Below are 72,089 nucleotides of genomic sequence, written 5' to 3' on the forward strand. Positions count from 1 at the left end.
GAGTAACGCCGAGGTCCTTCACAGTTTTATTTGAGACGACTGTACAACCATCCAGATTAATTGTCAGATTCAACAGAAGATCTCTTTGTTTCTTGGGACCTAGAACAAGCATCTCTGTTTTGTCCGAGTTTAAAAGTAGAAAGTTTGCAGCCATCCACTTCTTTATGTCTGAAACACAGGCTTCTAGCGAGGGCAATTTTGGGGCTTCACCATGTTTCATTGAAATGTACAGCTGTGTGTCGTCCGCATAGCAGTGAAATTTAACATTATGTTTTCGAATGACATCCCCAAGAGGTAAAATATATAGTGAAAACAATAGTGGTCCTAAAACGGAACCTTGAGGAACACCAAAATTTACAATTGATTTGTCAGAGGACAAACCATTCACAGAGACAAACTGATATCTTTCCGACAGATAAGATCTAAACCAGGCAAGAACTTGTCCATGTAGACCAATTTGGGTTTCCAATCTCTCCAAAAGAATGTGCTGATCGATGGTATCAAAAGCGGCACTAAGATCTAGGAGCACGAGGACAGATGCAGAGCCTCGGTCTGACGTCATTAAAAGGTCATTTACCACCTTCACAAGTGCAGTCTCAGTGCTATGATGGGGTCTAAAACCAGACTGAAGCGTTTCGTATACATTGTTTGTCTTCAGGAAGGCAGTGAGTTGCTGTGCAACAGCTTTTTCTAAAATTTTTGAGAGGAATGGAAGATTCGATATAGGCCGATAGTTTTTTATAATTTCTGGATCAAGATTCGGCTTTTTCAAGAGAGGCTTTATTACTGCCACTTTTAGTGAGCTTGGTACACATCCGGTGGATAGAGAGCCGTTTATTATGTTCAACATAGGAGGGCCAAGAACAGGAAGCAGCTCTTTCAGTAGTTTAGTTGGAATAGGGTCCAGTATGCAGCTTGAGGGTTTGGAGGCCATGATTATTTTCATCATTGCGTCAAGAGATATAGTACTAAAACACTTTAGTATCTCCCTTGATCCTAGGTCCTGGCAGAGTTGTGCAGACTCAGGACAATGGAGCTTTGGAGGAATACCCAGATTTAAAGAGGAGTCTGTAATTTGCTTTCTAATGATCATGATCTTTTCCTCAAAGAAGTTCATAAATTTATTACTGCTGAAGTGAAAGCCATCCTCCATTTGCGAAGGCTGCTTTTTAGTTAGCTTTGCGACAGTATCAAAAAGAAATTTCGGATTGTTCTTATTTTCCTCAATTAAGTTGGAAAAATAGGATGATCGAGCAGCAGTAAGGGCTCTTCGATACTGCACGGTACTGTCTTTCCAAGCTAGTCGGAAGACTTCCAGTTTGGTGTGGCGCCATTTCCGTTCCAATTTTCTGGAAGCTTGCTTCAGAGCTCGTGTATTTTCTGTATACCAGGGAGCTAGTTTCTTATGACAGATGTTTTTAGTTTTTAGGGGTGCAACTGCATCTAGGGTATTGCGCAAGGTTAAATTGAGTTCCTCGGTTAGGTGGTTAACTGATTTTTGTCCTCTGACGTCCTTGGGTAGGCAGAGGCAGTCTGGAAGGGCATCAAGGAATCTTTGGGTTGTCTGAGAATTTATAGCACGACTTTTAATGCTCCTTGGTTGGGGTCTGAGCAGATTATTTGTTGCAAAAGGTCTTACTCACGGCTGCGGAGAGCATGATAACACAGTCATCCGGAACAGTTGATGCTCTCATGCATGTTTCTATGGAATGCCGTTTGAGTCTTAAAGCACGTGGTCAAAACGCAATTTTTTTAATGCTACGTGTGTAAAGTTAACTTTTTATGGATAGGGGGCAGTATTTTCACGGCCGGATAAAAAAACGTACCTGATTTAATCTGATTATTACTCCTGCCCAGAAACTAGAATATGCATATAATTATTAGCTTTGGATAGAAAACACTCCAAAGTTTCTAAAACTGTTTGAATAGTGTCTGTGAGTATAACAGAACTCATTTGGCAGGCCAAAACCTGAGAAGATTCCAAACAGGAAGCGCCCTTTCCGACCATTTCTTGGCCTTCTTGATCATCTCTATCCAAAACAGGGGATCTCTGCTGTAACGTGACATTTTCTAACGCTCCCATAGGCTCTCAGAAGGCGCCAGAACGGGGAATGATGACTCTGCGGGCCATGGCTGAAAAACAGTAGCGCATTTGGAAAGTGGTCGATCTGAGAACAATGAGACTGGGGGCGCGTGCACGAGCCGACTCCATGTTTTTATTTTCAGTCTTTGAACGAAAACAACGACTCCCGGTCGGAATATTATCGCTTTTTTACGAGAAAAATCGCATAAAAATTGATTTTAACCTGTTATGGCTAGGGGGCAGTATTTTCACGGCTGGATAAAAAACGTACCCGATTTAATCTGGTTACAACTCCTGCCCAGTAACTAGAATATGCATATACTTATTAGATATGGATAGAAAACACCCTAAAGTTTCTAAAACTGTTTGAATGGTGTCTGTGAGTATAACAGAACTCAAATGGTAGGTCAAAACCTGAGAGATTCCTTTACAGGAAGTGGCCTGTCTGACCATTTCTTGAACTTCTTTGCCATCTCTATCTATTACAAAGGATCTCTGCTCTAACGTGACACTTCCTACGTCTTCCATAGGCTCTCAGAGCCTGGGAAAAACCTGAATGTCGTCATTCCAGCCCCAGGCTGAAACACATTATCGCCTTTCTCAAGTGGCCGATCAAGGGACTGTGGGCTTAGGCGCGTGCACTGGCCGCCCCCGTCTTTGTGATTTTTCCTCTGTTTGCCGAAAAGGAGATCCCTGGTCGGAATATTATCGCTTTTTTACGAGATAAATTGCATAAAAATAGATTTTAAACAGCGGTTGACATGCTTCGAAGTACGGTAATGGAATATTTAGACATTTTTTGTCACGAATTGCGCCATGCGCACGACCCTGATTTACCATTTCGGATAGTTTCTGGAACGCACGAACAAAACGCCGCTATTCGGATATAACGATGGATTATTTTGGACCAAACCAAGATTTGTTATTGAAGTAGCAGTCCTGGGAGTGCATTCTGACGAAGACAACAAAGGTAATAACATTTTTGTTATAGTAAATCTGATTTTGGTGAAGGCTAAACTTGCCAGGTGTCTAAATAGCTAGCCCGTGATGGCTGGGCTATGTACTTAGAATATTGCAAAATGTGCTTTCACCAAAAAGCTATTTTAAAATCGGACATATCGAGTGCATAGAGGAGTTCTGTATCTATAATTCTTAAAATAATTGTTATGCTTTTTGTGAATGTTTATCGTGAGTAATTTAGTAAATTGTTAGTAAATTCCCCGGAAGTTTGCGGGGGGTATGCTAGTTCTCAACGTCACATGCTAATGTAAAAAGCTGTTTTTTGATATAAATATGAACTTGATTGAACAAAACATGCATGTATTGTATAACATAATGTCCTAGGATTGTCATCTGATGAAGATAATCAAAGGTTAGTGCTGCATTTAGCTGTCTTCTGGGTTTTTGTGACATATGCTAGCTTGAAATATGGGTGTCTGATTATTTCTGGCTGGGTACTCTGCTGACATAATCTAATGTTTTGCTTTCGCTGTAAAGCCTTTTTGAAATCGGACAGTGTGGTTAGATAAAGGAGAGTCTTGTCTTTAAAATGCTGTGAAATAGTCATATGTTTGAAAAATTGAAGTTTTTGTATTTTTGAGGAATTTGTAATTCGCGCCACGCCTATCATTGGATATTGGAGCAGGTGTTCCGCTAGCGGAACGTCTCAGCGTTTGACATGCTTCGAAGTACGGTAATGGAATATTTTGAAATGTTTTGTCACGAAACGCGCCGGGCCCACCCTTCTTTACCCTTCGGATAGTGTCTTGAACGCACAAACAAAACACCGCTATTTGGATATAACTATGGATTATTTGGAACCAAACCAAAGAACCGAAGAACAGCAAAGGTAATCAAACTTTTCTAATAGTAAATCTGAGTTTGGTGAGTACCACACTTGGTGGGTGTCAAAATAGCTAGCCCGTGATGTCCGGGCTTTCTACTCATAATATTGCAAAATGTGCTTTCACCGAAAAGCTATTTTAAAATCGGACATATCGAGTGCATAAAGTAGTTCTGTATCTATAATTCTTAAAATAATTATGTTTTTTGTGAACGTTTATCGTGAGTAATTTAGTAAATTCACCGGAAGTGTTCGGTGGGAATGCTAGTCACATGCTAGTCACATGCTAATGTAAAAAGCTGGTTTTTGATATAAATATGAACTTGATTGAACAAAACATGCATGTATTGTATAACATAATGTCCTAGGATTGTCATCTGATGAAGATCATCAAAGGTTAGTGCTGCATTTAGCTGTGGTTTGGGTTTATGTGACATTATAAGCTAGCTTGAAAAATGGGTGTCTGATTATTTCTGGCTGGGTACTCTGCTGACATAATCTAATGTTTTGCTTTCGTTGTAAAGCCTTTTTGAAATCAGACAGTGTGGTTAGATTAATGAGAGTCTTGTCTTTAAAATGGTGTAAAATAGTCATATGTTTGAGAAATTGAAGTAATAGCATTTCTAAGGTATTTGAATATCGCGCCACGGGATTACACTGGCTGTTGAGTAGGTGGGACGCAAGCGTCCCACTGGCCCAGAGAGGTTAAAATTGTGTAAAATAGTTGATTGTTTGAGAAAATTGAATTGTGGTATTTTAGTTGGTTTTGTATTTCGCGCCATGCGATGCCATTGGCTGTTGGCTATGGGTTCCGCTGGCGGAACGTCTAGATGCAAGAGGTTAAAGGCCGACACGTCCCGAGTGTTCTACGTGCCAAAGAAATGCAAAAATGTGGTACTTATGAGTACGCTGCATAGGGACGGGAGAATCTGTGGCCAGGAACATCAAAAACTAGAAATCATAATGGATTACAATGCCACAAAAGGAGGGGTGGACAATTTAGACAAGCTGGTGACTGGCTGCAGCTGCAAAAGAAGAACCCTACACAGGCCACTTGAGATGTTCAATATCTTGGACTTCTCAGCGTACAACGCAATTGTCATCTGGATGGTGTTGAACCCAGATTGGAACAGAGGGAAGCTCCAGAAGAGACAGCTCTTTCTCGAGGAGCTGGGCAAGGCATTGGTAAGACCTCAAATCCAGAGGAGGCAACATATCCCAAGGAACCCTGTGAGGAGGATTCAGGAGGAGGATGCTGGTTCCCCATCTGCCCGACCCACAGAACCAACAACTCCAATACCGGAAGTAAGTGTAAGTGATGTTGCATGTGTGTATGTCTGACTCTCCTACCTTGGCCTGCTGTAACTATATATGTGAGTGAGTGAGTGAGTGAGTGAGTGAGTGAGTGAGTGAGTGAGTGAGTGAGTGAGTGAGTGAGTGAGTGAGTGAGTGAGTGAGTGAGTGAGTGAGTGAGTGCAATGTTAGTAAAATTCCTGAACTAAGTGTTTTCATCATTCTAGATTGCAGCTGGTAGCAACAAGAAGAAGCACTGTGATGTGTGTGAACCCAAGAAGGACAGGAAGGCACAGTACACACACATCAAGTACAAGAAATGCATTTGCAACACACAAACTCCGTCCCTCATGTGGTGTGTAGACCGGCCTTAATTTGTATTCAATGTGGCTAATTTATAATTTCCATAAAACATTGTATGTAACAAAATGTAGAACGAATAGCTCTTTTATTGCTAAATGTGATCTAGCATAGGTAAATGGCAAATATTAACCATGTATGCTGTCTGTATTGCTGGTAATTGATATAAGTCAACATCTAAGTATTAAGAATTAAGTATTTTATGTAATTGTTGTGGCTATATTGTTATTGGCTATATTAACCAAATAATGTTGTGGGTCCATCAGACCTGCGAACATTGGATGAATAACATAAACATGAACACCACACAAGGGTCATGGCTACCACAGCATTCTGTAGTGATACGCCATCCCATCTGGTTTATGCTTAGTGGGACAATCATTTGTTTTTCAACAGGACAATGACCCAAAACACACCTCCAGGATGTGTAAGGGCTATTTGACCAAGGAGGAGAGTGATGGAGTGCTGCATCAGATGACCTGGCCTCCACAATCACCCGACCTCAACCCAATTGAGATGGTTAGGGATGAACGCTGAGTGAAGGAAATGCAGCCAACAAGTGCTCAGCATATGTGGGAACTCCTTTAACCTGTTAGGGCTAGGGGGCAGTATTTGCACGGCTGGATAAAAAAAATGTACCCGATTTAATCTGGTTACTAATCCTACCCAGTAACTAGAATATGCATATACTTATTATATATGGATAGAAAACACCATAAAGTTTCTAAAACTGTTTGAATGGTGTCTGTGAGTATAACAGAACTCATTTGGCAGGCAAAACCCTGAGACATTTTCTGACAGGAAGTGGATACCTGATGTGTTGTATTACCTTTAAACCTATGCCATTGAAAAACACAGGGGCTGAGGAATATTTTGGCACTTCCTATTGCTTCCACTAGATGTCACCAGCCTTTACAAAGTGTTTTGAGTCTTCTGGAGGGAGATCTGACCGAACAAGAGCCATGGAACGATGATGGCCCATTAGACACCTGGCGCGCGAGTTCATGTTGGGTACCCTCGTTCCAATACGTTATAAAAGAGAATGCATTCGTCCACCTTGAATATTATTCATGTTCTGGTTAAAAAAGGCCCTAATGATTTATGCTATACAACGTTTGACATGTTTGAACGAACGTAAATATATTTTTTCCCCTCGTTCATGAAGTGAAGTCCGGCGGGCTTAGATCATGTGCTAACAAGACGGAGATTTTTGGACATAAATGATGAGCTTTTTTGAACAAAACTACATTCGTTATGGACCTGTGATACCTGGAAGTGACATCTGATGAAGAGAATCAAAGGTAATGGATTATTTACATAGTATTTTCGATTTTAGATCTCCCCAACATGACGGCTAGTCTGTATCGCAACACGTATTTTTCTGGGCGCAGTGCTCAGATTATTGCAAAGTGTGATTTCCCAGTAAGGTTATTTTTAAATCTGGCAAGTTGATTGCGTTCAAGAGATGTAAATCTATAATTCTTTAAATGACAATATAATATTTTACCAATGTTTTCTAATTTTAATTATTTAATTTGTGGTGCTGACTTGACTGCCGGTTATTGGAGGGAAACGATTTCCTCAACATCAATGCCATAGTAAAACGCTGTTTTTGGATATAAATATGAACTTGATAGAACTAAAAATGCATGCATTGTCTAACATAATGTCCTAGGAGTGTCATCTGATGGAGATTGTAAAAGGTTAGTGCATCATTTTAGCTGGTTTTATGGTTTTGGTGACCCTGTCTTTGAATTGACAAAACATTACACACAACTCTTGTAAATGTACTGTCCTAACATACTCTAAATTTATGCTTTCGCCGTAAAACCTTTTTGAAATCGTAAAACGTGGTTAGATTAAGGAGATGTTTATCTTTCAAAGGGTGTAAAATAGTTGTATGTTTGAAAAATTTGAATTTTGACATTTATTTGGATTCAAATTTGCCGCTCTTGAAATGCACCTGCTGTTGATGGAGTGCACCACGGGTGGGACGCTTGCGTCCCACCTAGCCCATAGAGGTTAAGACTGTTGGAAAAGCATTCCTCATGAAGCTGGTTGACTGAATGCCAAGAGTGTGCAAAGCTAAAATATATTTTGATTTGATTAATACATTTTTGGTTACTACATGATTCCATGTGTTATTTCATAGTTTTGATGTCTTCACTATTATTCCACAACCGTGGATAGATGGTAACATTCACGCAAAACTGAAAGCGCAAACTACTGCATTTAACCATGGCAAGGTGACTTCCCTCCATCTTAAACTGACAGGTTTAGATTGTTGTGTTATTGTCATTATCCGTGTATGTAGGTGGCAGGGAAGTCAGGTGCAGGAGAAACCAAAGTGGTAAAAAATGGAGTATTTATTTAAAAAACTAACTCCAAAACCAACGTAGTAAATAATCCGGGTAAACAATAACCCGTCGCACACCGATACATAAACACGTACATAACATAACAAACAATCACCGACAAGGATATGAGGGGAAACAGAGGGTTAAATACACAACATGTAATTACTGGGATAAGAAACAGGTGTGTAAGGAGACCAGACAAAACCAATGGAAAATGAAAAACTGATCAATGGTGGCTAGAAGACCGGTGACGTCGATCGCCGAGCACCACCCAAACAAGGAGGGGCATCGACTTCGGCAGAAGTCGTGACAGTTATGTTAATTACATTGACACACAATCGATTAAGGATTTTAAAGGGGTACACAAATTCACCATCATGAGTAAGAAACTGAAAAATATTTCAAACAAACCCTATTTCATTGATAGAAAACATTTGTTACAGAAAATAAATGATTTGCAGTATGGATCAGATGAGAGAGGTTATTACCGCTAAATAAATCAATAGGGGAGTTTTAGGTGTGCCGCAGAATTTTATATCCCATCAAGCTGTACCAAGTTTAAAAAAATGTTGGGAACCACTGACTTAGATACAGGTCACTTTCTATGTGTGTAAATGCTACTGGAGACTAACAGGTTGCCAGGCATCAGAGCTGCTATTCACAGCAACACTTGTATTCAGCGCATGAGGCTTCTTCTGCTAACAACTACAGGGAGCTTGAGGACAGCAGCTCTTGTAAACCAGCTAAACACTATCATCTAGTGGAAATCGGAAGTCACACCATGAAGGAAGTATTTTTTACCGTAATAAGAGACTGGCCCTCATCTCTGCCACAGATAATACAGTAAGTATTATTTTGAGAAAATGATGTTGAATAGTGCTGGAGATCAAATCAAAGTTTATTGGTCGCATATACGATTTTCATGTCACACCCTGATCTGTTTCACCTGTCTTTGTGATGGTCTCCACCCCCCCTCCAGGTGTCGCCCATCTTCCCAATTATCCCCTGTGTATTTATACCTGTGTTTTCTGTCTGTCTGTGCCAGTTCATCTTGTTTGTTCAAGCCTAGGCAGCAAAGTGTTGGATCCGGAAGACGTGCTGCACCATAAGCTGGGTGTAACGCTTGGACGTCGTGGGTGTGGAGTCAGGCGCAGGAGGCAGAAAAATGTTTGGTACAATATATTTAATAAGTACCAAAAAATACATAATATGCCCAATCACAAAAGGGCGAAACAAAAACCCAAAGTCCAATAACACGATCCACAACACAAACACAGTGAAAACACGTAAGAAGCCCGCACACAGAACAGGTGGAGAGGCGGGCTTAAATAACACCACTAATTACCTAATAGAACACAGGTGCAACTAATAAAGACATGATTAACAGAAAAACATAAGGGGATCGATGGCAGCTAGTAGGCCGGTGACGACGACCGCCGAGCGCCACCTGAACAGGGAGAGGAACCACCATCGGCAGTAGTCGTGACACTGGGCCTTCTCCTTGGCCAGGTAGTTTGGGGAGGCTTGAACAAACAAGACTAACTGGCACAGACAAACAGAAAACACAGGTATAAATACACAGGGGATAATGGGGAAGATAGGCGACAAGTGGAGGGGGGTGGAGACAATCACAACGACAGGTGAAACAGATCAGTGTGTGACATTTCAGGTGTTATGGCAACTTTGATTTGATCTCTAGTGCTATTCAATATCACTCTTTTTGAATATGGAATGAAATGACGGATATGATGGAAAAAGTCTATCCTATGCAGCATTGTGTAATAAATGGTAAAACAATTTCAGTGATAGGTGTAGAACCTACAGGAGATAAGGTTAATAGCCCAGTGCCAGCTGTGGCCAACCTCCAGAGGGTGAGCTATGCAAACTTACTTCCCTTCCTCCTCTGTATATAAAGCAGCATGTTGCCAACTCATCATTCAACTCATACAATAGTTACTAGTTATATGATACTTCAGAAACCAGATTATGAATACCTGTGGGTTTGTTATTTTTTACACTAGCATGAATATTGGGTGAGTATGAAGCCAGTACATTTTCACCAGGAAAGTTACATTTGTTGAATTAATAATTTATTGATTGACCGCCGTAATGTTTGCAGGAGTTTGCTGTGATGAGATGGATCCATCACCTTCTCAGGTGAAACTGTTAAATTGTCCAGTAAAATCTTTGGGTTTGATATGACAGACTACTGCATGAACTGGATGAGGCAGAAACCAGGCAAAGCTCTGGAGTGGATTGGGAGAATTAACTCTGGTTCAACAGATGCACCAGACTACTCAGACTCCCTGCAAGGCCAGTTCACTCTGACTGAGGACGTCTCCACAAGCATTCAGTTCTTAGAGGCCAAGAGTCTCAGATCAGAGGATCAACTGCTGGGGCAGTTGCACCAAAACCACCCAGTCAAAACTATGCCACATATGCACACGCAATACCTCTGTGGCCCACCTAGGGGTCACTGCCCCTTCTTAGAATACCACTGTTCTACAGTATGACGTCCCAATACTGTACTATAATATGTAACACTCCACATTCTTACAAATTCATATTCCTGTAGTGCAAAGAACATTTATTTTACAATCTAAAGAGATGATGCACAACTCACTCTTTAAGTTTTGTAATTATATATGCTCATCTGTGCACTCTGTCCTTCATCCACAACGGACGGTGAGAACGGATTGGCATTTCTTCATATACATTTGGATTATAAAATCTGACAAGATCAACTCTACTGGCTAAAGACAAATTTCCAAGGTAAAAATAAGATCAGTTATTGAATCAGAGAGATTTGTGATGACTCCAGGGAAATATGACAGGTTCCTGATAGATGTATTGGTCTCTGGTGTGTGGAGAAGTTTTTGTATGGGTGTGTGTCATCGTGATAACTACGGGGGCACAGTGTTACACGTTATAACAAAAACCACTGTAGTGGAAATGGCTACCTACTTCATCTCATATGCAATTACAAGATAAAACATTTAAACAGCTTCGCCAACTATTGGATTCCGACAACAGAATGTATTTGTTTTAAATAAAAAAAAGCAGTATTTTTAAATTTAAATAAGAACTAAAAATGAACCTAATCACTGTCTATAACACTGTCTCAGCAAGGTTCTTTAATCCTTGTTATGTTGAAAATGCCTGACAGAGCAAAAGCTGAAAGCGCAAACTAAGAAAATAGTTATTAATAAGTAGTAAAACATAATTTTGACATACTGTTCATCAGATTAAAATCAATAGATCATGTTATGGTTGTTGTGAAAAGGTGCACATGTTTATTCCAGATTTGGCCCTGCACAGAGTGGTGGGGAGGTTTTTGTACAGGGTTAAACCACTGTGCCATATAGCGGGTCACAATGATACAGTCCATGACAAAAACCTACCACCTCTACCAAGCACAGAGTGTGAGAGTGCTGACACCTAAGGAACACAGACATACACATTCTGATTGTCTATAGACAGCTAACCTAAACGTGCTGGTACATTTATACACATTATACACTCAAACAAATGTCCATGGTATTTAGGCCTACTTCAGAGAAAGAAATCTCAACATTAAAAACTTTAAAACAGACATACACTGAGGAACAACTATTTTCTGTACACTGTAAATCATGTGATCAAAACATTTGCTTGAATTGAGCTTCAATGGTGGTTGTAAATGACACAGGATTGGAAAAGACATGGTCTACATGGAGACATTGGAGGTTTCAGTGAGTTTTACTGAGAGGATTCTGTGGCTGTTTGTGACATAGGTTTTTGTAATGGTGTGAGTCACTGTGTACGGGAATGGCCACAGTGATAAACATCAATACTAAAACACCTCCATGGACATGAGGGTTGACAGGATTGTACTGTCTGCATACTACACACTGACTGCACTCTGGACCCATATGGGAGATCATTTCACTGCTATGAATTTGAATGGTCAAATTCTCATCTTCATTTTCTCCATTCCAGTATTGGTTGCTATTCTACTATTGTCTCCTATGTTTCTGATTTCATATTGATTCCTACTGTGCTGTTTTTAGCCAAAATGTTGTATGACAATCATGTTCGTTTTTCTGACATGCCTGTCCATATAAATACACAGTGTAGCATCCTTTAAAGGTGGACTATCCTGACATTTCAGATGTAACAATCATGGTTATCACGTTGTCCAGACATATAGCTTTATTTACAGGAGGTATCAAATACCAAGTCTCCTATTATAGTCATATCAAACACTGCCTTAGTCCAAAGAGTATTCCTTCTACTGTAACATCATTTAGAAACATTCTATATCTCCAACTACTGATATACAGCTATAGCAATGTCAAGTGATCCATCTGAGGTTAGTTGGTAGGCTATATCAATGATTGATGAGACGCTTTTATGTTTCCTCCATAAAGACGTTGAAACCATTTTGTTCATAATCATTTGTTGGGAAACAATGTTGTACAGAACACAACAGATGCTTCCTTTTGATATTGAGAGAAAAGGCATCGATGTCTGATGTTTCACACAGCTGCCCTCACAACAGTGTAAATTCCCAGTCTAGACAGGAGAGGGGTTTTTGTACAGGGATGTATCACAGTGCAGAATAACGGCCACAGTGATACAGCCCATGACAAAAACTCTACCCCATCTCTAACACTGATGCTGGGTTTAGAGTGTGTGTTAGGGCAGAAACTAGGTGAAGAGCGTAGTGTGTGTTTCTCATACGTTTGGTTCACCATGCTTGATATATTCATAGGTTGTTTTTTAATTCTTCTGTTTTACCAACATATTTATCATCTGTTAATTAAGGAGAAACATTTATCGATGAGAATTGGACATAAAGTTCTTATGAAGTGGGAAACCAGTTTATACCTAAGTTTATTGTTATTGAAAGTTCATTGTGGGAAAACTATGGTGTCAATGTTGGAGATAAAATAACAAATGGTTTTATTGAGGGTGTCACTATGTGGCATGAGTTTTTGTACTGGCATGTATCACTGTGTACACTGGGGGCCACAATGATATACACCAGTACAAAAACCTCAGTACCAGTGGTTACCTCTCCTGACTCTATATTAAGTGATGGATCATATTGGAATGTTCTGAATACGCCTTATATGAATTCTGGATATAATGAATATGGGCTATGTTGAATATCACAGTTTTTTGTCAACGTTTTTTGAGATGTATTTTTTTATGTTTTAGAAACTCTATTTGCGTTTAAAAAGCTTTGACAAGCACTGAAACCATCACATACTTTTTTCATATCCTCTTTTAAAAATATTATATTCATAATCTTAGACTAGCTGGTCTCCTGCTTTTTCTTTTTTCATCATTTTTTTCATAATTGGAACAAACATTCAATTGTCTGGACTTAAAAAGTCACATTGACATTTTTTAAGCTGAATTATTTGTCATATATTGACATTTCGACAAACGTCAAATTTTGCTGCAAATGAAAACATTTTCACATAAATACATTACCCTTACTGTGGGAGCATTTGACACAGGTTTTTGTAATGGTGTGTGTCATTGTGTATGGGGGCAGCCACAGTGATACCCACCAATACAAAAACCTCAGCCTAGGTGCTGGTCATGGCAGCACATACTTACTGAAATCTCAGCAGACTCTGTGCCAAGTGACTGCTTATATGACAATACCTGCCCCAATCCAAATAGATTTAGTGCAGATTTAGTGCAGTGATACCTTATATCTAATACTGGTATCCAACTTTGCATTACACAGACCTAATGCCATGGTCATACATAAAAAAAGTTTTTGTTTTCTTTAGTTATATCATGTGACAAGACACCTACAAAGATAATATCAAAATAACAAAGGGTTGGCACCTTTCTTAATTAGCTGAGCTATACATATGTAGTCTGAAAATATTTGCCTAAAAATTGCTAAGTTTTCTTGATGATAAGAGGTAGCAATGAAAGGTCTAGGTCTTTAATCATGTGTTGAACACTGGTACCTACATTTGCCATTATCATTTACAGTGTCATATCGCTCGTCATAAAGCTGATGTTGATATGAGTTGATGTATGGATGGACAGAAACATACCGTAGATAAACATACAAATGAATGATGAATAAACTAAAATAACAGACATAGTGGGAACATTTTGGTCTTGTGGTAGACCGTATCCACACTGGATATTATTTATGTAATGAGAGGTAACAGACAGGAAACCAGCCATGTCATTCACCACACTGAGGGAGCAAGTGCTTCCTCATAACATAGGCACACTGACTGAAACCTCCTCTTGACTGAGGGTACATAGAGCCCTCAGAAACAAACACTATGTTATGAAACAGTGTGCAAATGTCACTTTCTATATCAACAAGCATTCAGTCTTTAGCCTGTTTTTCAATTGTACAATTTTTTCAACATTAGTCCTAGAACAAATACCAACCAAATTATTGCTTCTGAGTTAGTTGATCAATTGACTCATTATTTAGGTAGAGAATGTAAATTCCTGGCCCACCAATGAACTCAGTCCCTGAAGGCAAGGATGACAACTGGCAGATACTGCAGCCTGAGGACTTGGATACCCTTTTACTACATGCCATACAGCTCTGGAACTAGAAAAGTTACATGGCACCACAATGTTGTGTAAACATCTGTCACAAAGTGGCAACATGTCCTCCCCTCCCTCAGCCCACATAATTAGTCAACACAAAACACAATATTTTCCATGAATTTCATGTTTGACCGTCATTTAGAAGTGCTAGGTATAAGCAAAACAGCTCTCTTCCCTGCGGCGATGTAGTCTAGTCAGTAAACCTTGAGTCCAAGTCAAGTCCCTAGTGATCGAGTCAGAATCCTCGAGTCCAAGCTTGAGTCATGAGTCCTTTGGTAGTGCTAAAAGCTGCATTCCAACAATCTTTGAACCTACATTACATAAAGCAGAATGCTAAGCATCTTAGAGTATTGCACATTAGTCGAGATAGCTTGCTACAGTAATTCAGTAGCTATTGTAACTATGTTGAATTAAGCAAAGTGGAGAGACTTTCGGAAAACAAGGTCCCCTTGGTTCACCTCCTTCCTCACTAACCGCAAGCAGTAAGTCACACTTTGTGAGGCAAGATCAGAGGACTCCACCATTTTCTGCGGTGTCCCAGATGGGTAGGTGTTGGGACCTATCCTCTTCCTGCTCTACATGCTCCCACTTGGCCAGATCTTCAGACAACACAGTGTCAATTTCCACTGCTATGCAGACATCACACAGGTGAACATTAAAACAAGTCTGACACATCATCTGCTTTGTCAACATTATCCAACTGTCTGGAAGAGGTCAAATCTCAGATGCAGAACGACTTCCTCCAACTCAACAACAGTAAGACAGAGGCAATGCTGATAAGCATACCCCAGCAGATATATTTACATTTTTGTCATTTAGCAGACGCTCTTATCCAGAGCGATTTACAGTAGTGAATGCATACATTTCATATATTTTTTCTCACAACCCTGGCGTTGCAAACACCATGCTCTACCAACTGAGACACACCAACTGAGATCACCAACTCCTGCAGCATCCGCCCTGCCATAGATGGCCACATCATCCCACTCACATCAGTCATCACCAATTTTGGTGTGAAATTCTACCTGGCTCTCTCCTTCCATAAGTCACTTCCGTAAAACGTCATTCTTTCACCTGAATAACATCTCCCGACTAAGACCCTCACCACATCTGATGCAGAAAAGCTAATACATGCATTTACTGGGGGGCCTGCCTGCAAATTCAATTCATGAACTACAGCTCATCCAAAACAGTACCATAAGGATTCTGACACCAACAAAAAAGTCTGCCCCCGTCACTCCCATGCTTGCTGATCTCAAAATAAAATAAAATAAAATGGTATTTGTCACATAGTGGTCACAAAACAACAGGTGTAGACTTTACAGTAAAATGCTTACTTACAAGCCCATAACCAACAATGCAGTCTTAAGAAAAATAAGTGTTAAGAAGTTAAAAAACAATACAAAAAAGTAGAGTACAAAAAAATAAGAAAATAATAAATAATTAAAGAGTAACAATAAAATAACAGTAACGAGGCTATTTACAGGGGGTACCGGTACAGAGTCAATGTGCGGGGGGGGCACAGATTAGTTGAGGTAATAGAGGTGATATGTACATAGAGGTAAAGTGACTATGCATAGATAATAAACAAAGAGCGGCAGCAGCGTAAAAATGGGGGGGGGGGGGGGGGGGTGGTCAATGCAAATAGTCTGGGTAGCCATTTGATTAGCTGTTCAGAAGTCTTGTGGCTTGGGGATAGAAGCTGTTAAGTAGCCCTTTGGACCTAGACTTGGCGCTCCGGTACTGCTTGCCGTGCGGTACCAGAGAGAACAGTCTATGACTAGGGTGGCTGGAGTCTTTGGCAATTTTTAGGGCCTTCCTCTGACACCGCCTGGTATAGAGGGCCTGGATGGCGGGAAGCTTGGCCCCAGTGATGTACTAGGCCGTACGCACTACTCTCTGTAGTGCCTTGCGGTCGGAGGCCAAGCAGTTGCCGTACCAGGTGGTGATGCAACCAGTCAAAATGATGTCGATGGTGCAGATGTAGAACTTTTTGAGGATCTGAGGACCCATGCCAAATATTTTCAGTCTCCTGAGGGAGAATAGGCATTGTCGTTCCCTGTTCACAACTGTCTTGGTGTATTTGTACCATGATAGTTAGTTGGTGATGTGGACACCAAGGAACTTGAAGCTTTCAACCTGGTCCACTACAGCCCTGTTGATGAGAATGGGGGCGTGCTCGGCCTTTCTTTTCCTGTGGTCCACAATCATCTCCTTTGTCTTGATCACATTGAGGGAGAGGTTGTTATCCTGGCACCACATGTCAGGTCTCTGACCTCCTCCCTATAGGCTGTCTTATCATTGTCGTTGATCAGGCCTAACATTGTGTCGTCGACAATCTTAATGATGGTGTTGGAGTCGTGCTTGGCTATGCAGTAATGGGTGAACAGATAATACAGGAGAGGACCGGTGTTTAGTCCCAGAGTCCTTAGCTTAGTGATGAGCTTTGAGGGCACTATGGTGTTGAACGCTCAGCTGTAGTCAATGAATAGCATTCTCACGTAGGTGTTACTTTTGTCCAGATGGGAAAGGGCAGAGTGGAGTGCAATAGAGATTGCGTCATCTGTGGATCTGTTGGGGCAGTATGCAAATTGGAGTAGGTCTAGTGTTTCTGGGATAATGATGTTGAAGTAAGCCATGACCAGCCTTTCAAAGCACTTCATGGCTACAGACGTGAGTGCTCCGGGTCTGTAGTCATTTAGGCAGGTTACCTTGATGTTCCTAGGCACAGGGACTATGGTGGTCTGCTTGAAACATGTTGGTATTACAGACTCGGTCAGGGACAGGAGAAAATGTCAGTGAGGACACTTGCCAGTTGGCCAGTGCATGCTCGGAGTACATATCCTGGTAATCCATCTGGCCCTGCGGCCTTGTGAATGTTGACCTGTTTAATGGTCTTACTCACATCGGCTACGGAGAGCGTAGCTGGTGCTCTCATGCATGCTTCAGTGTTGCTTGCCTCGAAGCGCGCATAGAAGTCATTTAGCTGGGCAGCTCACGGCTGTGCTTCCCTTTGCGGTCTGTAATAGTTTGCAAGCCCTGCCACATCCGACGAGTGTCGGAGCCGGTGTAGTAGGATTCAATCTCAGTCCTGTATTGACTCTGTGCCTGTTTGTCGGAGGGCGTAGCAGGATTTCTTATAAGCGTCTGGGTTAGAGTTCCACTCCTTGACAGCGGCAGCTCTACCCTTTAGCTCAGTGCGGATGTTGCCTGTAATCCATGGCTTCTGGTATGTACGTACGGTCACTGTGGGCATGACGTCATCAATACACTTATTGATGAAGCCAGTGACTGATGTGGTGTACTCCTCAATGCCATTTTTTATTTTACCTTTTTTTAACTATTTAACAAAGAACAAATTCTTATTTTCAACGACGGCCTAGGAACAGTGGGTTAACTGCCCTTTTCAGGGGCAGATCAACAGATTTTTACCTTGTCAGCTCGGGGATTCCATCTTGCAACCACTAGGCTATCCTGCTGCCCCAGAATCCCGGAACATATTCCAGTCTGTGCTAGCAAAACAGTCCTGTAGCTTAGCATCTGCGTCATCTGGTTGGGCATGTAACATGCTGGTAGAAATGAGGTGAAACGGATTTAAGTTTGCCTGCATTAAAGTCCCCGGCCACTAGGAGTGCCGTCTCTGGATGAGCATTTTTTTGTTTGCTTATGGCCTTATACAGCTCATTGGGTGCGGTCTTAGTGCCAGCATTGGTTTGTGATGGTAAATAGACGGCAACGAATAATATAAATGAGAACTCTCTTGGTAGATAGTGTGGTCTACAGCTTATCATGAGATACTCTACCTCAGGCGAGTAAAACCTTGAGACTTCCTTAATATTAGATTTCGTGCACCAGCTGTTATTGACAAATAGACACAGACTGCCACCCATTCAGAGATGACAGACAGCTGTTCTATCTTGCCGATGCATGGAAAACCTAGCCAGCTGTATGTTATCCATGTTGTCGTTCTGCCATGACTCGGTGAAACATAAGATTTTACAGTTTTTAATGTCCAGTTAGTAGGATAGTCTTGATCGGAGCTTATTCAGTTTATTAGGCACCTCAACCTACGTCCCCTATATCTCTGTCTCTTCTTCATGCGAATGATGGGTATTTGGGCCTTGTCTGGTGTCTGAAGTAAATCCTTTGCGTCAGACTCGTTAAAGAAAAAATATTTGTCCAATACAATGTGAGTAATTGCTGTTTTGATATCCAGAAGTTATTTTTGGTTATAAGAGATGGTGGCAGAAACATTATGTACAAAATAATTTACAAATAACGCGAAAAAACACACAATAGCACAATTGGTTAGGAGCCCGTGAAACAGCAGCAATCCCCTCCGGCACCATTATCTCCATTGGTTACCTGTTCCTCAAAGAATTGATTATAAAATTCTCCTCCTCATCAACAAACCCCTAAATGGCATCAGGGACCCGCCTCCCTGTCAGATCTACTCTCCCCCTATGAACCTCCATGCACCCTATGTTCAAGCCACGTCAAATTCCTTCATGCCCCCAGGACCAGGCTCATCACAATGGGGGACCGTGCCTTTTCCTCTCTCACACCATACCTATGGAACTCCCTTCCAGATAATTTCAGGGTTGTTCAGACTGTTGGAGCTTTTAAAGCAGGCCTTAAGACTCATGTCTATCAGCTAGCCTACCATTCCTCCTCGACTTCAATTGTTGCTTTCATTATATGGTTAGATATTACTATGTATTTTTTTTACAATTTTTCTATTTTTCTATTTTATTTTAGGAATCCAAAAAGCTACCGCTAAACTTTGTTCAAACAAGTCAAACTATGTTTCTATTTAATCTTCAGGTACCCTAAAATGTCAATAAACTATAATATTTCATACAGAAAGAAGTATGTTCAATAGAAAAGTAAAATTAGCAAGTGCGCGCCCACAGACTGATTTTTCACTGTGACTCTTTGTACCAAAACTCCAAATTCTTCCTTGTTTTTGAAGAAACAAGCCTGAAACCTTGAACAAAGACTGTTGACATCTAGTGGACGCCATATTAATTGCAATCTGGGAGCTGGAAATGCATAGGACCCATAGCTTTCCATTATAAGAGCCTGGGACCTAAATAAAAAAATTCAGGTTGGTTTTTCTTTAGACTTTCTCCTACCATATCAATTGTGTTATAGTCTCATACATTAGTTAAACATTTCTACAAACTTCAAAGTGTTTTCTATCCAATGCTACCAATTATATGCATATCCTGGCTTCTGGGCCTGAGTAACAGGCAGTTTACTTTGGGCACTTCAGTCAGGTGGAAATTCTGAAAAATAGACCCTAGTTTATTTGTCATATGCACAGGATACAAATAGTACACAGTATAATGAAATGCTTACTTGCAGGTTCACCTATCAACAATGGGACAGTAATAACAATAGGAATAAGCATGCAAATGGAATATAAATATAGTACAATTAGCAGAAATATAAATTCATGAAAGGCACAAACAATTTACAGTATGATATTTACATGTGCTGGGGAGGGTGAGCACGGAGAGAAAAGTGTTGAATTATGCAGTAAGTTTGTGCCATAATTATATAAGTCCAAAAGCCGTAGTCATGGTTTGTGGGTTTGTGCATATAAAATCAAATCAAATTATATTTGTCACGTGTGCTGAATACAACAACTGTAGACTTTACCGTGAAATGCTTACTTACAAGCCCTTTCCCAACAAAACAGTTAAAACAAATAAATAGATCAAAAGAAAATAGTAACACAATATAATATCACAATAAAATAACAATAACAGGCTATATACAAGCTATATTCAACGAGTACTAGTACCGAGTCAGTGTACTGGGGTACAAGATAGTTGGGGTGATTGATTAAGGGTAATATGTACATGTAGGTTTGGTTAGGTGATTGATTGAAGTATTATCTACATGTAGGTAGGTGGTGAAAAGCAGAAAGCCTGGGTAGCTGTTTAATGAACTGTTCAGCAGTCTCATAGCTTGGTGGTAGAGCTGTTCAGGAGCCTTTTGGTCCCGGACTTGGCACTCTGGTACGCTTGCCGTGCGGTAGCAGAAAAAACAGACTGTGTGGGCATGTGAGTGGATGTGTGAGCGAGTGCATGTCTGCTAAGGTGTGAAAAGTCCATGCAAATAAATTGTTGGTGTAGAGGTGGTCGTCCTGGTTCACATGTTCAGCAGTCTGATAGCATGAGGGTAAAGGTTGTCTCTGAGCCCCGAGACTCGATGCTCCGATACCGTCTGCCAAACAGTAAAGGCGTGAACAGTCTGTGGCTGGGTATGTGGGGTCCTTAATGATGTTACGTGCCTTCTTCAGGCACCGCTTGAAGTTAATGTACTTTACGGGTGGGAGCACAGCACCAGTGATGGACAGGGATGTCTTCACCACCTGTTGAAGGTCCTTGTGGTCGAGAGTGGAGCAGTTTCCATTCCAGGTTGTGATGCATCCGGTCAAGACGCTCTCAATGGTGCAGCAGTAGAAGTTGGAGAGTATCCAGGGGGACATGCCAGATTTTTGCATCTGCCTTTGGAAGTAGAGGCGTTGTTGCTCCTTCTTGACTAGAGTGATGCTGTTGTGTGTCCATGTCAGGTTCTCTGTGATTTGGACGCAGAGGAACTTGAAGTCACTGACTCTCTCCACAGCAGTCCCATCGATGTGGATTGGGCATATCCTTCTCCCTGCTTCCTGAAGTTGACAATCACCTCTTTCTTTTTGCTGATATTGAAGGATAGGTTGTTGTCCTGGCACCGCACTGCTAGGTCTCTTACCTCTTCCCTTGTCACATCACTGTTGTTGATCAGGCCTACAACTGTGGTGTCATCTGAAAACTTGGTGATGGAGTTGGTGTCGTGCCTGGCCCCGTGTTAAGAGTCAGTGTAGTGAAGGTATTTTTGAGAGTCAGTGTAGTGGAGGAGTTGTTGCCAATCCTCAGTTGTTGTAGCCTGTGGTCTGCCTGTCAGGAAGTCCAGTATCCAGTTGCAAAGGATGGAGTCTAGACCTAGGGCCCGTGCTTGGAGGGAACAATGGTATTGAATGCGAAACTATAGTTAATGAACAGCATTCTCACATAGGTGTTCCTCTTGTCCAGGTGTGATAGAGCAGTATGGATTGCAATGGAGATGGCATCTTGAGTGGATCTGTTGGAGTGTTAAGCAAATTGGAGTGGGTCTAGTGTGTCTGGCATGCTGGCCTTGATGTGTGCCAGCCTTTCAAAGGACTTTATGATGACAGGGGTGAGTGCAACGGGGTCATTTAGGCATGTCAGCTTGGTTTTCTTGGGCACTGGAATGATTGTGGTCTTCTAATTGTTTCTATAGAGAAGACCAATTAAGTGATGGTCAGCCATGAATGTTTTTGGCCAAATGTCTGTGTTAAGCATTGACCTAGATTATACATATCAAATTCGGGACTGATGGCCACCACTCACGACCAACTACCAGCAACTGTATGGAAACAAGGAGCAGAGATTTTGACCTATGATTGTCAATCCTGTGTGTCACCAAGGTATCACACCCACAGTATCTGGAATGAAATAGCCCTATCAGGAATAATAACTATCAGGATGATGCTCAAGATGCTTCCCATATATCAACATTCACAACGGATAGAGAAACCAGGGGCTCACTCTCAAAAAGGACAGGAAGAAAAATGTGCTCACACTTTCAGCCAAAGTTAACTTCATGCAACACTTCCGTTTTGATGGGAAGTGCATCTCCCCAGGGAAGGAGCCAACCATCAAGATGCCACAAAATAAAGTTAATGAAGCAATACGTTTGAAATGAATTGGGTTTTTAGTTTAGGGGCAGATAAACAATTATCACTGTGATTACTATTTCGACTACTGGGGGAAAGGGACCCAAGTCACGATAACTTCTGGTAAGTAGCCTTAACATTCAGACCTAAAAAAGTTATTTCATTATTGACACATAACTAGTGACTATTAAGGTTATTTTGACTGATTTTGTACGAAGTATTGGTCAGACCATTCACTGTGACAACTACTTTGACTACTGGGGGAAAGGGACCATGGTGACCGTGTCCACAGGTAAAACAAAAACATATTCTGTTTATTTTTGCATTATTATTGAGGTTGGACTTTGAGTTAAAAGTCCCTCTCTCCTAAAGGCTGGAAATATGTATTTTTGGTCTTCACTTGCGGTAGTTTTTGTGCGTTGCACGTATTGAAAGTTTGCACTGTGACCATGCTTTTGACTACTGGGGGAAAGGCACAATGGTTACCGTTTCATCAGGTAAGAAAAAGTATTATCATTTCATCAAATGTGTCAGTGATCATTCGAAAAGTCAAATACATGTCGTTTTTTTACAACCCGATTCTAGGCTTCATTTTGTCAATTTGCTAAATTGAATTGAGGATCAAAAACAGTAACGGTAGGCCTACTCTATAACAAAGGCATATTCATAATCTGGACAAATACAACGGAAATTCATTGATGTGATTTTAAAACAAACCTTTAAAAAGTATGACATGGACAATATTAAATATCGAAATACATTGGCACAGGTTTTTGTGCATAGCCTGTATTGGTTATTTGCACTGTGACTACGGTTTTGACTACTGGGGGAAAGGGACAATGGTTACAGTTTCATCAGGTGAGACTTTCAAATGAAAATGTCGTAATCTTACAAATACATTTTGAAGCCTTTTATATTTTTCTGTTTTAGGTTATTAAATTAAAGGTTTAAGGTTACCTTTAATCTGCAATGGAATTAAGATACATGTCTATAATGAAGCCTATTTGAAGTAAAGTGTGCCAAACAAACTTAAAGTAAAACATCATAACCTAACATTACAGTAAACGTAAATATCAGAAAGTGTACAAAATACTTGCGTTCCTTTTGCGCTCTTTGGTTAAGAATGGGAATAAGAGGGTATAGAACCTGGGGAGAATGCTTTTTATACCACTTGTTAAGGTAATTAAACACAGTGCTACGCTGCTTTTGACTACTGGGGTCAGGGTACAATAGTAACCGTTTCATTAGGTAAGAATCTCATTTTGGTTGATGCAAGGCATAGTTCATAGTGGAAAATGATCGCTTAAATATAAGGACAAATATTTAATAAATGAAAATGTTTATGTTTAATCAATCAAAAAATTATATAGCCTACAGTCCTAACTACCTGTCTTTTATCAGTGGATATTGTATTTTACGTTTTTGATAACACATTCAACTCAGTGTAACCTATGTGCATGTATTTGGAGTGAACAATATCCTACCCTAAGTCTGGTAATAAATCATCATGTATTAAACCTAGCCTACTAAATGAATGTTAAATAACCTGACGATGTAAAATAGAATAGGTCCTTAGAACTGTTAGAACTATTTTATTTGGTCAGTGTTGATTTATTTATGTATTTATTTTTTCATGGTGTATTCTATAAAACTGTTGGGCTTTATGGAGTATTTGTAACACATTATTTATCTTACAGCCTCATCAACTGCTCCGACTTTGTTCCCTCTTGCGCAATGTGGCTCCGGGACCGGAGATATGGTGACTCTGGGTTGCATTGCCACTGGCTTCACGCCTGCCTCCCTCACCTTCAAATGGAATGAACAAGGCGGAAATTCCCTGACTGATTTCGTTCAGTACCCTGCGGTCCAAACCAGTGGAAGCTACATGGGAGTCAGTCAACTCCGTGTAAAGAGAGCAGACTGGGACAGTAAAATCTTTGAATGCGCCGTGGAACATTCAGCTGGTTCAAAGACTGTACCATTGAAGAAACAAGGTAAGATGTATTTGTTTATCCATTTAATAACATATGTCACTAATAATAATAATAATATATTGTTGAGTTTAATGTATTTATATCAATGTAGCCTATTAATCTACTAATTTCGTAAAAACATAGCCTCTGTGATAATCATAATTTGCGGGTTATTTTATGTTTAGTTTTGTTGAAAGATACATTTTTAGAAATCTAAATATTGAAGACAATAAGCTTATGAAATCTGAATAAGACATACAATTTGCACATATTTTTGCTGGAAAATTACACTGCTGCAATTATGGACTATACAGCCTAGGCTACAATCATTTTGATGCCTACATATTACAACTGCTATCAACGCTCATGCAGTAAGTATAACACCTACATTTCCTGACACCTTAGGGCAAATTAAACAATAAATGCATTAAAACGTAGTCATTGCTAATTGCTGTTCACTGTAACAATCAACATTTGTGTCACTGTCACCCACTGTAGAATAAACCATTTAGGACAATTGTATAAACATTAATAGGTGTCAGTCTAGTTGTGGTGAATGTGCTATGGCACTAGGATGAGGGTTGGATGGAGTGGCTGTAGCTTGCCCCTTTAGTTGCTGACTATTTAAGCCATCTCCCCAAGAAGGCATGCTACAAACAATGTTGAGCTTTTTGCTTTCGTCTGCCAGCATAATTATTCTATGTCCACAGTCTAAGACTTTATATACTTTGATATACACTTTTTAAAAATGAAAGGATATTTACTTGAATAGTACCGATTCAAAGTTTGGTAACAGAATGACAGCACAAACCGTCATTCTGTTACACTGTTCTCCAAGTAAATGTGTTTTTGTAAGATTTTCTGTGGAAATTGTAAAAATGACTCCTTGTGGATAGAGTTGCATGGTTTGTTTAACTTTGCAATCTCTGATTTTTGTTTCAAAAACATTTTAGAAGTGAAAAATCGGAGTCTCACTATCACTCTGTTACCGTGAAATTTCCCATAAGCTGTTTAGCTGTTCTATTCATCTTTACTGCGCATTTGTAGCCTATGGCAGCTTCTGCAAATGTATGTTGTTTTCTCTCTGCTTCTGCATATATATATATATATATATGTGTGTATGTTTGTTTTTTAGTGGAATATCTGCAGCACCCGTCTCTTTACGTAATGACCCCCTCTAAAGAGGAGATGGCAGAAAATAAGACGGCTTCCTTCGCCTGCTTTGCCAATGACTTTTCACCCCGTACACACACAATCAAATGGATGAGGATGGAAAAAGGAATAGAAAAAGAAGTTGTATCTGATTTCAAGAGTTCTTGTGAGAGTGAGAAGAAGAGTGAGAAAACTCTGTACAGCACAACCAGCTATCTCAGGGTCAATGAGAGTGAGTGGAAGAGTGAAGAAGTTTCATTCACTTGCGTGTTTAAGAACAAAGCTGGAAATGTGAGGAGAACTGTGGGCTACACTTCATCAGATGGTGAGTAAAATACGTCAGATTATCTTCTCTTGGTATCTTATTAAAGGAGCTTCAAGAAGCAGGGATTTTGTGACAGAGCTCCAGGCCAGATTGAAAAGTTAGCAAATTTTTCTAATGAGCACTTAAAGGTTTATCTTAAATTCCATCAAAATAGCTCATGCATGAAAAAGGATTGATTGTGACCAGCCAACTGGAGGGAAAACAGAATAGCCTACATTGATCCAAAACATACAAACTGTTTACATTTGAATTGCTGTTGTCACAAACAGCTTGGTGAACATTCCTTACATCCTTTCTCAGCAGGTCCAGTCCATGCACATTCAGTGGTCATTAACATCATCCCGCCGTCTCTTGAGGATATGCTTATGAACAAAAAAGCTGAGCTTGTGTGCGATGTCAAAGAACTAGTTACTGGCTTCATGAGTGTCAAATGGGAAAATGACAATGGAAAGACCTTAACCAGCCGGATGGGTGTCACTGACAAAATTGCCATACTTGACATCACTTATGAGGACTGGAGCAATGGGACAGTATTTTACTGCGCTGTAGATCACTTGGAAAACCTGGGGTCCTTGGTAAAGAAACCCTACAAGAGGGAGACCGGTAAGACAAACTGCTTTGGTTTCCCTCTCACTTTTCTTTTTACTTCATTGGGATTTCATATTTACGATGTTTCAAAACCTATCAAACAGATGTCCAATTGGCCATCTTCTGGGAATTCAAAATTATGATAGGAGATTGTTTAGACTAGTGAAAAATGACTTTAATTGTCAGAATTGCAAGGAACCCAATGGAGCTGATAGCAATTTGATCTGATTAAATCAGATGATGACTGACTGCAAAATGACAAAATGCTTGTATATGATGGGTCCCTTTGGTCTCTCAAGACGAAACTCCTGTGAGGGAAGACATTGTTTGGTTGGCTTAATATAGGCAGCATTTAGCAAAATGTAAATTGTTTGCCAAGTACTTGCATGGAGAGAAGCCCTGACTGTTCTCTCGTGCTTCCAGGAGGAGATCCACAGCGTCCATCTGTCTTTCTGCTGGCCCCAGCAGAAAAAACTAGTGATAATACGGTGACCCTGACTTGCTACGTCAAAGACTTCTACCCCAAGGAAGTTTTAGTGGCTTGGCTTATTGATGATGAGCCGGTGGAGAGAACGAGCAGTTCAGCATTGTACCAATTCAACACCACTAGCCAGATTCAATCAGGAAGGACCTACTCTGTCTACAGTCAGCTCACATTTAGCAATGACTTGTGGAAGAACAAAGAAGTGGTGTATAGCTGTGTAGTTTACCACGAAAGCATGATCAAGTCCACAAAAATTCTTATGAGAACCATTGACAGAACCTCAAACCAACCCAACCTAGTTAACCTCAGCTTGAATGTGCCTCAGTGCTGCAAGGCCCAGTAGAGGTTGTGTTGTGTTTTGTTGATGTGTGTTGCTGCGTGTTACCTCTGCTGTTTGTGTCAGTGACATAACATGTTGTGTGTCTTTTAAGTGCAGAATCAAAATAAAAATAAAAACTTTAAATCATTAATCCTGTTTATGTACTGTATGTCATGCAGTTCCTACTCATGTCTGTCCCATCTCCCCACTTTTGTGCAAAGCTTCAGTATCTCTGTTTGGGGAAAATGTCAACTCTCACACTACTAGAACTAATGATAAAGTGACAATACAAGTCAAGCAAAGTATTGATGCTTTACATTTGCAATCAGGTCACAATTATCATGCAATATATCTGTAATACAGTAATGGTGGACACTGAATAATGTATTAGTATAAAGCTTATTTTGCACACTGAGCTATAGTCTTGTACACAATAGAGAAGTGATATACACTTACATTGATAAAATGTTCCCCTGATGACAGGAATGAACTATGGAAGTGTAGCTCTAGCATTAGCCACCCAGTTATCTGCTGTTTCAGATATTCTCCTCATGTCTTTGGTGTAATCAGATGTAGTGCATTGAACTTAATCAGGTGTTCCTGTCTTCTTGCTGTTTGGCTTTGTGTGCTTCTGTTCCCTCTACTGGGTTTCACCTATAGAAATGCTATATGTCTGTTCTATTGATTCAAAGTCTACCACCATGGGTTTGAAAATGGATGAGATATGACTAGGGTTCGTTCACAAGAAGCAAGCCAAGCCAAGTAGAAGTTGGAAGTCCCCATTAATCGGCAAGTGTGCCGTTTGGCCAAAGCAAGTCAGGGTCACCTTCACTGCTGGTTTGATATCCTCATGTTTTAGATTTTTAATGTGTTGTATTCGTTAAGTAATAACTCAGTAATTGATGAAAGGTCATAGGGGGTGAGGCAGAAAAAAACATACTCAAGTCCAATAGACAAAGCATGCTTTAGATTTTTTTCTCAAGTCCTACCAAATATCACAGTATTATCTATGACTGATACTGGAGACAGTATTATCTATGACTGATGCCGGAGATAGTATTATCTATGACTGATACCGGAGACAGTATTATATATGACTAATACCGGAGACAGTATTTTCTATGATTGATACCGGAGACAGTATTATCTATGATTGATACCGGAGACAGTATTATCTATGACTAATACCGGAGACAGTATTATCTATGACTGATACCGGAGACAGTATTATCTATGATTGATACCGGAGACAGTATTATCTATGATTGATACCGGAGACAGTATTATCTATGACTGATACCGGAGACAGTATTATCTATGACTGATACCGGAGACAGTATTATCTATGACTGATACCGGAGACAGCTGTACTATGCATGGTTTCCCATAAAACAGTTCAAAGTATACCCATTCCAACAGTTTGACACGTATTGATAGCCCCTTTAGATCTGCAATGAACAGTAAGAGTAGGCTACATGCAATACGGTGAAAACTCCCCCTTGTTAACAATATGGCTGGAGCTATGGTGGAACTAAGATCTATAACAAATACTTTCAGATTTCTTAGGAGCCATCAAGAAGTGTCCAGAAGTTGGGGTTTGTGATTGGGTTTCAGACTGGGCACCAGAGTAGAGGGACCATTTTGACTGCCTACTGACACTGTTCTTATATCCATATGCAGAGTGTCTCGTGTTGACTGACTGTCCATGCAGCAACACCATGGAAACCGACAGGGACAGCATGGGAAAAACAGCCTTCACCTTCATCATACTCTTCCTCATAACTCTGCTGTATGGCGTTGGAGCAACTGCCATCAAGGTAATACCTTGTTGGGAATCTGGGGTTTTTACTAAATGGGATAAGTTTTTGTCAGATTTGACTTTTTGTAGCAGGTTAGGGGAAAGGGGGATACCTAGTCAGTTGTCTTGCACATTTAACCCAACCCCTCTGAATCAGAGAGGTGTAGGGGGCTGCCATAATCAACACATCTTCAGAGCTGAGGGAGATGTGGGTTAACTGCCTTGCTCAGGGGCAGAACAACAGATTTGTACCTTGTCAGCTCAGGGACTCGAACCAGCAACCTTTCGGTTACTGACCCAATGCTCTAACCACTAGGCTACCTGCTGCAACAGGTTAGGAGAATTAACGTAGCAGGTTAGGATAATTAGGTTAAGGTTAGGAAAGAGGTTAGGGTTAGCTAAAATGCAAAAATAAAGTTAACTTGACAAAAGCTGTATCCCTTCTAGCCATGACCATAGTGTGGGAAGAGTAATGTGAAAGGAAGACATTTGGGTTTTGAAAGTTCCATAGACTGTATGGATCCACATTCAAACAAACAATCCATGTATACGTGGTAGAACTTTCAGTAGCAACATGAACAGATTCTAGCAAGATAAGAATGTACACATAGGCCTATTTTGTGTGTTGCAATTCTCTGCAAGAGGCATACTAGTGAGAGAGAATAAGCTAAATATATTATATATAACTTACATTATAACTATATTATTATATAGGCCTAATAGTTATATTATATATAAGTATAGTTAATTACACAAGTCATTTCTTTGAAGTGTCAGCTAATACAAATAATAATTGCATCTAAATAGATGTCACAATTATTGTAAGTAATTTAAGTGAACAAATGTTTGCTTCTTATTTCAGGTGAAATGAAGAAACTGAGTTTGAAGTACTTGAAGAAGATATAACTTTTCATACTTACAATATATGAATGGATACAATATATGTAACTGTTCTCCTGCTTGTCTTTATTGTTGATTTTGTTTGAATAGTTCAACTGTAGAGGTTAGATTTGTAAATATTTCATTGTGCCTTTTTAAACTATTACGATAATAAAAGTGTAACTGAAGTGAACAGCAGTGTATTGTTCTTCCCTTAGCATTTCTCCATTTATTAGAAAGAAAATGCAGCTAGAATGATGCATTATAATGTATTATAAACATTGAAGAAACACATTTCTTATTTGCGGTTACATTAGTAGAAGTGTTTTAAAAGTTATTTTAGAACTGTGTGGCTGTTGTGATGTGTGGATGAATCTACAGTAAGTAATCTACATCTTATTTTTGCTGGATGCTGTTTGCATACTGGGTACTGCATGAACACATCTGGAATCAGTGGGCCTTGCTACACTTGGCATGCAAACTATTCAGAAATAGCTTGATGGGTTGTCAAGACAATGAAAATATAACACCAAGTGGAAAGAAGTTACATAACAGAAGTAAAGAAAATAACTCTTAATGTAAATAGCTCGGAAACATGCAAATGGCAACTGATTTCCTTAAACAGAACTAGACCTCACACCTGGCTTCTGATACACACGGTTGCTCAGCAACATGTTTCACTTCTGTTTTTTGGGATGCTTTTTTGGGACCAGGGTGTTACCCCACGCTTCTGTCTGCTGCATTCCCTGTTCGCTGAGGCATGTCCTGCTCTAACACCTGCGTTTCACAACCCTCCAACTCCACATCTGGCCACTACCATTACCAGTTCTCAGGGCCCAGCCAGCCAGCTCCCTAATAGGTCCATAGCGCCATCTAGGCTATGTTAAAAGTCATTACACTCAGCCCAGGCCTGGTTTTCATAGACTGGGTTACATAAAACTGCATAAAAAAAAGGTATGAAGAATTTGATTAAAAGTTTACAATCTGACTTTGGTTTACATCTTGTTAATCACCAAATCAGGAAAAATTGTAAAGTCAAAAAGTGGCCCTGAATTTTCCTCCTCCTTCCACTTTGTATTAGTGCAGCGGGTCATTCCTCCAAATATCACCCTGTATCCTCTCTGGGAGGAACTGGAGGGAGGATCGAAGGTGGGACTCCTCTGCATTCTGAGTGGATTCTACCCTGACAAGCTGAGTGTGGAGTGGCTGCTGGATGACAAAACTGCGACCACCTCTCCAGTCCAGCGGAAGCTGCAGAGTGTAGAAGGTGAGGAGAAAACTTTCAGCCTGAACAGCCAGCTGGAGCTGGACCAGGGCCAATGGACTCAAGGGTCAGAGGTCACATGCAAGGCCACCCACAATGCAGCACAAGGACCACCTCCAGGAACAACAGTCTCCAGGACCATTAGCATTTGCTCAGGTGGGTTTCAGTGACAGAACTGTGTATTAGGCCAGAGGATGGGTATTGAATATTGTACAATTGAAAGACATAGTAACAATCTAAATCTGACTTCTCCGTCTGTTTTGCTCTCAGCTTTTCCCTCGTCTACTCCATCCATCCACCTGGAGACCCCCAGGTTCAGGACAGTGATGACACAGACTGAGGTAACAGCTACATGTGTGGTCCACTCTGCGTATGACGCCAAAGTGGCCTGGCTTCTGGATGGAAAGGACCCAACCAGCAGGACCCCAGTGAACCAGGCCAGCAGCACAACTCAGAGCATCAGCAGTAACCTGACTCTTCCCTCAAGCCAATGGAAAACCCTGAACACAATAACATGCAGAGCTGAACATCGCTGCTTCAACCGCACACAGAGGACCAGCAATGTTAAAGGTTAGAATGTATCTATTTTCTCATATACTCAGAGATACTGCAGCAGCAAAGCTGCCATGTCTTTCAACAAGTCTACCACATAAAATAAATGTTGAGTATATTGTCATTAAGTCAGATGAATATTCCTTTCTCCTGTTGATCCCTCTCCTCTGTGTGTGTGCTCTCCAGGACCTGCAGTGAGCAGCACTCCCACAGTTCTGATCAGGAGGTCTCTCCCAGACTTACTGGATGGAGACAGTGCTGTGCTGGAGTGTGCCATCACACAACTCTCCTCCAGTGACATCTACGTCACCTTTCAGGCCAATGGGGTTGATTTCCCTGAGAAACAGTATGTTGATCTGCCTGCCTCCAAAGACCACCATTCACTCACCAGACGGTTCTCTATACCCACATCACACTGGAAGAAAGACAACACTTTCACCTGTAAAGTGAACCAAGGCTACTCCAACAGCTGGGTGTCTAACTCCACAGGAACACTTTTTGGTGGGTGAACTTCTCTCGTCGTTACCTTATGATACCATTTCAATCTTTTATGTAATTAGGCCTACCAACATGAAATTAAGTTTCCATTGTTTGTTGTATAGTCTTAATTTAGCACTCCATAGGTCTAAAGTTGAAAAGTGTTTGTGTTGTTTCCAGGTGAACCGTCCATGGAACTCCTTCTAGTCCCCAATGAGGAGCTGTCAGGCTCAGGGACCCAGAAACTCATGTGTTCTGGGCGGGGCTTCAACCCTCAGATCAAGTGGCTGTCTGGATCTAATCAGAGGTCTGCAGCAGACAATGAGAGAAGGATGAGGGAAGACGGACATGTGGCAGTAACCAGTCATATCACAGTAACACAGCAGGAGTGGAATGAGGGGAAGGACTTCATCTGTGAGGTCATAGACAAAGATCTTCAGAAAACTGTCAGGAAGAGCACCAGTTTATGCACAGGTAATTTGTAAACTTACAGAAGCCCCTTACCTGTTTAAAGTGTTGCTTCAAAGTCATAAATCATAACCTAATTACCTTGGAGTATATAAAAACTATTATTTGATTTTATCTCCACACTCATCTGTTTTGCTCTCAGCTTTTCCCTCGTCTACTCCATCCCTCCACCTGGAGACCCCCAGATTCAGGACAGTGATGACACAGACTGAGGTAACAGCTACATGTGTGGTCCACTCTGCGTATGACACCAAAGTGTCCTGGCTTCTGGATGGAAAAGACCCAACCAGCAGGACCCCAGTGAACCAGGCCAGCAGCACAACTCAGAGCATCAGCAGTAACCTGACTCTTCCCTCAAGCCAATGGAAAACCCTGAACACAATAACATGCAGAGCTGAACATCGCTGCTTCAACCGCACACAGAGGACCAGCAATGTTAAAGGTTAGAATGTATCTATTTTCTCATATACTCAGAGATACTGCAGCAGCAAAGCTGCCATGTCTTTCAACAAGTCTACCACATAAAATAAACGTTTAGTATATTGTCATTAAGTCAGATGAATATTCCTTTCTCCTGTTGATCCCTCTCCTCTGTGTGTGTGTTCTCCAGGACCTGCAGTGAGCAGCACTCCCACAGTTCTGATCAGGAGGTCTCTCCCAGACTTACTGGATGGAGACAGTGCTGTGCTGGAGTGTGCCATCACACAACTCTCCTCCAGTGACCTCTACGTCACCTTTCAGGCCAATGGGGTTGATTTCCCTGAGAAACAGTATGTTGATCTGCCTGCCTCCAAAGACCACCATTCACTCACCAGACGGTTCTCTATACCCACATCACACTGGAAGAAAGACAACACTTTCACCTGTAAAGTGAACCAAGGCTACTCCAACAGCTGGGTGTCTAACTCCACAGGAACACTTTTTGGTGGGTGAACTTCTCTCGTCGTTACCTTATGATACCATTTCAATCTTTTATGTAATTAGGCCTACCAACATGAAATTAAGTTTCCATTGTTTGTTGTATAGTCTTAATTTAGCACTCCATAGGTCTAAAGTTGAAAAGTGTTTGTGTTGTTTCCAGGTGAACCGTCCATGGAACTCCTTCTAGTCCCCAATGAGGAGCTGTCAGGCTCAGGGACCCAGAAACTCATGTGTTCTGGGCGGGGCTTCAACCCTCAGATCAAGTGGCTGTCTGGATCTAATCAGAGGTCTGCAGCAGACAATGAGAGAAGGATGAGGGAAGACGGACATGTGGCAGTAACCAGTCATATCACAGTAACACAGCAGGAGTGGAATGAGGGGAAGGACTTCATCTGTGAGGTCATAGACAAAGATCTTCAGAAAGAGGATCTTCAGAAAGTCAGAAAGAGCATCAATATATGTGCAGGTAGTTTTTGGTATTATGACATATTCTATCCTTGAGCAGTGATATAGACCTGTAGCCTGAACATCATTCAGTAATGTAGGCATTCTTACCTTTCCTCTCAGTGACTCCAATATCGTCTCAGAAAGTGGGGGTGTACCTACAGGGACCCACTCTTCAGGAGCTGAGGACAGGTGGACAGGTGCCTGTCACCTGCCTGCTGGTGGGTCCCAGCCTTGGGGACTTTTCTGTCAGCTGGAAGGTGGATGGGTTTGTGGCTTCTCAAGGTGGGGTCACACGGGCCCCAAAGGACCATTCCAATGGGACACAGACTGAGCAGATCATGTTTAATGTGTCTGCGAGGGATTGGCATGCACACAAACTTGTGTCTTGTGAGGTGAAGCACCGCTGCTCCAGCCAAGCCCAGGTGGAGCATATCACCAAATGCAGAGGTAGGCTAATTGAACACTCATTTGGTACACATAACCCAGAATGCTGATTTTGATAATGATGCTATTATGTTGGTGCCTTTTCTGACATATTAATAAACAATATATTTCTGTTACATTTTGTTGAATAGGCCCAAAATCAACTAACTTTTCATTTGTTTTGTTCCTCCAGATCCCAAGCCACCCTCTATAAAGATAGTGAGACCATCAGATTCTGATCTATGGGGGTCAAATAATGCCACACTGCTTTGCTTGGTGTCTGGGTTCTTCCCCTCTGATGTAATAGTGAATTGGGAGAAGGCCGGCAGTCGTCTACCTTTTTCGCGCTACTCCAGTATCCCATCATTCCTTTATGCAGGGAGCAGCACCTACTCCATGAACAGTAGACTCATCGTGCCCAGGTCCGAGTGGGATCAGAACTCCAATTACTCATGTGCTGTCAGACACGAGTCCTCCGAGAGACCTATCACCCACACAATAGAGAATGTATTTGGTGAGTGGACTGTTGATTTGAACAGTGGCATGAATTAGATTGTAATAACATGTACTGATAAATAGTAATAATGTTGGTTGATGGTTGATAATGTTGTCTAAAGACTTGGAGAGTTTAGATGAGAACAATACCAGAGATATGCAGTTAGTGTGTCTCCCAATATATTTTAATTGTAGTGCACAATGCCCATTTTGTGCATCCCATGTCTATTTTGAGCTCTCTCTTTCATGCCCTGCAGTAGGTCAACAGATAGGCTATTCAATGCCCAAAACACTTTGTCAAAAATAATGTCATCATGACAGAAATGAAGGCTAGGTCAGCAGACCACTCTTGAGATGCATTTAGAATTGACAGACCATTTCCTATATTAATATTTTTATAAACACCTCAGAATAACATTTACTCAGTATATTGCTAAATTAGTCAAATTATCAATCCTGTTGGATTTGCTAACTAAAATCGTATTGGCTCGCTGGTTAAGTTTATCGAGCTGGCTAACCCAGCTAGCCAAGCTATATTGTTATGCTAGCTAGTACTGTAATTTGCTAATTGTTCTCACAAGCAAAACAATACAAGTAGATATTAATTATAACTCATAAGTGTAAACATGTAAAAATGAATCTATTTGATTTGAGTTGTTAAAATAACGTACCGATATAGCCTTTCTTCTCAGCAAGTTTTCAACTCAAAGGTTCCGAAGTTTTGGGGCTGAACTCACTTGTGGTCGAGTGCCGCACGGGACTGACCGAACAGTCTAGACAGGACAGAAACATTGCAAATGCAAACCCTAGTGTCAATGACACAACACCACTACCAATAATAATCTGTGTTGCTTGCAGCAAAGGAGCGGATTCCAGATTTACAGTCGACAAGGATCTCAAAAAAGTAGATATACTGTAGATACAAAATGCAGTTGAAGTTGGACATTTATATACACCTTAGCCAAATACATTAAAACTCAGTTTTTCACAATTACTGACATTTAGTCCTAGTAAAAATTCCCTGTCTTAGGTCAGTTAGGATCACCACTTTATTTTAAGAATGTGAAATGTCAGAATAATAATATTTCAGCTTTTATTTCTTTCATCACATTCCCAGTGGGTCAGAAGTTTACATACTCTCAATTAGTATTCGGTAGGATTGCCTTTAAATTGTTTAAGGTGGGTCAAACGTTCCGGGTAGCCTTCCACAAGCTTCACACAATAAGTTGGGTGAATTTTGGCACATTCCTCCTGACAGAGCTGGAGTTACGGAGTCAGGTTTGTAGGCCTCCTTTCTCGCACGTGCTTTTTCAGCTCTGCCCACAAATTTTCTATAGGATTGGCTTTGTGATGGCCACTCCAATACCTTGACTTTGTTGTCCTTAAGCCAATTTGCCACAACTTTGGAAGTATGCTTGGGGTCATTGTCCATTTGGAAGACCCATTTGCGACCGAGCTTTAACTTCCTGACTGATGTCTTGAGATGTTGCTTCAATATATCCACATAATTTTTCTACCTCATGATGCCATCTATTTTGTGAAGTGCCACAGTCCCACCTGCAGCAAAGCACCCCCACAACATGATGCTGCCACCCCCGTGCCTCACGGTTGGGATGGTGTTCTTCTGCTTGCAAGCCTCCCCCTTTTTCCTCCAAACATAACGATGGTCATTATGGCCAAGAAGTTCTATTTATGTTTCTCCAGACCACACTACATTTCTCTAAAAAGTACGATCTTTGTCCCCATGTGCAGTTGCAAACCGTAGTCTGGCTTTTTTATGGCGGTTTTGGAGCAGTGGCTTCTTCCTTGCTGAGCGGCCTTTCAGATTATGTTGATAAAGGACTCGTTTTACTGTGGATATAGATACTTTTGTACCTGTTTCCTCCAGCATCTTCACAAGGTCCTTTGCTATTGCTCTGGGATTGATTTGCACTTTTTTCGCACCAAAGTACGTTCATCTCTAGGAGACAGAACGCATCTCATTCCTGAGCGTTATGATGGCTGTGTGGTCCCATGGTGTTTATACTTGCGTACTATTGTTTGTACAGCTGAACATGGTACCTTCAGGCGTTTGGCAATTGCTCCCAAGGATGAACTAGACTTGTGGCGGTCTTCAATTGTTCTTCTGAGGTCTTGGATGATTCTTTTGAATCCTCCCAGTTTCTCTTCCAGACTCTCAGTCATACATCCCCCTCTCTCCCCAGTCTCATCCACTCCAGTCTCTCCTTCCATGACTCTCACTATCTCTCTCTCTCCAGGCTCAGTGACCCCCTCTGCACCAACAGCAACCCTGCTCCAGGGTCCCAGTGAGCTCGTCTGCCTGGTGCTTGGCTTCAGCCCTTCGGACATCAACATCACCTGGCTGCTGGACAACGTCACAGAGCTGTGGAACAACAACACTAGCACCACCTACAGGGCACCAGGAGGAAAGTTTGGCATCAGGAGCCACCTGAGCCTGGCACACCAGGACTGGACACCGGGGGCTGTTTACACCTGCAGGGTGACCCACACCACCCAGACTCTGGCCCTGAACATATCCAAACCAGGTGTCTGTCTGTCAGTTCACTCAATTCTGATACAAGAACATTTTCCTGGTGCTAGCCTCTTTCTAGCCTCTTTCACCATTGTAATAGAGCATTACAGTTTGGATTCCAAGCTAGCCTGTTTCTGCAACACTTTCTCAATGAAAATCTCCTTTTTTCCTTTTGAGTAGAGCTCCTTGGGGTGGAGGGTGTCTTCTTTGACGAGAACAGGTCTGATCCCATTCTGGCGGATACTGCAGAGGAGAACTGGAACATGGCCTGCATCTTCCTGGTCCTCTTCCTCATCTCCCTCCTCTACAGTATCACAGTCACTCTGGTCAAGGTGAGAGGGAGGATATAGCCACCTCAAAGGTTTTCACTGCCTGGCTTTGAAGTGCAAATATATGTTTGTGCGATTAGCGTAAAACAATAAATATAACAATGCATTCTTATATCCCAGTGTGTCTTTACTGCTTTGATGACCTATTGAAGCACCTGTTGAGTTTCAGACATCGAATGTCATCCCACACAGAGGGTATTCAGATTATCTTCATGCTCAATATAAATCAAATTGGTCTATCCAGAGGCTATATGTTTTAGTTTTTTTGTATTTTGTATGTCACTGCAACCTCATTATCACACTCACTCGCATTTTATTGCTGGTTAAGCCACAGTTACATTTTGAATATAAAACAAGCATTACAAGGTTTTCACAACAACTTATACTTACTTACATTTTTATTTTATTTCTTTCAGACAAAATGATGACTTCAGGACACTTCCATATGACAGAACCCTAGGAGTTCAACTGGAAAGGAAACCATTTATTTCAACCTTTTCCTATACAATCACAACACGTTTCTTTACAACATTGCATACATTTAATTACTTACATTTTCCTGTTGCAGGTTTGATGACAGGGAATTGTTCTTGTTTTTATTCCCCACAAAGACAGACAATGTGGTGGTGCGCTTACTTGCTCTCATCTCTTGTTAATGCATTATATAATTTTTGAGCAGAGATAAAAATGGATGTTTAACCACTATTAAATAAAGCATACCATTACTCTCTATGATGAAGTGTTTAGACACCAGTTATTGCTGAATTATCTGCTGATAATAAAACATTATTTCAAACAACCTACTTTGTCCTCCCTCTTGAGTGTTATTTGTCGTTTATCGTTTTTAAATTATGTTAAAACGTATATACCATTAGTAAGAATATAAATCATGTTTCATATGTGATTTGACATAAATACATATAGAGAACAACATTAAAAGACCCCATAAGTAGGACCATGCTTTTTGGTTGTTGTTTTTCTGGCACTTTTTACTTGTATTTCCAGCATGATACACTAGGTTTGCTGCTGGTAGGAAATCCTAGGAAAAGTTATTTAATTGATACAAGCTTTCTCCAATCAATCAATCAATCAATCACAGTCTTGTTGTGTGTGTGTATTTGGTGGGGGGATTCACCTTAGCCAGGGGAGGTGTATCTCTGTGAATCTTAATCACACAAAGTCTATTATTTGGCAGGGAATACTATTTGTAGATCAGCCTCCCCTGGTTTAAGTGACCCCCCCCCCCCCCAACACACACACACACACACACACACACACACACACACACACACACACACACACACACACACACACACACACACACACACGCACAACCAGATTAGAGACAGCTTGTGTCAATTAAATACAATATCTTATTTCCCCCCTTTGCTGTCATGCACCTTGTTTCATCACTGTAACACCATTGTTGCCCACTAGAGGACGCCACAAGACTGTGGTGCATCTGACTGTGGGCTGGTACATTTCCCATGTGAAAGGCCAATCATGTGTGGCAATGGTCACTGGTCTGTATGCAGATGCTCACCAGTAGGAAATGAACTGGAAATATTAGCTGGCTGCATTCAGGGAAGGTCCCCATGAATACAGAGGAAGAGACAGTTATTCTCAAAATGTCTGCATATGTCAGCAAGAATATCTGTTAGAGTGTGTGTGTGTATGTCTGGAGGGTTTGAAGGAATTCACATCTGGGAGGGAAGAGACTGAGTTCACCCAGCCTCCCAATTGGCTGGCTCTCGTGTAATCTGGCATTGTAAGTGCTCTGATTGGCTCAGACCGCCGTGGCTGAGGACCAACGCTATGACACTGTTGCCGGGACAGAGTCACAACATGTTGCCAACTGACGTGCCAAGGGGCTGGCGACAGGGGAGAGGAGGGCACAATGCCCAGCAGGCTGCGCATCCAGCAGCATCTCCCTGTCTGATTAAACAGCATGATCATTACACAGGTGCACCTTGTGCTGCGGACAACAAAAGGTCACTCTAAAACGTGCAGTTTTGTCACACAATACAAGGCCACAGATGTCTCAAGTTTTGAGGGAGCGTGCAGTTGGCCTGCTGACTACAGGAATGTCCACCAGAGCTGTTGCCAGCAGTCACAGGTTTAGAACTACTGAATTTATTTAAGCACCATAGATCAAAGTGGGATGAAACCCAAACACTGTTGTGCTCAACATATCTTCATAAAAAAAAAGGCACAGGGCGAACCCAAAGTGAAAAATATAAAGTACTCAGGAAATAGTAGGAGAGATTCCTCTCAGGAAAACAAGTAACATTTACAATGACAGAAAAAGACAAATGGCAGAGGGAGTATATATAAAATGATAGAGTGGGGATTAAAACCAGTTGTGTGTAATGATGATGAGACATGCCCGGGGTTGATGAGTGAAGGGCGTTTGCCAGCAGTAGGTTTGGCAGCAGCTAGAAGGCCGGCGACGTCGAAAGCCTGAGCTGGACAGGAGGGGGAGCCAAAGCGAAGGCTGGTGTGACACTACACATCGGGCTTCTTCACCAGGGAGATTGTCTGTGACCAGCCATTTGGACAGCTGATGAAACTGTGGTTTTGCACAATAGAAGAATTTCGTGTCAAACCATCTCAGGGAAGCTCATTTACGTGCTCGTCGTCCTTACCAAGGTCTTGACCTGACTGCAGTTCGGCATCGTAACTGACTTCAATGGGCAAATTCTCACCTTCTATGGCCACTGGCATGCTGGAGAAGTATGCTCTTCACGTATGAATCCCGGTTTCAACTATACCGGGCAGATGGCAGACAGTGTGTATGATGCCTTGTGGGCGAGTGGTTTGCTGATGTCAACCTTGTGAATGGAGTTCTTCATGGAGGCGGTGGGGTTATGGTATGGGCAGGCAGGCATAAGCTACAGACGACGAACACAATTGCATTTTATCAATGGCAATATTAATGCACAGAGATACTGTGATGAGATCATGAGACCCATTGTCGTGCCATTCATCAGGTGCCATCATCTCATGTTTCAGCGTGATAATGTACGGTCAAATGTTGCAAGGATCTGTATGCTTTCTTTCCTGGCCTGCACAGTCAGACATGTCACCCATTGAGTATGTTTTGGATGCTCTAGATCAACGTGTACTAGAGAATGTTCCAGTTTCCGCCAATATCCTGCAACTTCGCACAGCCATTGAAGAGGAGTGGGACAACATTCCACAGGCCACAATCAACAGCCTGATCAACTTTATGCGATGGACATGTGTCGCGCTGCATGAGTTAAATGGTGGTTGCACCAGATACTGGCTGGTTTTCTGATCCAATCCCCTAGCTCATTTGAAAGGTATTTCTGACTAACCGATGCATACAGTGGGGGAAAAAAGTATTTGATCCCATGCTGATTTTGTACGTTTGCCCACTGACAAAGAAAGGATCAGTCTATAATTTTAATGGTAGGTTTATTTGAACAGTGAGAGACAGAATAACAACAAAAATATCCAGAAAAACGCATGTCAGAAATGTTATAAATTGATTTGCATTTTATTGAGGGAAATAAGTATTTGACCCCCTCTCAATCAGAAAGATTTCTAGCTCCCAGTTGTCTTTTATACAGGTAACGAGCTGAGATTAGGAGCACACTCTTAAAGGGAGTGCTCCTAACCGCAGCTTGTTACCTGTAAAAAAGACACCTGTCCACAGAAGCAATCAACCAATCAGATTCCAAACTCTCCACCATGGCCAAGACCAAAGAGCTCTCCAAGGATGTCAGGGACAAGATTGTAGACCTACACAAGGCTGGAATGGGCTACAAGACCATTGCCAAGCAGCTTGGTGAGAAGGTGACACATTTGGTGCGATTATTCGCAAATGGAAGAAACACAAAAGAACTGTCAATATCCCTCGGCCTGGGGCTCCATGCAAGATCTCACCTTGTGGAGTTGCAATGATCATGAGAACGGTGAGGAATCAGCCCAGAACTACACGGGAGGATCTTGTCAATGATCTCAAGGCAGCTGGGACCATAGTCACCAAGAAAACAATTGGTAACACACTACGCCGTGAAGGACTGAAATCCTGCAGCGCCCGTAAGGTCCCCCTGCTCAAGAATACATATACATGCCCGTCTGAAGTTTGCCAATGAACATCTGAATGACTCAGAGGACAACTGGTGAAAGTGTTGTGGTCAGATGAGACCAAAATGGAGCTCTTTGGCATCAACTCAACTCGCCGTGTTTGGAGGAGGAGGAATGCTGCCTATGACCCCAAGAACACCATCTCCACCGTCAAACATGGAGGTGGAAACATTATGCTTTGGGGGTGTTTTTCTGCTAAGGGGACAGAACAACTTCACCGCATCAAAGAGACGATGGACGGGGCCATGAACCGTCAAATCTTGGGTGAGACCCTCCTTCCCTCAGCCAGGGCATTGAAAATGGGTTGTTGATGGGTATTCCAGGATGACAATGACCCAAAACACACAGCCAAGGCAACAAAGGAGTGGCTCAAGAAGAAGCACATTAAGGTCCTGGAGTGGCCTAGCCAGTCGCCAGACCTTAATCCCGTAGAAAATCTGTGGAGGGAGCTGATGGTTCGAGTTGCCAAACGTCAGCCTCGAAACCTTAATGACTTGGAGAAGATCTGCAAAGGGGAGTGGGACAAAATCCCTCCTGAGATGTGTGCAAACCTGGTGGCCAACTACAAGAAACGTCTGATCTCTGTGATTGCCAACAAGGGTTTTGCCACCAAGTACTAAGTCATGTTTTGCAGAGGGGTCAAATACTTATTTCCCTCATTAAAATGCAAATCATTTTATAACATTTTTGACATGCGTTTTTCTGGATTTTTTGTTGTTGTTATTCTGTCTCTCACTGTTCAAATAAACCTACTATTAAAATTATAGACTGATAATTTCTTTGTAAGTGGGCAAACGTACAAAATCAGCAGGGGATCAAATACTTTTTCCCCCCACTGTATCTGTATTCCCAGTCATGTGAAATCCATAGATTAAGGCATAATGCATTTATTTTAATTGAGTGATGTCCTTATATGTACTGTAACTCAGTAAAATCTTTGAAATTGTTGCATGATGCTTTTATATTTTGTTCAGTGTACATGCAAAAACACAGATATCATATTAAAACAACTAATTCTGACATCTCCCTGCAAGAGAGCAAGCTGGGAAATATTATATGTTTCTATGTAGAACCCTTCTTGTCTTCCAAATAATCCTTCTTGCCTTCCAAATAATCATCAAAGAACCCTTTGTTCCCAAAACAGTTCTTAGGATAGATTTACTATAAGAAAAATTGGATTACCTTTTCTGTTTTGTTCAATCAAGTTCATATTTATATCAAAAAACAGCTTTTTACATTAGCATGTGTCGTTCAGAACTAGCATACCCCCCGCAAACTTCCGGTGAATTTACTAAAAATTTACTAAATTACTCACGATAAACGTTCACAAAAAGCATAACAATTATTTTAAGAATTATAGATACAGAACTCCTCTATGCACTCGATATGTCCGATTTTAAAATAGCTTTTCGGTGAAAGCACATTTTGCAATATTCTCAGTAGATAGCCCGGCATCACAGGGCTAGCTATTTAGACACCCAGCAAGTTTAGCACTCACCAAAGTCAGATTTACTATAAGAAAAATGTTATTACCTTTGGTGTTCTTCGTAGAATGCACTCCCAGGACTTCTACTTCAATAACAAATGTTGGTTTGGTTCAAAATAATCCATAGTTATATCCAAACAGCGGCGTTTTGTTCGTGCATTCAAGACACTATCCGAATGGTAAAGAAGGGTGATGCGCACGACGCATTTCGTGACAGAAAATTTCTAAATATTCCATTACCGTACTTCGAAGCATGTCAACCGCTGTTTAAAATCAATTTTTATGCCATTTTTCTCGTAAAAAAGCGATAATATTCCGACCGGGAATCTGTGTTTAGGTTCAAAGACGATAGAAAATAAAAACATGGGGTCGACTCGTGCACGCGCCTCAGCCCATTGTCCTCTGATAGAGCACATGCCAAAAGCGCTAATGTGTTTCAGCCTGGGGCTGGAATTACATCATTCAGCTTTTTCCCGCCTTCTGAGAGCCTATGGGAGCCGTAGGAAGTGTCACGTTACAGCAAAGATCCTCAGTCTTCAATAAACAGAGTCAAGAAGCTCAAGGAATGGTCAGAGAGGGCACTTCCTGTAAGGAATCTTCTCAGGTTTTTGCCTGCCATATGAGTTCTGTTATACTCACAGACACCATTCAAACAGTTTTAGAAACTTTAGGGTGTTTTCTATCCAAAGCCAATAATTATATGCATATTCTAGTTTCTGGGCAGTAGTAATGACCAGATTAAATCGGGTACGTTTTTTATCCGGCCGTGTAAATACTGCCCCCTACCCCCAACAGGTTATGGTGCATAATTTCTAACCTGTGAAAAACCCACTCAAACCAAAATAAAAAGACCCCAAACAATAAATCAGTATTTTACACCATTAACAAACATTCATAACAGATAAAAACCAACAAAATGGCCAAGCCTTACTTAATTTGGGGCTCCTTCAACAGCTCACTTAGGGAACCATTATACTAACTCCCAAGGCACCTGCCTCAGAAAGCATTTCAAAGGGAGAGATACAGAATCATTGTTAAACATGTAAAAAAAAAATGAAAGTCCTGGAAGAAAGAAAATAAACATGTTCTTAGTTTGCAGATCTTAATCAGTCCTAAAAATTGATCAGTCCTAAAAATTCTTAATCTTAATCGAGATTACAGAATTATGGGCAGGAAGTCTTGATAAACCCATGCGTATACAGAATTATACTTCAGACAAATCAGATGATAAGGTGTCCCGTAAAGCTGAATAGGCACCTTCTAAAGTAAACAATCTCAGAGCCCCTCTCTGTAATCTTAATCTTTTTGACCTGTTGCATTGACATACAGGTCTCTGCTAACTGCCCCTGGGACATAAACTATTCAAAATATGAAACCTAATCAAATGAAATCAAAGTTTATTTGTCACGTGCGCCGAAAACAACAGGTGTAGACCTTAGGTGTAGACCTGTTGTTTAACCTAAATTTCTGCCTAAAATGACATACCCAAATGTAACTGCCTGTAGCTCAGACCCTGAAGCAAGGATATGCATATTCTTGGTACCATTTGAAAGGAAACACTTAAGTTTATGGAAATGTGAAAGGAATGTAGTAGAATATAACACAATAGATCTGGTAAAAGATAATACAAAGAAAAAAACAACTGTTCTTTTGTATTTTTTGTACCATCATCTTTGAAATGCAAGAGAAAGGCCATGATGTATTATTCCAGCCCAGGTGCAATTAAAATGTTGTTCACTAGATGGCATCAGTGTATGTGCAAAGTTTGGGACTGATCCAATGAACCACTGCATTTCTGTTCATAATGTTGTATCAAGACTGCCCAAATGTGCCTAAATAGTTTATTAATATATTTTCATGTTCAAAATTGTGCACTGTCCTCAAACAATAGCATGATATTATTTCACTGTAATAGGTACTGTAAATTGGACAGTGCAGTTAGATTAACAAGACTTTAAGCTTTCTGCCAATATCAGATATGTCTATGTGTAACGATAGTCGTCGCAATGAGACCAAGGTGCAGCGGAGGATGTGTTCATCATAAAGGATTTTAATAAACGAATGAACACTACAAACAAAACACGAAAAGAAACGACAGCCAAACAGTCCTGTCGGGATTAACACAAACCTAGACAGAAAATAATCACCCACAAACCCCAAAGGAAAAACAGGCTGCCTATGTATGACTCTCAATCAGCAACAACGATCTTCAGCTGTTCCTGATTGAGAGCCACACACAGCCAAACCAAAGAAACAAACCAGCATAGAAAAATAAACATAGAACGCCCACCCATGTAACACCCTGGCCTAACCAAAATAGAGAACAAAAACCCCTCTCTATGGCCAGGGCATTACACTATGTCCACGGATTTATTTTATTACTTACAACTTCATGCTAATCACATTAGCCTACGTTAGCTCAACTGTCCCACGGAGGGACACTGATCCCGTAGGGGTTAACAGCCACTCGCGACAAAAGCTCCAGCTGAAATGCTATTGTCAGAATCCATAAATGAAATTGTGTAATGAAGCATTTGTGTAACTGTATGAAGCGAAGGTCTTAATAAGCCATGGTTTTACAAAAAGGATTGTACAACCCAGAATGAAGGGTTTGAAATTATGAAGTGTCTGGTTTTATGTGTTGATTTCCCTTACTTTAATAGAAGTATGGAACCTTTTGATAGAAGCTATAATATAATGCTTACCTTAAAATATAATGATAATTATCACACATTAAGTGATACAAGGAGGGAATGTGATAAAAAATTGTATGTTTGTGCTTTTCTATTAACCAATTCCTGTGTTCTATGTTTGTGCTTTTCTAATAACCAATTTCTTTGTTCATGCAAGTGATTGATTTAACAAATCCTCACTCTCAGTATCTGCAATTTGTCAGTACACCCAGACCCTTGTGTTGAGAACAAAAGATATCTCAGTTTCAAGGTCTCAGCTTAGAGAGAAGAAGCTTCGTGAGGTATTGGTCTGTCACATGCATGACCCAGTATATGTCGGTCACATAAATGAAGCAAACGTTAATGATGAATTATTTATGAATGATGAATAAGCTAAATCATTCAAATATAACTTGTCTGTATATAAGAGAACTAACAGGACTGCCCCAGTAGAGCACCTGATTAACATGTGTACTTGGTGCATAGAGTTGGTTGGAACCTCTCCAGCACGCTGATAATAAAGAATGATTCATTTAAGATTGACTTCCAATGTCCCTGTGTAGAATTTCCACAACAGTGTTTACAGTAGGCTATATCTAGATTGATGGCATATAGTTTTTGTGCCATGTCCATTCACTGTCATGCATTCTACTCATATTGTCTCGTCCTTAAATTCCTGCATGGAGTCACTCATTTCAGAAATATATTAATAAATGCATTAAATGCAGACTTCCATGTTATTCATGTGTTGTGTATTGTATGTGTATTCACACATGAAATAAACTCAGCAAAAAAAGAAACGTCCCTTTTTCAGGGACCCTGTCTTTCAAAGATAACTCGTAAAAATCCCAATAACTTCACAGATCTTCATTGTAAAGGGTTTAGCCTCTCTGGGCTAGGCGGGACGAAATCGTCCCACCTACGCAACAGCCAGTTGAACCCCGTGGCGCGATTTTCAAATACCTTAGAAATGCTATTACTTCAATTTCTCAAACATATGACTATTTTACACCATTTTAAAGACAAGACTCTCGTTAATCTAACCACACTGTCCGATTTCAAAAAGGCTTTACAACGAAAGCAAAACATTAGATTATGTCAGCAGAGTACCCAGCCAGAAATAATCAGACACCCATTTTTCAAGCTAGCATATAATGTCACAAAAACCCAGAAGACAGCTAAATGCAGCACTAACCTTTGATGATCTTCATCAGATGACACACCTATGACATTATGTTATACAATACATGCATGTTTTGTTCAATCAAGTTCATATTTATATCAAAAACCAGCTTTTTACATTAGCATGTGACGTTCAGAACTAGCATACCCCCCGCAAACCTCCGGTGAATTTACTAAATTACTCACGATAAACGTTCACAAAAAACATAACAATTATTTTAAGAATTATAGATACAGAACTCCTTTGTGCAATCGAAGGGGTCCGATTTTAAAATAGCTTTTCGGTGAAAGCACATTTTGCAATATTCTGAGTACATAGCCCAGCCATCACGGCTAGCTATTTAGACACCCACCGAGTTTAGCCCTGACCAAACTCCGATTTACTATTACAAAAGTTTGATTACCTTTGATGTTCTTCGTCAGAATGCACTCCCAGGACTGCTACTTCAATAACAAATGTTGGTTTGGTCCAAAATAATCCATCGTTATATCCAAATAGCGGCGTTTTGTTCGTGCGTTCAAGACACTATCCGAAGTGTAAATAAGGGTCACGAGCATGGCGCAATTCGTGACAAAAAAATTCTAAATATTCCATTACCGTACTTCGAAGCATGTCAACCGCTGTTTAAAATCCATTTTTATGCCATTTTTCTCGTAAAAAAGCGATAATATTCCGACCGGGAATCTGCGTTTAGGTAAACAGAGGAAAGAAAACAAAGCATTCGGTCGACGCGGGCACACGCCTGAGTCTCACAGTACTGTAACCAGCCACTACCCAAACGCGCTACTTTTTTTCAACCAGAGCCTGCAAAGCCACGATTCAGCTTTTTGCCGCCTTCTGAGAGCCCATGGGAGCCGTAGGAAGTGTCACGTAACAGCAGAGATCCTCTGTAATGGATAGAGATAATGAAGAAGGGCAAGAAATTGTCAGACAGGCCACTTCCTGCATGGAATCTTCTCAGGTTTTGGCCTGTCATATGAGTTCTGTTATACTCACAGACACCATTCAAACAGTTTTAGAAACTTTAGGGTGTTTTCTATCCAAAGCCAATAATTATATGCATATTCTAGTTACTGGGCAGGAGTAGTAACCAGATTAAATCGGGTACGTTTTTTATCCAGCCGTGTCAATACTGCCCCCTAGCCCTAACAGGTTAAACACTTTCCCATGGTGGTTCAATGAACCATAAACAATTAATGAACATGCACCCGTGGAACAGTCGTTAAGACATTAACAGCTTACAGACGGTAGGCAATTAAGGTCACAGTTATGAAAACTTAGGACACTAAAGAGGCCGTTCTACTGACTCTGAAAAACACCAAAAGAAAGATGCCCAGGGTCCCTGCTCATCTGCGTGAACATGCCTTAAGCATGCTGCAAGGAGGCATGAGGACTGCAGATGTGGCCAGGGCAATAAATTGCATTGTCCGTACTAAGACAGCGCTACAGGGAGACAGGATGGACAGCTGATCGTCCTCACAGTGGCAGTCCATGTGTAACAACACCTGCACAGGATCGGTACATCCGAACATCACACCTGCGGGACAGGTACAGGATGGCAACAACAACTGCCCGAGTTACACCAGGAACACACAATCCCTCCATCAGTGCTCAGACTGTCCGCAATAGGATGAGAGAGACTGGACTGAGGGCATGTAGGCCTGTTGTAAGGCATGTTCTCCCCAGACATCACTGGCAACATTGTTGCCTACGGGCACAAACCCACCGTCATTGGACCATACAAGACACGCAGAAAGTGCTCTTCACTGATGAATCGCGGTTTTGTTTCACCAGGGGTGTTGGTCGGATTCGCATTTATCGTCGAAGGAATGAGCGTTACACCGAGGCCTGTACTCTGGAGCGGGATGGATTTGGAGGTGGAGGGTCCGTCATGGTCTGGGGCGGTGTGTCACAGCATCATCGAACTGAGCTTGTTGTCATTGCAGGCAATCTCAACGCTGTGCATTACAGGGAAGACATCCTCCTCTCTCATGTGGTACCCTTCCTGCAGGCTCATCCTGACATGACCCTCCAGCATGACAATGCCACCAGCCATACTGCTCGTTCTGTGCGTCATTTCCTGCAAGACAGGAAGGTCAGTGTTCTGCCATGGCCAGCGAAGAGCCCGGATCTCAATCCCATTGAGCACGTCTGGGACCTGTTGGATCGGAGGGTGAAGGCTAGGGCCATTCCCCCCAGAAATGTTTGGGAACTTGCAGGTGCCTTGGTGGAAGAGTGGGGTAACATCTCACAGCAAGAACTGGCAAATCTGGTGCAGTCCATGAGGAGGAGATGCACTGCAGTACTTAATGCAGCTGGTGGCCACACCAGATACTGACTGTTACTTTGGATTTTGACCCCCCCTTTGATCAGGGACACATTATTCCATTTCTGTTAGTCACATGTCTGTGGAACTTGTTCAGTTTATGCCTCAGTTGTTTAATCTTGTTTTGTTCATACAAATATTTACACATGTTACGTTTGCTGAAAATAAACACAGTTGACAGTGAGAGGATGTTTCTTTTTTTGCTGAATTTATGTATGATGACTGTAAGCTTATCTGCAGGGTGTGCTTCCATGCTCATATATGTGTATGAAAATATGTATGCATGAACATAATGATGAATATATATATATACAGTGGGGCAAAAAAGTATTTAGTCAGCCACCAATTGTGCAAGTTCTCCCACTTAAAAAGATGAGAGAGGCCTGTAAATTTCATCATAGGTACACTTCAACTATGACAGACAAAATGAGAAAAAAAATCCAGAAAATCACATTGTAGGATTTTTTATGAATTTATTTGCAAATTATGGTGAAAAATAAGTATTTGGTCAATAACAAAAGTTTATCTCAATACTTTGTGATATACCCTTTGTTGGCAATGACACAGGTCAAATGTTTTCTGTAAGTCTTCACAAGGTTTTCACACACTGTTGCTGGTATTTTGGCCCATTCCTCCATGCAGATCTCCTCTAGAGCAGTGATGTTTTGGGGCAGTCGCTGGGCAACACGGACTTTCAACTCCCTCCAAAGATTTTCTATGGGGTTGAGATCTGAAGACTGGCTAGGCCACTCCAGGACCTTGAAATGCTTCTTACGAAGCCACTCCTTCGTTGCCCGGGCGGTGTGTTTGGGATCATTGTCATGCTGAAAGACCCAGCCACGTTTCATCTTCAATGCCCTTGCTGATGGAAGGAGGTTTTCACTCAAAATCTCACGATACATGGCCCCATTCATTCTTTCCTTTACACGGATCAGTCGTCCTGGTCCCTTTGCAGAAAAACAGCCCCAAAGCATGATGTTTCCACCCCCATGCTTCACAGTAGGTATGGTGTTCTTTGGATGCAACTCAGCATTCTTTGTCCTCCAAACACGACAAGTTGAGTTTTTACCAAAAAGTTATATTTTGGTTTCATCTGACCATATGACATTCTCCCAATCCTCTTCTGGATCATCCAAATGCTCTCTAGCAAACTTCAGACGGGCCTGGACATGTACTGGCTTAAGCAGGGGGACACGTCTGGCACTGCAGGATTTGAGTCCCTGGCGGCGTAGTGTGTTACTGATGGTAGGCTTTGTTACTTTGGTCCCAGCTCTCTGCAGGTCATTCACTAGGTCCCCCCGTGTGGTTCTGGGATTTTTGCTCACCGTTCTTGTGATCATTTTGACCCCACGGGGTGAGATCTTGCGTGGAGCCCCAGATCGAGGGAGATTATCAGTGGTCTTGTATGTCTTCCATTTCCTAATAATTGCTCCCACAGTTGATTTCTTCAAACCAAGCTGCTTACCTATTGCAGATTCAGTCTTCTCAGCCTGGTGCAGGTCTACAATTTTGTGTCTGGTGTCCTTTGACAGCTCTTTGGTCTTGGCCATAGTGGAGTTTGGAGTGTGACTGTTTGAGGTTGTGGACAGGTGTCTTTTATACTGATAACAAGTTCAAACAGGTGCCATTAATACAAGTAACGAGTGGAGGACAGAGGAGCCTCTTAAAGAAGAAGTTACAGGTCTGTGAGAGCCAGAAATCTTGCTTGTTTGTAGGTGACCAAATACTTATTTTCCACCATAATTTGCAAATAAATTCATTAAAAATCCTACAATGTGATTTTCTGGATTTTTTTTCTAATTTTGTCTGTCATAGTTGACGTGTACCTATGATGAAAATTACAGGCCTCTCTCATCTTTTTAAGTGGGAGAACTTGCACAATTGGTGGCTGACTAAATACTTTTTTGCCCCATATGTGTGTGTGTGCAGACATACAAACATGTATGAATGCATATATAAATGCGTTTTGGAGCTGTATGTTAATACAGACCTGAAAATACATAGGCCTACATTCGAAAATGGAGGCAAACTCACTCTGAGATATATCTGGTGCTGTGAATCATTTTTTACATTATACCCTTCATACTGATTGCTTCCATATTAGTAAAAGCATTTACATTGTATAAGGTCTGTAGTTCTCTATTGATCATGTTGGGGGAGATGACAGGTAACAGTATAGGCCAGGGTTTCCCAAACTTGGTCCTCGGGACTACAAGGGGTGCATGTTTTGGTTTTTGCCCTAGCACTACACAACTGATTCCAATAATCAACTAATCATCGAGCTTTGATCATTTGCATCAGCTGTGTAGTGTTACAGCAAAAACCAAAACGTGCACCCCTTGTAGTCCCGAGGACCAAGTTTGGGAAATGCTGGTATAGGCTGAAGCATATGTCCCACACTGTAAAAAGTAATTAGTTCAGCTAACTACATTTCTTTGAGGAAACCCATTGCCTAGAACCATTCGAGTAACCCAAAGTATTACAGTGTTCAAGACTTAAAGTAATAAAGTGACATCACCAACCATATTGTTATCTTTTTAAGTTCTAAATACTTAACTGTTTTGTGTTCTATTAACTTTTTAACACTAAATTGTATTACATATTCTGAAATATAACGATTGAAGTTACTTGAACATTATTTGCTGTACTGAACATAAACATGTAGGGTCCCTTCTACTGAATTATTTACCTTCATTACTATTATTTTCTTTCTTCAAACATGCATACAACATTGTGTAAAAGTATCCTAAATTCAACAACAAAAAACACAACTTGCAAAAACGTAATAATTCTATATCAGCACAACACAGATAAATCAAGTGTTTTTTACTAAAATATCAACGTGTCTGACTACTACTTTGTTATTTTAAGTAAACACATTTATACATTTTTTCGACAGTATTCTTATGTTGACTCCTACGCATCTGGAATAGACACTATTCAGTAGTTAGGACCTTAAAAGAGGGCAGACGACCTCTTATCATTTAAGTAAAGATGCTAAACAAAATAGAATCAATTAAGATTCATTTATTTCATAAATGTTCGATTGACTTTAAAATATTAAATAATCATTAACGTTACATTAGCCGAACACAAATAAATACAGTTTTTTACTCAGTAACTTAATATTTGTTAACAGTACTCAAAAACATGAAATTATATGAAATCTTATTGACATGATTTAGTACCACTCAGGGGCGAAAATCTGATATCCACTTTGGAGGAGACAATTACATGAAATTTTCTCAAGAGCAATTCCTGAGGGGGACACCAAAAGTAGTGCTGTAACACATAGCCTACATTGTAATATGGTAAATGTATATTGAGGAACCAAAGAAATAAGGTGTTTGCCGTACTCCTAACTACCGGTACCCAAAACTACACAACTAATCACAACAGCAATACCATTGCCTTTAACAAATCTTAGTTCAGTCACCAGTTTAAGTTGAGAGTGGGGGTATCCATGGCATTTTCCAATTATGTTCCTATTTTACAAGTAAAAAAAATTGAGAACCTTTCATAATGTTGCCAAACAAAGACTCAACAAACTTACCTGAGACTCCCTGTCTCTGCCAGTCTGTCCCTGCATATCTGTCCCCAACTCTGCTGTCTGTGTGCCATCTGTTGCCTGCTCTGCCTAATGACATCATTGTGAAACATTTCCATTAGAATTTCATTTCTTTCTTATGAACATTTTATCAACTAGTCTTTGAGATGTTAGGCTACTAGGGTTCTTACTATGCGTTTTGGTGTATTGAAAAATACTCTGATGTCCGTCTTTTATTTTTCTGCCATTTTTCTACCTGGCTGGCTACACACACAGTGTGTAGGTTATTTACAGTAGGAGATGGGCTTCTATCATCTTCAATCATTCTATATGGGCTTCGATCTAAAAGGTAGCTAGCAAATGTGAAACGGATTAAAATGACAAGAGTTGACAGCTGTACGAGTTCACCATTTACACAACATATGCTGCAACCTTTTGTAATTTTAATAGTTTGTTTCATATTGGCTGGCTTCCAACAATAGCTGAATTTGCAAAGCTAGCGAGCACCAATTCAGTTTCAGTGGTGTTTGCTATAATCTTTGCTACCCGGGTTAAATAAAGGTGAAATAAAATAAATAAATAAAAGTTCCCTTGCGACAATTTAGCTTTTGCAACGAGACCATTAAATATATTTAAGACAATGGTAGAAGAGAGTGTAGTTCTGTTCAGTTTGGACTTCAGTTTATCGCTAACCTTATCACAGGGACTTTGAAGCACTAACTTACATCATCTGCATGCTGATTCCATCTTTGACGACGCCACATAAATGGAATAGGTACTAGCTAGCTTAATAGTTAATATTTGCGTGCTAGCTCTGCATATTCAGCTAGTGTGTGTGTGCGCGATTGACTGGATGAACCTCACGGCAGTTACTTAGCAAGCTAAGGAACTGGCAGTGGATCAAACCATTGTGAGGCAAAGGGCGGGGGGGTCGCAATCTTTTGAAACTTAAAAACGCGTTATTAAGTGTCTATAATCAGCACAATTGCTTTCATTGCGTATTATATTTTTCCCAGGATGGGGGGGTCGTGTCCCCCCGGGATTTCCGCCCCGGTACCACTTTTATGATTTGAGTTCTACTGACAGTTGGAGATGTTTGAGTAGCCACTACTCATTTTCATGAATGAGTTAGCCAGTGACTTTTTAAAGTGTAGGTAGCCTTAATATGATTGACTGCCAAAAATATATATTCCCCATGAAATAGCCTACATAGGCTATAAAGCAGGTCCAACTCAGCCATGCAATGGTAGAACACAGGGCTCCATCTCTCTCTAAGCAAAATATGTTTTCATTTGATTCCCCGTTATTTGCAGGCATGATTATTTATTCTTTGCACGCACTGGGTTCACCTAAATGAATGTAGTCTAGACACACGCGCACGCACACACACACACACAGTTTACTTTCCCATCTCCATCTCACACACAGCACAGGGAGAAGGGGGAGAGGCGGTTTCTGCACGCTGCTGTGCCAATGCGCAAACACATCACGCCGTGGGATAGGTCTCCCCAAATTGAGGCTGCGCTTGAGACGATCATGCGATTGAATGATGAGCTCGTCATGCTTGTCTTTCTGTTCTGCGCGATCGGTGACTCGGAGCTCCGCAATCCCCTGGGACACTGTTCCGCCCTCGATAGCTCTGCGATCGGCGTCTCGCCATTGCTCACAACGAATGGCTGTCTGTAGCAAGAGAGTGCGGGGAGAGGGCTATCGAATCCTCCATTGAAACGCTTTGCATCAGTTTCCCAGCTAGGGGGTGAGTATCTGCTAGAGAATTAGGATGTCTGTTGGGGTCGTACGATGACGCCGGGGCTAGACTGGTGTCCCTAGTTGGCACCGCGGTTTGGGGCAGATATCAGATGGGTTCGGAATGTTGCGTGGGGGTAAACTATTGTTTTGGGAAAGGTGTGCGATGGGGGATGGGTTGGTAAGAGGATGGCACCATCACAAACTTTAAACACCTCACCGGCTTGCGGCTTCCGAGCCCCACATGCCTTTGTGGCTACTTTCTCCTAGGCATATGATCAAACACTTTTTACAGTACACGATCAAATATTTTTATGTACCGTCAATTGTAAGAATTTACGTGAGCTAAACTATTAAATAATTGTAAGTTTCAGACATATTTTGGCCATCTATCACATTGGTGAGAAGTGGTTAAATAGATGTATTGTCTACGGACTTGGAACCCCCCTGTTCTGTGCCGCACTGGTTCCGTCTGGCTCGCCCTCAGCTGCTGCGTGTCCTGAGATGACCTGTTGATGTCGGTAAAATGGAGTATAGCAGTGGGAGTCATTTCCCCATCCCAAAAATATTTAAATAAATACGATTTGGAATCGATAGCTGACACCGTGGGACAACTGTCAACCTTATCGATACTGTTTGTGACAATCGGTTGTTTTTAATTCGTGGTTAATCGCGGAAGCAGCGGATACTGTGCAGTTGTCTGAGTGCATGAGGTGAATGGTGCGCTGGGGCGAACCCAAAATATTTTAGCAGTGCTATGTTAGCTTGCTAGTTTAGCTAGCTTAGCTAGTCCTGACAGGCACCCGATTCACAGGCCTTCGGATGGGATGCGTATATTGCAATGAAAGACGGGACTAAAAACGAAAGATGTGGGCCTTTTCAAACTGATTAAAGTTCGTTATTATATCCGTATACTTTTTTGACAGCTGGCAAACGCCGTGGCGCTCCTGGATCGCGTGTTACTGCATTCACTGCCATTCTCTGTCGCCCCCCGGCCCGTGCCAGTGGAGCACTCCGAGCGGGCAGACTGGCACACGGCGCGGCGGTCACCTCCGTACACAGACAGCTATCGCCGCGGTTTGATCTTGCATCCTGGTCAAAACGCAACTCACGGGAGATACAATTTGTAGCTAGTAACAGCTAGCTATCAATTAAGAGGTTTGCTTTGAACTGTTTAATTTAATTGGTATTTAATGAATGGTATTTATTTAAGCATGCCTATATCCATTTGCATGCTACTCTAATTCATTGAAACGATGAACAATGTATTTCAATGATGGTCAGTAGCCCTTCAAGAAAAAAAGTAAACATTGAATTGATAGTTGCATTGTGTGTAGGCAACATTTATAGCAGGTAAGCTATATCCTTACAGTAGACATGGGGTTTGAAACCAGGAAATGCCTATAAAATAGTTGTGCCAGCACCTTATTTTTTTTACCCTTATTTGACCAGGTAAATTTACTGAACACATTCTTAATTTAAAGCAACGACCTGGATATTGTTAAAGGGGAGAGGAGGGGGGATGAATGTACCAATTGAAAGCTGGTGATGATTAGGACCAGTTTGTAAATGTATCCAGGACACCGGGGTTAACATAACACCCATACTCTTACAATAAGTGCCATGGGATCTTCAGTGACCACAGAGAGTCAGGACACCTGCTTAATGTCCCGTCTGAAAAATGTCACACTACACAGGGCAATGTCCCCAATCACTGCCCTGGGGCATTGGGATCTCCTTCGACCATCCAGGGACTGACCAGGACCTTGCTTAGCCTCAGAGGCAAGCCAACAGTGGGATGCAGGGTGGTATGCTGCTGGCCACCACCCATGCAACCCTCTCTAATAATCTCTAAGACAATCTAAATGAATTTAGCAGTTGGTGTTTTCACAGACCTATAGTCTAGGAGTGTGGATTAACTGGAAAATATTTTTACTTTTTATGAGATCACAAATATGTTGGTCCTTGGTCCATCACAACATCACATAAGCTGTGGCTGCATTTTAAATGCTGGCAAAACATTCTTGAGGCTCCTGTGAAAAGACTGGCTCTTATGTTGACACTGTGTGACCTAGTTTTGTGACTGACTCCACTGCCCAGTATGAGATGTGAGGCAGTGGGTTACCTGAACTTCTCCTCCTCTGCCCTCTAACCTGGCTGCTGCGCCTGACATGACCCCTTTGCTGGGCACAGCCCTTGTTCAGGCCCCTCTCCTACCCTCCTTGGTCGCTCTCTCAGTGCAAACACACCCAGGCTTTATTCTATTCTGTGTGTGTGTCCTGCCAAACTGTAAACAGGCAGTATTGTTTAGTGTGTGTGTGTGAATGTGTGTGTGTTTGTTTGTGTTGGTGTGTGTGAGTGCGCATCTGTGTTTTTGCGAGAGGGCATGAGAGAGAAGGATGGAGACAAATACAGTGTTTCTTTTACCAGTGTAGCTGGCTGGATCCCAAAACAAGGCTTATATGTTGGGCTGCTTACTTCACCTTTAATATGTTAGTCAGACTTCTTGTGAATCTTGTGTTTCACTAGGTGAGAAGATTCTAACTGTCTGTCTGTTAATGCTGCCACATAGTATCCCCCTCGTCAATGGCAGCTTTTGTGTGTGTGTGTAGTCTATAAGTGGGTGACTGCGTGTGTAGGTGCATAGATGCATGTTAGAACATGCTTGTGTAATGGATGCAATAATAGCCTATAGCATCAGTTAGCGAATCAGATGCTTTTATGAAAAGTGACTAGTTGACAGTGACACATTCAGTATGGGTGGCCCGCTGCCCGTGCAGGAATCAAATCCCCAACAATGCTGGTGTAGCCAGCACCATGCATTGGAACCGCTATATGTGACAGTGCTTACAAGCTGATAGCTAAAACGTTGATGTGAAGGTACTGCTTCTCTGTTGTCTGTGCTGTTTATGGTTGTTATGGGGTCAGCTGAGGTGGATGTCTGTGCTGTTTATGGTTGTTATGGGGTCAGCTGAGGTGGATGTCTGTGCTGTTTATGGTTGTTATGGGGTCAGCTGAGGTGGATGTCTGTGCTGTTTATGGTTGTTATGGGGTCAGCTGAGGTGGATGTCTGTGCTGTTTATGGTTGTTATGGGGTCAGCTGAGGTGGATGTCTGTGCTGTTTATGGTTGTTATGGGGTCAGCTGAGGTGGATGTCTGCTGTTTATGGTTGTTATGGGTTTAGCTGAGGTGGATGTCTGTGCTGAGCTTCAGAGATAGTGGGAGAGGAGGCGCTTGCACTGAACCTTTTAAGGGTGCATCTTAATAGTCCACTGTCTTTGTCTCCTCTTCATCCACACACGCCATTCTATATGATGTTGTCGAGAGGAATGACAGACCTTTCATTTCTGTGAACTTTTGAGCATAGGCCTATCAAATATTAGAGGGCTGCAGGTTTAGGTTGTTGTATGTTTGAGAGAATTTGTTATGGGCAATTCAAACAACCCCACATTGTAGTACTGTAGCAGTAGGACATTTACACAGATGTAAACACACATTTTACAATCAAATAACATCTCTGAATTGGTTTTAGGCCTATATAAATAGCAGATAGAAGTGATATGATTTCACTTTTCAGAATAAGATGTGTGTGTATGGGCATTGACATTTGCTACATATGGATAAGTAGGCTTTTTCAAATAGTATTTTAAGGGTCTCCTTTCTGCTCAAAACACACTGTAAAATGGTTTACTTTGTCTGAATGACAAATGAAAGCGTTAGGTTCACTTCAGTTGCTTCCAAATGGATATCATCACTAAACATGTTTCGTCCATTGGAGGGTGCTGTCCGCTAGTGTTAAGGTCAGAGTTGCGCTGATAGGATTTCCTCTCTCTATGATGGCTGCTATGGTTGGGCTTTATTTTACAGCCCTCTATTTACCTGGTGTACTTAGAAATGAGATGGTAATAATAGTTAAATTACTTGATAATTAGGCCCTCCTCCTTAGTGGTTTCTCATTGATTGATTGTAACATGCACCACTAGTACCATGTTACTTGTTATAGTGAACAAAAATATGACCTCAACAATTTCAAAGATTTTACTGAGTTACAGTTTATATAAGGAAATCAGTCAATTGAAATAAATAAATTAGGCCCTAATCTATGGATTTCACATGACTGGGCAGGTGTGCAACCATGGGTGGGCCTTGGAGGGCATTGGCCCACCCACTGGGGAGCCAGGCCCAGCCAATCAGTTTTTCCCCACAAAATGGCTTTATTACACACAGAAATACTCAGTTTCATCAGCTGTCCCGGTGGCTGGTCTCAGACAATCCCGCAGGTGAAGAAGCCAGATGTGGAGGTCCTGGGCTGGCGTGGTTACACGTGGTCTGCGGTTGTAAGGCTGGTTGGACGTACTGCTAAATTCTCTGAAACGACGTTGGAGACCACTTATGGTAGAGAAATGAACATTCAATTATCTGGCAACAGCTCTGGTGGACATTCCTGCATTCAACATGCCAATTGCCCACTCCCTCCAAACTTGAGACATCTGTGGCATTGTGTTGTGTGACAAAACTGCACATTTTAAATGGCCTTTTATTGTCCCCAGCACAAGGTGCAACTGTGTATTGGTCATGCTGTTTAATCAGCTTCTTGATATGCCACACCTGTCAATGTGAATGGATTATCTTGGCAAAGGAGAAATGCTCACTAAAAGAGACATACAAAAATTATGCACAACATTTGAGAGAAATAAGCTTTTTGTAAGTATGGAACATTCCTGGGATTTTTTTATTTCAGCTTATGAAACATGGGACCAACACTTTACATGTTACATTTATATTTTTGTTCAGTGTAGTTACCAATGGTGTTGGAATCCATGATATAGGTTAAGTAGAGGGCATTACTGTTTGTTGCTTCATTAGGTTGGGGACAAACGGGTCAGCCTCATGCAGAATATTGGTAACTGATTTAATTGGCTCTTTTAAAATATGTTGCTGATATCTTTCTCCCTCCAGACCCTGTGGTGGTGTGCGTAGCGCACCATGGCCCAGACCCTTCAGATGGCGATTCCTAACTTTGGCAACAACGTCTTGGAGTGTCTGAACGAGCAGCGTCTCCAGGGGCTCTACTGCGATGTCTCCGTGGTCGTCAAGGGACACGCCTTCAAGGTGGGATATTACTGTGTGAATTGCGTAGATTGTGTACTATAATGTACATTTAATTTTTTAAAGTGTTCTGATGTGCAAGACCAATTATTTATCTATCAGTCTATCCCGGCGGTAACGGCTTGATTTTTATGAGTTTATTATCCCGTTGCCCTTCATGACTTGCCATTATTGGTCAACATTCTTTGACGTTAGAAAAAGAACAGAGAAAATCTAATCACTGAAGCAAAGCCGCCCTCAATTATCAGAATCATGACATTTTGCACCTCCCAAAAGATCAACCACACAGTTTTAAAATAAATGTATCATTCAAACAAAAGAAACATTCCTTATTTAACTCATAACTCTATAGTATCTTCTTACTCCTCCCTCCCTCTCCTCCAGGCTCACCGTGCCGTGCTTGCGGCCAGCAGTTCTTACTTCCGGGACCTGTTCAGCACTGGGGGAGGCAGCGGCTCCAAGACCCCCACAGTGGTGGAGCTCCCCCCGGCTGTCCAGCCCCAGAGCTTCCAGCAGATCCTGGCCTTCTGCTACACAGGCCGCCTCAGCATGACAGTGGGAGACCAGTTCCTCCTCATGTACACCGCAGGCTTCCTGCAGATCCAGCAGATCATGGAGAAGGGCACAGAGTTCTTCCTCAAGGTAATACATGGGTTTTATATAGCCTTTTTAACAACCCAAGCATGCTTAAAGGAAAACTCCACCCCAAAACAATATTTTGGTATTTGTTTCATTAGTCTATTGTTGATATAGTCCCAAAATGTTTTGCATGTCAGGAATCAAGTTTTCAAGATATATATCTTTCAAAATACAGACTTTATGATGCATTTTGCATCATGTGATACCAGCTGCAAAACATTTGACCAAAATATTGTTTTTGGGTGGAGTTTTCTTTTAAGGTTGAGGTGGATAGGAGGCCTCCTTCAAAGGGGAGGCTTGTCCTGCATCACAGAGGTTGTGTCGTTATGCTGTGCTCTTTATTCAGAGGTCTTAGAATGATACACACATACATACCAGGGTTTCTGTTGGCCTGTAATAGCTTGCTTTTGTCCGTATATAAAAAAATGCAGATAAATAACATGTCGGCCAACTGCTAGGGAGAAGAGAAAATCCCATTGCGAAATAATGCTTTTTAGCCTATTTATTGATGGAAATACCGGTCAATGGAAATACATTTGACTGGTCATGCTTATCGATCTATTGGGCAATCTGCATAATTTAGTGGAAGTAAATTGGTACGTGTGTACAGTATATTTGTATGTACCGTATCTTAAAATACGAGGTCAAATTATTACGTCGGAGCTCTAAAGAGGCCTGATTTCCTGAGTTGGAATTCCGAGTTGGATGATTGTTCACAACTTTTTTTTCCCCAGTCAGAGCTTGTTTTTTCCCCAGTTGTCTTGAACGCACTGAAGTCAGAAGTCAGAGATTTCCCAGTTGCTTTGAACGCAGCATCAAACGGCAACAGAAGGCAGGCTTCATCAGTGCGTCGCCCACCACTTTGCAATGAGCTGGAGGCAGTATGCATTTTGAAAACATATACTTAATTGTTTGAAACCTGAAAGTTTTAATACATATTGAGGCATGTCTTACGTTGCTTCAAAGTAGCCTGTTAGATCTCCTCTCGCTCTAAATTTATAATGGATATTTTCATCTTTTACATGAAACCGCTCGCATGTGTAGTGCCCTTTTGACAATGGTGTTTTCCTGCTAATTGCATAATGGAACGGACATTCGTGCAGAGCCTACTGCCTTGTCCACATTGCTGTGCTCATAATGTGAAGAAATAATATTTTATCGACATTTTAAGCTAAACGTTCTGATCTGTTGCATAAGACTCATTGCGTTTTAACGTTTTTTTTTTTTAATGTAGCTTAGGCCTACTGATGAATTTGGGCTCTATCGGCACACAACTGGCCCAGAGTCTGTTTGAAATAGGCTATTTATTCTCAACCAGCTGACCAATAGAATAGGTAGCCTAAACTTTTCTACTATAGTAGGTTGACATAGGTTAGTGATTTTGCTGTTGGTTACTCATCTTGTTGTCTGAAGAAAAGTAAATGTGTTCGAAGTGCACATCAGAAGGACCGCACGTCGTTGCATCCTCGACTTTCTGTTAATGTGAATGACCATATTCTAAATGTGATTGCTGTCATTCTGAGCAACGTGGGTGGACTCCCTAATCACGCTATGCACCAAATGCATATGTGTCTGGTAAATTTCTCAAATGTCCGGTAAATTAAAATGTTTCTGGTAAAATGTCTGGCACCACATGTTCAGAAACCCTGATACATTTCAACATGTTTATCAGAACTCTACCAGGTTTTTCCAGAGCGACAGTACACTCAACTGAGATGTGTAAACAACCACTTATCACAATCATTGCAAGTATTTGCAACCTGTTGGGGCTACAGGTTAGCAATGAACCCCGAGCCGGGATTGCTAACAAGGCTGGAAATTCAAAACATCAAAAATCTAATAATTTCAATTTCTCAAACAATCAACTATTTTACACAATTTAAATGATAAACATCTCCTTAATCTAACCACATTGTTCGATTTTCAAAGAGGCTTTACGGCAAAAGCATAAAGTTAGATTATGTTAGGACAGTACATAGCCACAAAAGTACAAACATCCATTTTCAATTCAAGGTCAGGCGTCACCAAAAGCAGAAACCAGCTTGAATTATGCACTAACTTTTGTCAATCTCCATCAGATGACACTCCTAGGACATTATGTTATACAATACATGCATTTTTTGTTCCATCAAGTTCATATTTATATCCAAAAACAGCATTTTACAGTAGCGTGAAATTCAGATTTTTTTCTTCTCTGAAATGCTTCCGGTGAACATAACAAAATTACTATTCGAAAACATTGGTAAATTATAATATTGTCATTCAAAGAATAATATATTATCATCTTGTAATTGCTACCGAATGGCCAGATCTCAAAATAACTTTACTGGGAAATCACATTTTGCAATAAACGGGGTGCTATGCTAAGAACAACAGGCTATGCTATACAGTTAGCATCATCTAAAATCGATAATAACATTGTAAATACCCCCTTACCTTTGATTATCTCCATCAGAAGGCAGGATCCCAGGTCCGGAAGGCATTCCAGGTCCGGAACAAATGTGGTTTCTTTTGACAAAGTTCATAATTTATGTCCAAATAACACCAAGTACTTAGCGTTCATTATGCTCCCACAAAACGTGGTGGGGGGCTGGTAAAATCACGCCGAAAAGCTAAAAAAACCTAGTAAATAATCTATTTATGTTCGTTCAAACATGTCAAATGTTGTTTAGCATTAATCTTTTGGTCCATTTTTAACGTTAAACATCAGTAATATTTTCACACAACCTATCCTATGTCTAGATAAAAAATGATGACAAACTCACGTTTCTCAGATTTATGCGCAGGCGCAAAAAAATGAAGTGATGACATGTCAACTTCCTTGGATTCTAATTTGCTCTCTGTTTATCATAGACGCTTCAAACAACTTTATAAAGATCGTTGACATCTAGTGGAAGCCGTAGGTGTTGCGAAATGAATCCTTTCTCACTATGGTATCTATAAAACAATGACACTAAATAGTACAGTCACAAAATTCACATTTTTTTGGATCTATTTTTCACAGGTTTTTGCCTGCAATATGAGTTTTGTTATACTTACAGACACCATTCAAACTGTTTTAGAAAATTCAGAGTGTTTTCTATCCGAATGTGTTAATAATATGCATATCCTAGCTTCTGAGTTGGTGTAGGAGGCAGTTAAAATTGGGCACATATTTTTTTCAAAATGTCTCAATACTGCCCCCGAGCCCCAACAGGATATACAGTGTATTTATATTTCCATAATAAACTATTGATAAATGTATTCTCTCCATATTCCTCCTCCAGGTTTCCTCGCCCAGCTGTGACTCCCAGGACCTGCAGGCCGAGGAGGCTCCGCCCTCCGAACCCCAGAGCCCCGTCACTCAAACCGTTGCCGCGGGGACTGGCAGTCGCCCCGCCTCCTGCCTTACCCCCCTCCCCCTTGTGTCACGGGTGAAGACAGAGCAGCAGGGCAACCAATCAGAAGCCTCGCCCTACTCGGTGGTGTGCACCCCTGTGGCCAAGCGCTTGTGGGAGGGCGGCAGCAGCCGAGACGGGGGCGGAGGGGGCTCATGCGGAGGCGGGTCCAGGAAGGCCGCCCGCTTTTCTCAGGAGTCTGTGCGAGGGAGTGCCATCCAGAGCTCGGGGGCGCTGACACTGGCCATGGGGATGGGCGCCAGCGGGGCGGGGATAGGATCAGGGGTCGGGGGTCACGGCAGCGGGTCCAACGGGAGTGTGGTCTCAATGGGCAACATGGCATCGGAGGGCGCCAGCCCGGGCACGATGAGCGCCTACACCAGTGACTCTCCTATCAGTTACCATGACGAGGAGGAAGAGGAGGAGGTGACGGAGGAGCAGACGGAGGAGCAGTACAGGCAGATCTGTAACATGTACACCATGTACAGCATGCTCAACGTGGGCGCCGCAGGTACCTCGCTCTCTGTGTGTGTGTGTGTGTGTGTGTGTGTGTGTGTGTGTGTGTGTGTGTGTGTGTGTGTGTGTGTGTGTGTGTGTGTGTGGTGTGTGTGTGTGTGTGTGTGTGTGTGTGTGTGTAAAGGTCAGACCAGACAGATCTAACACGTGTCTTTCTCCCTCTGGTAGCTGGTGAGCGTGTGGAGGCCCTGCCGGACCACTCAGAGACCCGGGGTCGTATGCGCGGTCGCCAGGACCTGTCGTCTCTCCCCGCTGAGCTCATCACACAGATAGGCAACCGCTGCCACCCCAAACTATATGAGGAGGGGGACCCCGCAGAGAAACTAGAGCTTGTCTCAGGTCAGTGTGTGTGTGTTCTTACGTGTGTGTGTTAAACAAGTATTCTTAATCCTTGAGACATAGATTGTGTGTGCCATTCAGAGCGTGAATGGGCAAGACAAAATATTTAACCTCTCTGGGGTATGTGAAATTGCAGGGCGCCAAATTCAAAACAACAAAAATCTCATAATTAAAATTCCTCAAACATACAAGTATTATACACATTTTTTACATTTACATTTTAGTCATTTAGCAGACGCTCTTATCCAGAGTGACTTACAGTAGTGAATGCATACATTTCATACATCTTTTTTCTCCGTACTGGTCCCCCGTGGGAATCGAACCCACAACCCTGGCGTTGCAAACACCATGCTCTACCAACTGAGCCACACGGGACACCATTTTAAAGATAAACTTCTTGTTAATCCAGCCACAGTGTCTTGATTTCAAAAAGGCTTTACGGCGAAAGCATACCATATGATTATGTTAGGTCAGCGCCTAGTCACAAAAAAACATACAGCCATTTTCCAGCCAAAGTGAGGAGTCACAAAAAGCAGAAATAGAGATAAAATTAATCAGTAACCTTTCATGATCTTCATCAGATGGCACTCATAGGACATCACGTTACACAATACATGTATGTTTTGTTTGATAAAGTTCATATTTATATCCAAAGATGTGTCAGATTTCAAAAAAGATTTACGGTGAAAGCACACCATGCGATAATCTGAGTACAGCGCTCAGCCACCAAAACAAGCCATACAGATATCCGCCATGTTGTGGGGTCAACAAAAGTCAGAAATGGCATGATAAATATTCACTTACCTTTGATGATCTTCATTGGAATACACTCCCAGGAATCCCAGTTCCACAATAAATGTTTGTTTTGTTTCGATAAAGTCCATATTTATGTCCAAATACCTCTTTTTTTGTTCGCGCGTTCAGTTCACTATTCCAAATGCAAAAGGCGCATGCACTAAGTCCAGACGAAAAGTAAAAAAAGTTGCATTACATTTTGTAGAAACATGTCAAACGATGTATAGAATCAATCTTTAGGATGTTTTTATCATAAATCTTCAATAATATTCCAACCGGACATTTCCTTTGTCTTTAGAAATCAAAAGGACCTCAGCTCGCTCTCGTGACTGAGCTCATGGCATTTTTCCAGACACCTGGTTGAAACAGCTCTTATTCTCTCCCCATTCACAGTAGAAGCAACGTTCTAACGACTGTTGCCATCTAGTGGAAGCCTTAGGAAGTGCAAACACAGACACAGCCATCCCTGTAGCTCAGTTGGTAGAGCATGGTGTTTGCAACGCCAGGGTTGTGGGTTTGATTCCCACGCGGGGCCAGCACAGATTTTTTTTTAGGAAATGTATGCATTCACTACTGTAAGTCGCTCTGGATAAGAGCGTCTGCTAAATGACTAAAATGTAAATGTAAATTGGATAGGCAATCACTTGAAAAACTACAAACCTCAGATTTCCCACTTCCTGGTTAGGTTTTTGCCTGCCATATGAGTTCTGTTATACTCAGACATCATTCAAACAGTTTTAGAAACTTCAGAGTGTTTTCTATCCAAATCTACTAATAATATGCATATCCTAGCTTCTGGGCCTGAGTAGCAGGCAGTTTACTCTGGGCACGCTTTTCATCCGGACGTGAAAATACTGCCCCCTACCCCAAAGAAGTTAAGTGTCTTTGAACAGGGTATGGTAGTAGGTGCCAGGCGCACCGGTTTGGGTCAAGAACTGCAACGCTACTTGCTTTTTCATGCTCAACAGTTTCCCGTGTCTATCGAGAATGGTCCACCACCCAAAGGACATCCACCCAACCTGACTCAACTGTGGGAAGCATTGGAGTCAACATGGGCCTCCATACCTGTGGAACACTTTTGACACCTTGTAGAGTCCATGCCCCAATGATTTGAGGCTGTTCTGAGGGCAGAAGGGGGGTTGCAACTCCATATTAGGAAGGTGTTCTTAATGTTTGGTACTCTTTAGTGTATACTATACACACACTGTATAGTCTACTGTAGTAGTTGTCCTTAATGACTAGTGAAATGGGACGTGGCCTGGTTCTACACTACACTGAGAGTGGTCCTTACATGACTAGTGAAATGGGACGGTGCCTGGTTCTGCAGTACACTGAGAGTGGTCCTTACATGACTAGTGAAATGGGACGGTGCCTGGTTCTGCAGTACACTGAGAGTGGTCCTTACATGACTAGTGAAATGGGACGTGGCCTGGTTCTGCAGTACACTGAGAGTGGTCCTTACATGACTAGTGAAATGGGACGGTGCCTGGTTCGGCAGTACACTGAGAGTGGTCCTTACATGACTAGTGAAATGGGACGGTGCCTGGTTCGGCAGTACACTGAGAGTGGTCCTTACATGACTAGTGAAATGGGACGGTGCCTGGTTCTGCAGTACACTGAGAGTGGTCCTTACATGACTAGTGAAATGGGACGGTGCCTGGTTCTGCAGTACACTGAGAGTGGTCCTTACATGACTAGTGAAATGGGACGGTGCCTGGTTCTGCAGTACACTGAGAGTGGTCCTTACTGTGAGATGACTGTATGTAAGAGATCAGGCATGTGTCTGTGGTTAATATTAGCCAAGTCAAGGCCTCTCTGGGAACATGGCTATGTTATGTTCCACTGCCACCTTGTCCAGGAGTGTACTGTCAGTCTACAGTTGTGGCCAAAAGTGTTGAGAATGACACAAATATTAATTTCCACACAGTTTGCTGCTTCAGTGTCTTTAGATATTTTTGTCAGATGTTACTATGGAATACTGAAGTATAATTATAAGCATTTCATAAGTGTCAAAGGCTTTTATTGACAATTACATGAAGTTGATGCAAAGAGTTGTCGTGTCTTTGGGGTACCATTAAACTGAAGACTTGTTTATCAATTAACTCCCTGTAATTATTATCACGCGATTAAACTGATTAATCGTTTAATTGTAATTAACTAGGAGATCGGGGCACCAAGGAGAATATTCAGTTTACAAAGTTATAATTTTCCTAATATAACTTTCCTATTTTATAATATAGGCCGAATATCTTCTGGTTTAAATGGTGTATTTTACCTCGTGTTCAGTCTCATTCCAAACGTCGTAAATTGTTGTATCTGCACGAACCCAGTCTTTACTAAAATCATCCATACATCAATTGTCTTAAAATCATTTATTTACTACACTAAGTAATTAACAGAAAACATACAAACAGTAATTATCGTCACAAAGGATTGGTATAGTAATGTGCGCTAATGGCTAACAGGCATGGCTGGTCTGTTAGACAATGGGTCATAAACGGTCAGCTGAGAAGGTACACAGAGTTCATTAATATTAACAATTGACAATTGAAGGCTCACTCATTCGGGAACAATTGCAATCAATATATATTTACGCTCAGTGTGTCGTTCTGATTCTTGTTGGAGAGTTCTGTTCTGTTGGGGAGTTTTGTCCGCGTTCTCTCTCTCTCTCGGTTAGAATGGATCTTTCAGAGCGACATTCATTAATGTCGTCATAGAATGGATGTTTCGTTGGTCTTCGCATTCGATGATATAATTTACTTAGCTGCAGACTAATAATTAATGTCAAAGACTTGTTCTTATTCTGTCGGTCTCGATAGTCTAAAAGTTAACCACGTGGTGTAGTTCACTTTCAGTAGAGGAATTGGATGGTAAAACCTATTGGCCATGGAGTGGAGGCCTGGTCTAAAGAAATGTAAATCAGGGTGGGTTTTATAGTGACCCTTGAACAGGCTTGTCAAATGACGCCTGGTCCTGTATGTGTCCCTGGGGGCGTGCCTATGACTGAGTTAGACTTGGTTACAGAAATACAATTCTATCACATTACATCAGTACATAGCATCTCAATGTATTACAAAAGCTTTATCCTTATTAATACATTCTATACAACCATTATGATGCAAGTCTCAAGCTGAGGCTATTATATAAACAGTTTTATGGTAATATGGCTATATTGTCTCTTCTGAGTATCACAAAATTGTACCAAGCGGATCAGTTCGTAGCTGGATTCTTCACCAATCTTCCATACCTTCTCCAGAACACAAATGTCGCTTGGCTCCCCAATTCTGTGAGTTGGAAGAATTTCCTGTGTCTCTCTATGGGCCATGTAGCCAGAGACTCTCCTGGAATTTTAGAGTTTTTACAACCCTTTCACACAGGGCCTGGGTTGGGGGGAAGGTAGGTTGGGTGGTGGTGCAAAAGGGAGGGGGTCAACTGTCCTCCCTGTACCAAAAGAGGCCAACGTCATGACAGAGTCAATATTTCGCCCTGGCATGCTGTCAATTTACTTCTGGGCCACATCCTGACTGATGGCAGCCCATTCTTGCATAATCAATGCTTGGAGTTTGTAAGAATTTGTGGATTTTTGTTTGTCCACCCGCCTCTTGAGGATTGACCACAAGTACTCAATGAGATTAAGGTCTTGGGAGTTTCCTGGCCATGGACCCAAAATATCGATGTTTTGTTCCCCGAGCCACTTAGTTATCACTTTTTCCAAGGTGCTCCATCATGCTGGAAAAGGCATTGTTCGTCACCAAACTGTTCCTGGATGGTTGGGAGAAGTTGCTCTCGGAGGATGTGTTGGTACCATTCTTTATTCTTGGCTGTGTTCTTAGGCAGAATTGTGAGTGAGCCCACTCCCTTGGCTGAGAAGCAACCCCACACATGAATGGTCTCAGGATGCTTTACTGTTGGCATGACACAGGACTGATGGTAGCACTCACCTTGTCTTCTCCGGACAAGCTTTTTTCCGGATGCCCCAAACAATCGGAAAGGGGATTCATCAGAGAAAATGACTTTACCCCAGTCCTCAGCAGTCCAATCCCTGTACCTTTTGCAGAATATCAGTCGGTCCCTGATGTTTTTCCTGGAGAGAAATGGCTTCTTTGCTGCCCTTCTTGACACCAGGCCATCCTCCAAAAGTCTTTGCCTCACTGTGCGTGCAGATTAGAGGTCGACCGATTATTATTTTTCAACGCCGATGCCGATTATTGGAGGACCAAAAAAAGCCGATACCGATTAATCGGCTGATTTTATTTATTTATTTTTTTATTTATTTTTTGTAATAATGACAATTACAACAATACTGAATGAACACTTATTTTAACTTAATATAATACATCAATAAAATCAATTTAGCCTCAAATAAATAATGAAACATGTTCAATTTGGTTTAAATAATGCAAAAACAAAGTGTTGGAGAAGAAAGTAAAAGTGCAATATGTGCCATGTAAGAAAGCTAAAGTTTAAGTTCCTTGCTCAGAACATGAGAACATATGAAAGCTGGTGGTTCCTTTTAACATGAGTCTTCAATATTCCCAGGTAAGAAGTTTTAGGTTGTAGTTATTATAGGAATTATAGGACTATTTCTCTCTATATGATTTGTATTTCATATACCTTTGACTATTGGATGTTCTTATAGGCACTTTAGTATTGCCAGTGTAACAGTATAGCTTCATCGACAACAGCCACCCTCGAAGCAGCGTTACCCATGCAGAGCAAGGGGAACAACTACTCCAAGTCTCGGAGCGAGTGACGTTTGAAATGCTATTAGCGCGCACCCGGCTAACTAGCTAGCCATTTCACATCGGTTACACCAGCCTAATCTTGGGAGTTGACAGGCTTGAAGTCATAAACAGCTCAATGCATTGCGAAGGGCTGCTGGCAAACGCACAAAAGTGCTGTTTGAATGAACGCTTACGAGCCTGCTGCTGCCTACCATCGCTCAGTCAGACTGCTCTATCAAAGACTTAATCATAGACTTAATTATAACATAATAACACACAGAAATACGAGCCTTAGTTCATTAATATGGTCGAATCCGGAAACTATCATCTCGAAAACAAAACATTTTTTCCTGTCAGTGAAATACAGAACCGTTCCATATTTTATCTAACGGGTGGCATCCCTAAGTCTAAATATTCCTGTTACATTGCACAACCTTCAATGTTATGTCATAATTACGTAAAATTCTGGCAAATTAGTTCGCAATGAGCCAGGCGGCCCAAACTGTTGCATATACCCTGACTCTGCGTGCAATGAACGGAAAATGACACAATTTCACCTGGTTAATATTGCCTGCTAACCTGGATTTCTTTTAGCTAAATATGCAGGTTTAAAAATATATACTTGTGTATTGATTTTAAGAAAGGCATTGATGTTTATGGTTCGGTACAATTGTGCAACGATTGTGCTTTTTTCACAAATGCGCTTTTGTTAAATCATCCCCCGTTTGGTGAAGTCGGCTGTCTTTGTTAGGAAGAAATAGTCTTCACAGTTCGCAACGAGCCAGGTGGCCCAAACTGCTGCATATACCCTGACTCTGTTTGCAAGAGAAGTGACACATTTTACCTAGTTAAAAGAAATTCATGTTAGCAGGCAATATTAACTAAATATGCAGGTTTAAAAATATATACTTGTGTATTGATTTTAAGAAAGACATTGATGTTTATGGTTGGAGCAACGTGTACCTAAGCGATTGTATGCAACGCAGGACAGGCTAGATAAACTAGTAATATCATCAACCATGTGTAGTTAATTAGTGATTATGATTGATTGATAGTTTTTTATAAGATAAGTTTAATGCTAGCTAGCAACTTACCTTGGCTTCTTACTGCATTCGTGTAACAGGCAGACTCCTCATGGAGTGCAATGTAAAGCAGGTGGTTAGAGCGTTGGACTAGTTAACCGTAAGGTTGCAAGATTGAATCCCCGAGCTGACAAGGTAAAAATCTGTCGTTCTGCCCCTGAACAAGGCAGTTAACCCACCGTTCCTAGGCCGTCATTGAAAATAAGAATGTGTTCTTAACCTGATATGGATAGGGGGCAGTATTTTCACGGCCGGATGAAAAAACGTACCCGATTTTAAACTGGTTACTACTCTTGCCCAGAAATGAGAATATGCATATTATTAGTAGATTTGGATAGAAAACACTCTAAAGTTTCTAAAACTGTTTGAATGGTGTCTGTGAGTATAACAGAACTCATATGGCAGGCAAAAACCTGAGAAAAAGTCGACCAGGAAGTGTAGGATCTGAGAAATGTAGTTCTTTCTTGTCACTTTCGAAACTACAGTTTCTGTGCTGTTACGTTGCACTTTCTAAGGCTTCCATTGGCTGTCTAAAGCCTTCAGAAAGTGGATTGAGCCTTCTCCTGTCTCTGGGCAGAGTATAGGAGCTCAGTTACTGAGTGGGTCTGCCTGAGGACAAAGAGATTGGATATGCGCGTTCCCGCGAGCATGCTGTTTTTTATTTTTCTCCTTGAATGAATACACTATTGTCCGGTTGGAATATTATCACAATTGTACGTTAAAAATACCATAAAAATTGA

The 72,089-nt window shown here is 41.4% G+C and overlaps 2 protein-coding genes and 1 long non-coding RNA gene across 12 annotated transcripts in view; all 3 read left to right on the forward strand.

Moving 5' to 3' along the window:
• Nucleotides 1-4,474: 4,474 nt before the first annotated feature.
• LOC123741716 (uncharacterized) lies at nt 4,475-6,541 on the forward strand. Of its 3 annotated transcripts, none has more exons than XR_014391669.1 (3): nt 4,475-5,237; nt 5,447-5,574; nt 5,976-6,541. It is a non-coding gene; the product is annotated as an uncharacterized LOC123741716 (long non-coding RNA). The 3 variants fall into 3 exon arrangements; XR_014391666.1 differs by having other exon boundaries at nt 4,475-5,231; nt 5,976-6,534; XR_014391667.1 differs by lacking the exon at nt 5,976-6,541 and having other exon boundaries at nt 4,475-5,231; nt 5,447-5,787.
• A 3,518-nt stretch (nt 6,542-10,059) lies between these two features.
• On the forward strand, nt 10,060-38,498 carry LOC106601675 (uncharacterized). Of its 6 annotated transcripts, none has more exons than XM_082972644.1 (14): nt 10,060-10,708; nt 23,966-24,262; nt 30,868-31,206; nt 31,321-31,620; nt 31,789-32,103; nt 32,260-32,553; nt 32,690-32,989; nt 33,158-33,472; nt 33,629-33,934; nt 34,036-34,362; nt 34,532-34,852; nt 37,092-37,379; nt 37,547-37,698; nt 38,112-38,498. In XM_082972644.1, the coding sequence occupies exons 2-14, from the start codon at nt 24,025-24,027 to the stop codon at nt 38,118-38,120; spliced, it is 3,504 nt and encodes a 1,167-aa protein (XP_082828770.1). In that variant the 5' UTR covers nt 10,060-10,708; nt 23,966-24,024; the 3' UTR covers nt 38,121-38,498. The 6 variants fall into 6 exon arrangements, with proteins under 6 accessions (XP_082828770.1, XP_082828760.1, XP_082828744.1 ...); XM_082972634.1 differs by lacking the exon at nt 10,060-10,708 and adding an exon at nt 22,138-22,391; XM_082972618.1 differs by lacking the exon at nt 10,060-10,708 and adding an exon at nt 22,404-22,560.
• Nucleotides 38,499-54,607: 16,109 nt separating this feature from the next.
• The window catches only part of LOC106601680 (nucleus accumbens-associated protein 1), a 24,364-nt gene continuing 6,882 nt past the window's right edge, over nt 54,608-72,089 (forward strand). The window contains exons 1-5 of one of the 3 annotated variants that reach the window (XM_045715435.2): nt 54,608-54,778; nt 59,728-59,880; nt 60,262-60,519; nt 63,783-64,404; nt 64,578-64,748. In XM_045715435.2, the coding sequence (XP_045571391.1) occupies nt 59,755-59,880; nt 60,262-60,519; nt 63,783-64,404; nt 64,578-64,748 (1,177 nt within the window). In that variant the 5' untranslated portion in view covers nt 54,608-54,778; nt 59,728-59,754. Of the gene's footprint in view, nt 54,779-55,263; nt 55,927-59,727; nt 59,881-60,261; nt 60,520-63,782; nt 64,405-64,577; nt 64,749-72,089 lie in introns of those variants that run through there. The other 2 variants (XM_082972690.1, XM_045715437.2) reach the window with 2 other exon arrangements.

This window comes from Salmo salar, chromosome 03, assembly GCF_965601325.2.
Source record: "Salmo salar chromosome 03, fSalSal1, whole genome shotgun sequence".
NCBI lineage: Eukaryota > Metazoa > Chordata > Actinopteri > Salmoniformes > Salmonidae > Salmo > Salmo salar.

Bases quoted from the DNA above. Each gene is read 5' to 3' on its own strand.
- LOC106601675 (XM_082972612.1), top strand. From the start codon at position 22,997: ATGACATGGACAATATTAAATATCGAAATACATTGGCACAGGTTTTTG. The intron at 23,127-23,965 runs GTGAGACTTTCA...TTTATCTTACAG, and splicing joins AATGGTTACAGTTTCATCAG to CCTCATCAACTGCTCCGACT. The intron at 33,473-33,628 runs GTGGGTGAACTT...TGTTGTTTCCAG, and splicing joins CTCCACAGGAACACTTTTTG to GTGAACCGTCCATGGAACTC.